Source organism: Wolffia australiana, chromosome 2 (assembly GCF_029677425.1).
Source record: "Wolffia australiana isolate 7733 chromosome 2, ASM2967742v1".
Classification (NCBI taxonomy): Eukaryota; Viridiplantae; Streptophyta; class Magnoliopsida; order Alismatales; family Araceae; genus Wolffia; species Wolffia australiana.
Genome location: NC_135836.1, coordinates 26,054,916 through 26,126,077, shown reverse-complemented (window position 1 = coordinate 26,126,077; position 71,162 = coordinate 26,054,916). Strand labels below are relative to the sequence as shown.

Genomic DNA, 71,162 nt, shown 5'->3' with positions numbered 1-71,162 from the left:
AATACTTGAATTCGAAAACAGGAAATGGGAAATCAATAAAATCTGAAGAAAAAAACAGGAAATCAGACTTGATCGGACGAAACACGGATTGGAGATCAACGACTTTTAGATCAGAAAAACCAACCTTCGACGGAAATTCAAACTTTTTGGGCTTCCAAAAACAATCCTTCATTCATCAAAGTTTCTCTCCCCTGCATAAACAAAATCGGCAAGGTCAGTTTAATTTGATATTTAAATCCATGAATCCAGGCGAATTTTTGATATTTGAATCAATACATACCCTGGCTTAGTGAACTAGGCGGCCTTGTTCTCAGCTTTTGATTCGATGGTCGATGTAGAAATTTGTGTTGATCAAAGAGTTTGGATCAAGAATTTGAAGTTTTTGTTCTTGGAAAATCAGTGAAAATATTTCTTGTGTTCTTACTCTTCTCTGTAGCCCAGCCGGTGGAAATGCTGACGACTGTCCCAATTGCTGTGATAAATAAAGGAACATACGGGAAATTTGAACTTCAGTCATGATAGTGATTCTTTCTGAACACAAATCCAATGTTAATTCGACAGAAATTTAGGTTACATTCATACCCCTCCCAAGAGCGGACAGCACGACCTCGTTGTGCTGGTTCATGATCTTCTGCAAACTCAAACACCGGGACGAACATCATACGTCGGTTTTCTTGAATCAAATTGGTAAATCACTCATGAAATAAAAAAAATCCAAAGAACTGTTAAGAAAAGATGATACCTGGGCTAGATTAATGTAAGACCGTACGGGCTTCTTGGTGCTAGAAACTTGAATTCTGTTGTTCAGAACGCCATTCTTGCTCCCATTTTCGAGCGTGATTACAGATCGAGGGAAATCCTCGTCGACGACCACTTCCATCTCTTCACTCGTTTGGTGATAGAATATGAAACCGTTCTCAACCGTTTCTCGATCTCTCTCTCTCTCTCTTCTCTCTCACTCCCTGTCTTCTCTCTCACTCTCTTTTCAGCCAATCAGAGGCCAGAAGGGTACACAAATTCCTTTTATAGTAGTATAGATAGATTCTCCCCATGTTGGCAGTTATATCATTTTCGTTTGACGCAAGCATAACATTTCAGTCACTTTCTCCCCCTTTTGCTTTCTCTCTTTTCCTTGACTTTTCTCTTCTTTCTCTCTCTCTCTCTCTCTCGCTTTCTTTCTCTCTCTCCTCAGCCACTTTCGTTTACTTTTTGCCGCCACCTATTCTCTCTCTCTTTTCTATCTGCTCTTTCATTGTCTCAGCTCCCTACCATTCGACTATTCTATCACCCTCTTTACTCACTAGTATCATATCTTCCTTATAGGGAACTCCATGTCCAGGACTTGATGCCCCCGGCGTGACAGAACAGATGACGAAACACGACGTAGGTGACGTGACAAAACTTTCGTCACGTCACCGTCTCGTCATGCGTCCCAACATATGCAAAAAAAACTGTCACGTTCCTGTCACCGCCCCTCCATAGGGCGTCCCATCACATCTCCGTCACTGTGACGGCATCACCGTCACCGGTGATGTGAATAAAACCCTACTTGAATGGAGGGGTATATCTCCAATTATTTATAGGTGGTGTCAGTTTATGCGTGCAAAAGAAAACAGGGACTTCTGTGCAAAATGCCAGGAAATCGAGATGGCCACGTCACGTGCCGAACTCTCAGCCGTCGGAAAGATTAAAAATAATGATTTTAAATGTATTTCTGTCATGTTTTACTTTCAAAATTTCCGTCATGGCAGTCTTCTGTGATGGCCGTTCCGTCACGTCATGCGTCCTAGGCAACCTGTCACCGTCACGTCCCTGTCACAACCACTTGGTCATCCATCATTGTCACTGTCATGGACCCCTAAAACTGTCACCGTCACGTCATCCATCACATTTTCGTCACAGTGACGAGTGACGTGATGGATGACGCATACTGATCCCTACTTCCTTGTCTTCTCTATTACCACCATATTTGAAATTTCTCAAAATCTCTCTCTTTACTTTCTCCCATGTATCTTTGTCCACCATCACTCCTATGCTTTTTCTCTGCCACTCTCTCAATCATCCACTTTTATTATCCTTTAAAAGGGCCACAAGCTTGTCTATAAGAACACCTTTTGCTTGTAAGTATATTGTGAAGTGTAGTTTCTTTGGAGGAGAGTGATTTTCTAGTGATCCCGGCTATGAAAGTGACCACAACACTGCATCAACAACCTTATAGTCTTCTAAAGCAATTAAGTCCTCTTGGTTTCCTGTCTCCCTTCCTTCAATGCATTGTCTTCTTCCATCATCCAGTAAACATTTCACCCTAGGGATCATCAACCTTGCTTCAACGTCTCACCCCATATTCTCCTTCTTGTCTCCCATCATCATATATTCACTCCTCTCACTTTATCTAATGTATCTTGTCAGTTCATATTCAGCCCTTCTCTTCCACCCTCCCTGCGATACATATGATCATTTTCTCACATCAACCCAACTCCGTCATATCTGTTTCCCACATCATCCTATTTTTCCTCTCAAACTCTTTAGTGGAGCTGCTAATGAATGTTAATCAAGGTCATTCAATATCGGTACAATCAAGCTATTGTCCCCTTTCTCCAAGGTACATTTCGACATCTTAATTTTGATATAGCTATTGATTAATGATAATTATTTATTTTCTCTGAGAGGTTGTGTAATCTTGCGTGTCCACTTGCGTTAAACATTAATCACACATTCTTAAACCATGTAATTCCATTAAACTAGGGATATTATAGTCACTCCCTAGTTTTGTCGTTGTCAAGTCTCTAGCTCATGGATTCAGGCCCATTCTAATATTAAACCATTCAGATCACCCTTAAGGAATCTTTTGTGAATAGTATTTTATGTTAATTAATATTGCACGATTTTTTTTTGCATGTCCTACATCACGCAACCAAGTCGTGGGAATAAGTAAAAAATTTTGGGCTTTTTTCAATGTATTGAGCCATTTCTAGTAATACCCATGTCTTGAGTGATCATATTATTATGATTTGTTGAAGCTGAAAAACTATATGGGTTAGGGAACTCAGGATGTCAACATTTTAGAATCTCCAAGAATTATTCTCTTTCTAGAAATAGTCATAATTTTAGTCGTTCTTGTTATTTATCTTTGTAGGAATTAGGTCATAACCATATTATTGTTGATATGTCAAGACCATATGATATATAAAGAAACAAAATAATCAATTACAAATATTAAAGAAAATAACGACAAAATTTTAATTAAAATGACCAAAATTGTATGTTCAAATACCAACTCAAATATTGTGGAATCGGTATGGTTCCAACATTAACTCTAACAAAGCTGACAATCCAATATATTGATCAATGAACTTTAATCTGGATAAGATAGAGATGGTGTATATAAAAATGCCAATATTACAATACTAAGCTGAGGAAGATCAGCTTCAATTTTCTCCTTTGAAGTAACATCAACAAGCATAGAGATCGTGCTTCTTCATGGCAAAATGTTCCATGACTAAAATTTTAATGAAAGCCCTTAAGAGACTCCCAAAATTAATTAAATGTTTGATAAAATTAAATCAAATAGTTCATGATAATTATGTATTAAATTACTTTAATTTATCATCTTATATTCAATGAATATAAAACTATTGCTAACGCATGAATTATCTTATTATGTGTACTTATTTTACATTTTAAAGACAGCCCCTACTCAACTCATAGACTCATGTGAATTTAATATCACATATTAGTGAGGTTTAATTGATATTAACTACTTGGGACATTTAAAATATTATTATGGAAGTGATTAAATAGGAAAAGAAAATCTAGAGATTTTCCACTTAGGAGTTCAAGACATGTCCTAAAATAAGTCTTTATTCAAATATATATCTACCCATTTTGAAACGGTAGTCAATTGACCTTTTCAAGGAGGCTAAAAAAAGTTCTCGGGAAATTCTGGCCTCTCAAATATCCTGTAATTCACCCATGAACTCGAATGTTGCACTTTTGTACTTAAATGCCCTCTAATCAACTTAACTTTTCCACCCTTCCAATTGTTCCTAATTTCATCAGAATATCAGTTTGGTTCATAATTTGCTCATTAGTGAACATCGAAGTCATCTGAAGCTTGAATAATGAGATCAAGGGGACAAGCACAAAAGTTCATCAAGTGACTACCTCTAAAGAGCTTTGTGTGGTTGTTCCCCTTTTCTACTGAGTTTAGCTTATCCGTTTCTAAAACATTATTGTCCAGGTTGATAACCTAGATCCATAACACTCCAAAACCACCAAAAAATTTATAAAAAAATATTATGCAGGGAAATTTTTCATGGTTTTTGTCCATCACATGTAACCACATAGTTCCACTGCTCTCCACTCATCACAAGATAGAACTTCCCCATTCTTTACATGCCAGTGCTTACAACTACTACACAGAGATCACAGGTGAAGGTGCATTAGCTATTTTGACTTCATTCCATAAAACATTCATTAAAAATTCCAAAATTTCCATATAATCCTAATTAAATAGTATAATTTCATAAGAATAAACTAAGTATTATTTGTTTATTAAAAGTAGTTTGATTTTTTTTCAGTGATATCAATACTAAGTAAACCATGAAAATCTTAAATTTATATAGAACTATTGTTATAAATCTAAGCAAAAAGTTCACTATTCCAATACATGGTCTATAGGGGTTAGACTCTTAGTATAAGTACACTTAAGTAAGGAATTTATAAATTTATTTCACAATTCTGAACTCTAACATGAAGTCTTTTAGCATCAAATCACACTTAATCTTAAATTTGATATTTGAGTCAGAAAATAAAAATGAAATATTAAACTTATTACAATAATCTTTACTTCCTTTATCCAGAGCCTTATTCTTGACAATAACAAAAGAAAATTTTGATGAACCTTGGTTTATAAAAATAATAATGTAATACTAGAACCATGACCTGGGACGGTTATTAGGATTTTATGTGATATGTATAATGTTTACTGTTATTCCATAGTAAAATATTTCTGCTCGTCGTACAGTTACCTTTGGTAAATCTAGATCAAGATACATCCTTAGGATCAGGTGCTGGACTTTTAGTTCCACTTTAGCACTTCTACATTTTGAAAATTGTCATTCAGGCTAGGCAATGGCCCAACATGTTTTTAAAGCTGCATGTGTGCTATCTTCTGAATCACATTGGCCATTTCTTACGAGTTTTGATGGACCACATGTTACTCTTCAAAAAGATGTTAAAAACTGTTAGAACTTTGACCACCTTTCAAATATGTTATAATTTTATTTCAGTAAGATATTAGTTCTTAGATATGACACTAAGTTTTATGGTAAAATAAGTAGTTATTTGAAACATAATTTATCCAATAAGGGACATTAATGGTAAAAAATGATGTTATGCAGAACTTAAAAGAACTCAATATTTTCTCTCACGTTGTGGCCGTCATGAACATTATCAAATATTTTTATAAAACTTATAAGGGATAAATTCTAATTCTAAGTCCAAATTTATAATTCATCAAATATGAGTACCAATAGGTACATAGGCCAGTGAGAGCAAAAGTGGCAAAGGAGCAGTTTGTAGGGTAAAAGAGTGGAACTTTTGAAAAACTTACATAGAGAGAAAGTAGACACCTCATCGAGGATTATATAGTTGAATAGATGGAAATGAAAGGCTAGAGAAGAGAGGTTTCCAGAAAAAAAGGAAATGGATAGAAATGTCGGATATATGCTCCTCTAGTGTTAATGATCATTTCCTTAGCTCTGAATTTCTCTCCCTCACCTTGGGTCCTTTATTTCAAGAGGAAAATTCATTTTTCACTTCAAGAAGAGGGTGAAAAAAAATACTCACTTAAAAACATTGGCATCAACAAGGATAAGCAACCTGGATTGAGGATAATTCCATTTCCTGCACCTTGCATTTGTAAGCATTCCTTCATTGGGTATGTATATTGGAATCACTGTGTATCGTTCCCTAAGTTGGCGCCTTGCCATTTGTTTGTGTTTTCTCATTAGTAAAGAGATTCATAGCTTAAATTGCATAATCTTCTATAGAGGCATATGTTAGAAGTTAGCGGATGGATCCAATGCTACAAATGTATGTGGTCAACCAGCCAGTCACACTTTATCAAACTCCTCTTTTCTTGAGCATGTAACATTTCTATGACATTCATAAGTATTATTAAGTACATTGTTAAGTTCATTTTAAAAATATTATTTTAATTCATGTGAGCTCATATCGTGTTCATAGGATTCATCCAGTTTCATATAAAATTTATTATGACCATGAACATAATAAATATCATTCTAAGGCCACACATCACGTTCAACTTGATTTCCATTAAACTCATCCTCGCGTGGTTCTTCAATATTCTTTGGTCTTGGTTTAGAAAAAAGTAAATACAGAAAATTATTATTATTTCCATCCTTTTTTCAGGTCCTCTCAATTAGCTTATCTTTCATATTTTCACTAGTTCATCCATCATGCTCAACTTTGTGTCATCCATCTTCCAAAAAGGTCAGTATCCAATGAAAAAGATACAATATATACAAATATTACTTTTAAAAAAAGTTTACGACCTAAATGCTTAACTATTGACTCTACTAGTTCGGACGGTTGTTCACCTCAAAGTGTTCCTAGACTGCATGCATGCATCTATAAGTAGCTTAGTGAAGCACGGTTAAATTCGTTGAGAAGAATAACCAAATAAAAGAAAACTGGATATTAATTATATTGATATATTGTCCTCAGACTAAGTAGTTTCCACATGATTTTGTTTATTGGCATCACCTTACTGCACAGTTCTATTTATTTTGTCAAGATTTCAAATTTCTCCATCTGACTCCATGAATTGGAGCTGTGGCTAATACCTGAGGCATAAAAGAAGAATTCTAGGGGATCCTGAAACTACCAGCCACCTTGACCTAATTAATGATGAGCCCCCAACTTCCTTACAAGATGCATATGTATTAAAAAACTGATATTTAAAGATGCAAATTATAATGGGTTCCTGGTACTATTTTGCCTTTCTAATGTTCTTTCTAGTATTTAAATTATCTTTAAAATAAATAGGGTACCATGAGAATATCCCACTGAATCAGACAAACGCACAACATCTTGATCTTAAATAGTAGAGTGTTTTTCCTAAAACCAGCTTATGTACTGCAGCATTACTCTTGTTTTACTCCATGTAACTGCTTTCTCCTTTTTTTCGTGATCCAAAATAAACCAAGAGAGATATGCCTTGTGAAATTAAGATCCTAGGACTTGTGAAATATTGTGCTTAAGATTATGTCTTCATGGAACACTCTACATTATTTTTTTTTGTTGTGTGAGAGGAAAAGTATTTTTTACAATAGGGTAAAAAGAATGTCTTAAAGAGATTGAAACTTCCTTTCTATATGGAAGAAATGGAAATTGAAAATTAAAATGGTGAAAATAAATTAATAAAATAATTAAATACTAAATAATATATGTACTTTTGAATTCGTCATAACACATTATGTGCATCAGACACTTAATTTGAAACTGAACTAATGAAGGACATATTTGGCATTGTAGTGCATAATCAGAGCTACTACAGAATCATCATGATTTACACTGAATAACATCATAAGTAGAAAGTAAATGGATTAAAATAATTTTAAAACGATAACTCTCATAACATAAATATATTATCTTATAAAAAAACATCTTTGTATCAAAGCTAAGTAGTCTATAAAAAGGTACCTGGTTCGTAATATATTATTCTCGGTTACAGATACGATTTCATATTACACTTTACATAGACTTTGTGGACATATTCAACAAGAAGAAAAAGATAATTTTATATAAATTCTAAGGAAACTTGTTTTATGAAGTACGAGTCTCCTTGAGTATGATAGGATTTTCTGACTTATGATGTATGTGAGAAAAGGACTTTAAAATTCACAAAGTAAGGTCAAAGGTAAAATGGTTCTTTCTGAATAAAGGAAAAAGTAAAACTGCTGGTGGATAATACTTGCCAAAGAAGAATATAAGAGCAGATAGAGAGAGCATTTCAGTGTCATGGAGAAAAGAATACAATGAGACTTCCATCAGGACAACAGAAGATCGCAACAGTAAGGAAGATGATATTAATTAATATATAGATTAATTAACCAATTGTGAAACTATTTATGGATATTTAACTGATAAATATATATATCTTTGAGAATGAAATATAAATTTATTTGCAATTCATTCTCTTTTCATTAATAATGTTTTGAAAGATGACCAATCGCGAAAAAATTAAAATAGGACTTATAGAATAATTCATATTAAATAGTTTTAAGTTATAAAAATTCATATGTATACTTATGTTGTGGTAAGATAAACAGTATATGTAGTAATTATGAGTTTCTAGTGGATTGAAGTGCATAAATTATAGGAAAAACACTAGGTTAGAATGAGAAAATGAGGGGCTTGAAAAGGAAAGGAAAACTAGTCTATGAGAACTCTAGGTTTAAGAAAAAAATGGAAGAACTTAGAATATCCCATAGAGAGAAGGCATGAATTAAGAGATGATTCTTCTAGTGATGGAGAGCAAAAAAAAACTTCCTTCCAGCTAGAACGTTGAAAAGAAAGTGAAGAAAGAAATGATTGGAAAATTGAATAACACGACAACTCTACTACAGAAGGACAATATTGTATTATCAAAAGAAGATATAGGTTCCAAGCATAGGAAAACTGAAGTCAAAATGGCTATGGCCAAGAAGCTAACAGTTCACGAACTGAGAATCAGAAAACAAAACAAGGATGGAGGTTTGTAGTGCCTTCATTTATTATCCAAGGATCGGAAATTCTACAGCTTCGGATAATTATACACATCTTAAGAGATATAATACTTATGAGAATGAACATAGATATGAAATTAGGACACACATGAACAATATTCAGATTTTATGCTTGTCGACTAAGTGTTTGGTAGTCTTTAGAATATCATATGACCGTTGCTAATTCACTGTTACATAAAAAAATTTGGGATCCCCTAATGAGCGGCTGAGGAGGGCAAATGATGTGCCACAAAAGAAAGTAAATGTTGGGATTTTATGTGATGAGCATTCTTATTGTTTTTCTCAGTGAGTAATGAGATATCTCATTAATTACATGTATTTACTTAAGACCTTTTTTTACTTTGAAGAATTTAGATTCAATTGGAGAATGCAACTGAACTAAGTTGAATTAGAGTTTATTATTGAGAAAGTGGACCCTATGCTTTATTTTCATTTGATCCTTTTCCCACTTTACTAGTTTTCTACTTAGATAAAATTCATATCAATAGTGTCATTTCTTTCGTATTCTGCAACGCTAAAATTTTCAGGGCAAAGTGGCAGCAATGCATTTTGGCAGCAATGCTTCATTGAGAGGAACTGATTTTTTTGGCATAATGATTTTTTTTGTATTGACGCGAGGAAAATGTTTCCTTTATTAGTATTTATGTGAAATTTGTATGTACATGATTATGTTTCACATGATTATGCAATCAACATCCTGATGTGAAGGCATGCTTATTCACAAGATAATATTCGGTTATTAAAAATGTTTTCCTGTATGACGAGGACATAAGTTTTCAGCCAGATAAAGTTTCTTCTGCGTGTTTTGGCAAGTATATGGGAATAAAGTAACATAATATATTTATTCAAGTATATAATTAAGACAAATATATTTAGCTAGCTCTATGGTCTGGCCAGTGCGGCGCGCTAGCTAGCCGAACTCGGGCTCTTGCTCGTCCTCCCCTCTCTTCTCCATGGACATCATTCTGGTGAGATTGCCCTTCTCTGTGAACTTCACTTGAAATTCCGTTTGCAGTTTGAGATCATAGTTGCTGTTTTTGTATGATTTTGCGACGCAGAGCAAGATTGGAGTGAAAAAGGACGCAGATGGGAATTTTCCAATACCTGATTTATGGTTTGAGACCGTCGACTCTGTCAAGCAGGAGTGCAGATTCGACGCCCATGGACGCCTCAATGTAATCTTCCTCTATCTCTCTCTCGTGTTTATGTGTTGGGTTTTTCGGGATGAACATCAACCGTACCTTTTTTAATTATTCATTCTCGTCTTACCTTTCGTTTTATAATTTCCTCCCTGAATTAGTATCTCGTCTTACCTTACTTTGTAAAAATACCGTGGATTCAATTGCTATGCTATTTCTTTTCTCTCGGTTTTCTAATCTTATATTTAACTGAGGATTCAACTCAGGTGAGCGTTGTACATGATTCGCGGCCACTCTACCGCAAAGTGGTCGATTCATTCTTCAACAAATTTTTCCCCTGCGGTTATCCTTACAGGTTCTAATCTCTCATCCTCCTTTCCACGCCGTCTGTAACTTATATCTGAAATTTTCAATTTGCAGCGTTAATGAAGGGTACATGAATTACTCACAATTCCGCGCATTGCAGCATTTTTCTAGTGCGGCGCTATCTGTGCTATCTACTCAGGTCCTATCCCCTCTATATTTCACATCCTACTGATTTAAAGGACTATTCTCCTTGGAAAAGTTAAATTGCAAGCCAATGTCTTAAGCTCAACCATACAATTGTGATGTAATCCTCATAATATCTTTGGGTATTTTAGTCAGTTCAGCGCACCAGGTGCATTTCCACTGTTTTACCTTTTAATGGTATGTTGGTCTGTTTACCTCTTCTTGTATTTCTCCCTTTGAATACCTGTAGTCCTTGCCTAAGTAGAGAATCCAAGAAGAAATACTGAAGATGCTAGGTTTCTGTCTTACAGAGAGAAATACAGAATTTCTTCTTGGCTGGCCTATTAAGGGTAGGTCTACAGGTATTTACAGAGAGAAATACAGGAAAAGTCAATAACAGGGATGCCCCTGGAGGGATAAAATTAATGAAATACCCCTAGATAGGACAGAAGTGTTCTTTGTAAAGTTGTTGTTGACACTGTTTGTCTAAATGTGCAGTCACTCCTGTTTGCTGCAGGCTTGAGGCCCTCCCCGGCTCAGACTACGGCTGTAAGCTGGGTAATCACCACTCCTACCCTCGCCAAAGCTAATGATCTTCTCTTATCAAAATTTGTGAGCAGTCTCTCATTCATCTCGATGCCGTAGATATTGAAGGATGGGATGCAGCATGCAGGGAAGCTTATCTGCAGCAAAATGGGTGCCAAAATGGATTCTGAACCGAAAAGTTGGAGGATATTTGGTGAGATCTACTTTCATTCATTTTGATCAACCGTTTTATTCATAGTGGTTTTTGGGTCATCATACAGCGGACGTGCTCTATGATTTTGGAACGGCCCTGGAGATTTTCTCCCCGCTGTGCCCTCAACTCTTCCTCGAGGTGGCTAGCCTGGGAAATTTTGCAAAGGTGATTCTTTTCTCTTTTGATGACAAGACACTTTTATCATGTTTCTTTTGATTTTCATCGTTCTCTTGTTTAGGGAATGGCGGTAGTTGCTGCAAGGGCAACGAGGTTACCCATATACTCCTCATTTGCAAAAGAGGGAAATCTGAGTGATCTTTTTGCCAAAGGTGAAGCCATATCCACTTTGTTCAACGTTCTTGGCATTGGACTTGGCATCCAGCTTGCATCCACAGTTTGTTCATCGATCCAAGGGAAGGTGCGCAAGCTCCGATATTCCCTAGGATTCAAAACTATTCTCCTCTCTTCCCTCGGAACTGATCATTGCATCTGAGTGTTGCAGATGATCGTCGGCCCTATGCTTTCTGCAGTGCACATTTATGGTGTCACGCAAGAGATGAGGGCCACCCCCGTAAACACACTGAATCCGCAGCGAACTGCCATGATAGTGGCCGACTATGCAAAGGTGACAATATTGACTTTCATTTTGACTTTGATGTTTAAGTTTGACTTCAACTTGGAGTGACGGAGAGCAGACGGGGGACGTGCCAAGCCCGGTTGACTTGAGGTACAGAGAAGATCTGCTGTTCCCAGGCCGGCTAATCCCGGAAGCCGGAAGTGTGAAGGTGGGCAGGCCACTGCACAAGATCTTCAAGGGCCCAGCTGAGCTGGAGCGAGCTAGGGAGATGTTTCCTGGGGAGAAGTTCCTCATCAGCTGTGAGGATGGGCTGACCAATGTCGTCCTTGAGCATGGGGCCTCGGGCGAGGATGCTCTGCGGGCCTGGCTGGTGGCTTCTTTTGCAGCTTCCATGGAGAAGGCTGGTGATGGCCCAAGAGGGGCAGGCATGGGAAAAGCATACCTCAAGATGGACTCTATGTTCCCACCCTTTATACAGCAGGTCAAGGCTAAAGGATGGCATGCTGATCGGTTTCTCGATGGCAGAGGCTGCCGCTTCTCTTTCTAACACAATTGAACCTGAAAGATGTTGTGCGCTTTGATGACATGATTGTTAACTACAGTGATTATTTGATTCTTTGTGATCCATGATAATTCTTTCTGTGCATTCCTATTTCTCCTCCTCATTAGTCTATCCAAAGCTCTCTCTGTTACCCCATCTCATCTCACCAGTTTTAGGCAGCGTCTGCCTTAAACAGATTCGCCAAGTTGTCTATCTATCTCTATCCCAATATTTATCTTTTTGTATTTCTTCTTTTGTCTTCTCATTTTTTCTATTCTATTTTTTAATATTTTCTTTTTCTTTTTTTCCTTTTCATCTGTTCCATCATTTCCATTTACTTTTTTTTAATTTTTTCCTCTTTCATTTAATCATCTTTTATAAATAATAGAGACAGATACAAATAGTATCAGAGAATATTTCAGAAAAAAAAACAAATAGTGTTAGAGATACAGATAGAGATATATAAAGATAAAGAAAGCGATTGAGGTGGTGATAAAATACATAATATATATATCAAAAGGGTAAAGACAAAGACATGAATATATACATTTATATATTAAGAGATTGAGATTGAGATGGAGACAGAGATATGGAGAGATAGAGATAGACATAAAGAAAGGGATAGGGATGGATTTCATGACGTATATTGAGATAATTTTAGGTATAGACAGACGTTGGGGTAGAGATAAAAATAAGGATACAAAATGATAGACATAGATATTGAGTTACAGATACATATGGAGTTAGAGATAGATTCAAAGATAGATAGATAGTAACAAGCCCAAAATGAGGCATGAATTCTATGTGCCATTTCGATATGAATTCTCATTATGTGGATTAAATGGGCCATTTGGTTCAAACATCACTTTTTACTATTACTTTTACATAATTTACACGCCTAGTAATGAGTAGGGAAGATGGTATTTTAATTTAATGACCATTATCGAATGTGATTTATTTAATGACCAATATTTTTAATTTGTTTCATTATGGGATTTCAAGAATAATCTCTTTTAGCTTCACGCTGGGCCAATCTGACAAAAGAAGAGCAAGATTTCTGCTCGACGGGCCTCGAGCCGACCCCACCCCAAGCCTCATTCATAAGATGCCTGTGAATGAGCGACTCTTTTGATCTCAACCATTTGATATTCTGAAGGAAGGTCAGATAGTCTGATTTCCATGATACTGTTTCTTTTTATTTTGTTTGTTTATATGCCTTTGATTTGTTAGTAGATGCGGATGAGGACTATGGGCCCAGTGGATGGTGGCTCTGAGTGTGAAATGCTGATACTAGTGGCGAATTTATTTTCTAATGGGGCTACTAATGTGGCTTAAGGATACAGCAGAGAGTAAATGGGTCCATGGTTGTGATTTAATCACAATAGTTGCCTTTTTCAATGAGATCCAATGGCTAGAGAAGATATGTCATCTACATCCTTGGTCATTGTCCTACTCCATCTTGACAGTACTTTCCAGTCAATCCGATGGCTTGGGTGATTGGTTCTACGACCCTAATCGGGATGAAACCAAATGATTCCTATGGAGGAAAACTCAGAACATAATCAAAATGACATCAACAAAATAATGAATCAAATTATATGGACACAGACCATATCTGTGATTTTTGGATCTTCAAGAGAGGCGTGTTGAGGTGCTCAAGCATGCAACTTCTAATGTATCCACATGATCCAAGGCAATTCAAATCTCCTCCTTGACCTTGACGAGCTCCTTTCATGCTATGTCATTATCGTTACGCATTCCAGCTTGCATCAAGAATGGAAAGGAGATATGAGGAGAAGATAGAAGAAGGATAAGAACCCTAAACAATTCTGGCCTAGGTGTCTAGGGCCTTCCCCTATTTATATTAAGTGGATATTTTTGTCTAAACCCCCACACTTTGAGTATATCTTTTGACATCTAAAATACCATTAGCGTATGACCTTCTAGGCCCATGTATAAATCAAGTTAATGACTCCAATGATCCAATAACCTTTGTTGGCCTTCCAAATTAATTAACTATATCATAATATAAATTAATTAGTAAAATATTCAGTTTAACAGAATTGATCAGTTGAGTCTCCAACCTGTGGGATCCCAAGCAATACCACATATTCTAGAAGATAAAAAGAATGTGTATCGACTCATTCGTGGAAGATGTTTTGCATCGGTTACAATGAACATATTGTCCTGCAGAAAATTGATGCTCTTAGGACAACTTGGGCTATCTGGTAAATTGCAAATTATCATGTTTAATTGATGAATATTACATTATATTTATGTGTTTTAATGACCATATTTGCATGTTATCATATATAAATAGAGATCAATTACTTACACTTTGATTTTATTATTGTTTCTAATTTTTAGTATTTTTTACATGGTATTTAACCTCTTTTAATTGAATAAATATTTTTTACAGGACCTTAAAGGGCTTTCCTAATTTTTATGGAATTTTTCCATATTTTTTTATAATTTTCTGACCAATATTTAGCCAAGAAATGATTTTACGAATTTAAATAATACATATTTTTTTATTTGGCATTTTATAATATATTTATATTTATATCATGTGGCATCCACATCATTCGCCCAAAATTTGGGCGAATAAGTGGATGCATATTTTTTAATAATAAGAGAGAGAGAGCATTATTTGATCATCATGGCATCGCAATGCACGATGCCATAATGAGCTAATGATTTTTTAAAAAGAAACGGCACGGTCGGCAAGGAAAGGTACATCTTTTAGCTTTTTCATGCAATAAATGCACGCGGAGAATAGATCTCCGCGTGCATTTATAAAAAAGAATATTCTATATTCTTTGCACAAGGAATCGGTTAGCCGCGTGCATTTAATGCATGCGCTAATCAACTCACATGCATTTAGATTAATAAAAGGACGTCTGATATATTTAATACCTGCGGCGTCGATTAGCCGCGTGCATTAAATGCACGCAGAAATCAGCGATGCATGTATTAAAAAATTATGGTAAGCTCACCTTATTTTGTCCTTTTAATTTTTCTTAATAATATACAGGGCGACGTGGTGCTTTGTGAACCATTTAAATAAGTCATCAAACTCCAATGATTGCGCCTGGTGGAAGCGCACAACGACGTGTCAGAATGCGATCTGAGAAGGGGGAAAATAAGGAAAAAAAAGTGCCAACCATTCAGAAAATGCCATTTTATGTGATATTTCGAAGAGAGATAAAAGATACAATGGTTGAGATTGAACGCTAGTAAAACGATGATATCTTGGGATCTAGACATCCGATTGAGCTGAAATTTTGAGGGTATGTTTGTCTTTTATCCCTCTACGATCCACATGGTTGAATCTTTAAATAGAGGTCTGGAAAAAGGCAAAATTCACTCTTGGAAGCTCTCCCCAAGGATTTGGCCAGGAAGAACACAAGAGTTGTTTCTGAAGTCGACAAATCTTGATTCTTCATTCAAAATTATAGGTTTCTGATTTGTATTTCAAACTTCTTCTTGATAGATTCTAAAATGCCTTGGCATGGGCAAAATGTACATGCCGTAGAAGTTGTTTTGAATAAAATTAGCATTGCAATTTGATTTTGATTCAAGATCTGATTTTTAGTCTTTAGTTTTAAATAGATTTGGAACAATTCAGCATTTTTAGATTTTTAAATTAGGGTTCGATTTCACTTTTCCCCCAACTTCTTCACTTTCTCTCTCTAGTTTAATTTATCTATTTTCTCTCTCTAGATTTTAGAATTGATTGTTTGGAAATTTAATTCAATGTATAAAATACCTAAATATAAAAATTCATCCAAAAATTCATCCATCTTGAAGTCCAATTTTAAAACCCCTTCTTGATTATTAATTCTGAATTTTAAATCATAAAAAATGTTTTAAAATTTTATAAGAATTGGGAAATTAGTAATCTGAATTAATCTGATCTTATAATTAAAATTATCGTTTCTTGAGTGTTTTGACCGAAGATATTTGAAATCAAAATGAAGTTTTTACTTAATTTTGATTAATTAAAACCATAATTAAATATAATTAAGGTTTATTAATTGCAAAATTAATTCATTCTTGAATTAATTTATTTAAAACTGGATAAAATCTTGCTTGTTAACCCCTGTGGTTTGACCCCTTGCTTACTCTGTACACTGTGTTTAGTGATTAAGGGTATTTATAAATTTTATTGAATAAGTCTAAAAGCCCAAACAATGATGTATTTACACATCATTTTTAGGCTTATCACTATCGTCAACTGCCAAACCCTAGTCGATCATTCAAGTTATTACTAATTCATTTGGAAATCATTAGAGAACTCTGCTCCGACATTTCACAGCCTTGCCAAGAACTTTGTTCCATCATCTTCCTCGAGTTATCTCCTCTTACCAAGGGTTTATCATGTTGACCACTTAATTTTCTTCGTGAACTTATTTTTTTGTTTTTTTTATTTGGCTAAAACACGGTGCCAGGTACAACCAACCCCTAGAGATGTGCCCGTAGACTGATCCACCTGTGCCTTTGACGTCACCAAGGGAGATGTTATTTATTAAATGTAGTGTTCAACAACGTTTATAGGCGTGGAGCGAGTGTATATGTCCCAGTTAAACACGGACCTTGGTGCAGAAAGGAAAAAATACATGAGTGGTACATATATGTAGCCAAGAGAAGGTTTCTTGTCATCATTAATTTATGTGGAGCCCGCAACGTGGTAATGCATGGAGTGTGCGCAGTTCCTCCCGCCCTCCGCAGATGCCAACTTTGTAGTGCACGGCAGGTAGTCCTATTAGGCGAGAGGGGGAGCTCTCCCACCCCCAACGCTCCACGCAATACTCTAGTCCCGTGGCCCTCCTTTGATAGTGTTTGATACGTACAAAGAGCCGGCAAGCCGAGGCACTCAACACGATAGCATCCACGAGCTGCCTTTTGGAGTTCTTGCCAAGAGAGGAAAATAGAGGAAGGAGTTTGTGTGCATGCCACATGGTTGGCAAGGGCATCCGCAGTTTGGTTGCCCTCGCGTAGCTGACGACGAACACTAGTTAAGCAAAGGTGGAACCGCATGATGTCCTGCCATACACGGTGCAACCGCCACTGAGAGCATAAACTTTCATGAATCATGTCAATTAACACCTGTGAGTCTGATTCTACGATGATATTGTGACGGTTTTGTTCATGTCAAAGGAGTAAACCATCATGTATTGCCATAGCCTCGGCTACCGTATTAGTTTGAATGCCATAAAGATGAAAAAGCAAAGAGAATGCTCCTTGTATGGTCACGGACAATACCGGCCCCTCCAGCTGGCCCCGAGTTCCCCTCCGTGAACTTCTTGCTACATCAAAACTAAGACTGTTTAGAATTCCATGATTATGAATTTATAGGTCATAGTCAAAGAAAAACTGTCCATGCGCAATATGTCTTTGGTATCTCAAGTCTAAGGATCACTTACACAACCTTGATGTGAATCAACATGATTGACAATTCGGTCTAATACCATTCCAATATTCATAAAAGATCAATTCAATGACTCTTTCCATGAACCAAAATGAGTACGAGTCGGGTCTAATGACCACTATCTATCCTTGTTTTCTCTACTAATGTCTATGATTCGGGCCATATCATAAGAGCGAGGCTAAATAGTGTTATACTAGCTATATACTTTGATATCCTTCTTGAATATCTTTTGAATATGAATATTTATAACTCAAAATTAATTATTATTGATCTGTGCATTATGGTCCTATCATAATTCACTTTGTCTAATCATTTATCCATGGACTTCATTAAACACATCAAACGGACATTATAATGTATACACAATATTATTGAACATGGAATGTGATATGGGATATGTGATATTGTCTAGCCAGCCCCATATATTTCCATCAGTAGGAGGACTCCCAAGGACAATCAACACAATCTATGAACATGGGAAGTTCGCATGTATTAAAAATGGGTTACAACCCATTGATTGAGTATAGTTTCGACCAAGATCAAGAGCGTGTGGAACTCGTCTGGTCATATTGGAATCTGAGATAGCTCCAAGGTGGCTCATTTGGCAAAGAAAGAAGCTTATGGAGCTCCAGACCTTCCCAGAATCACAACAACATGAAGGATAATGGGTGAGGTGCATGTCAAAGACAAGGGATAGACAATGGGATCCCCATCCTCAGCCAGCCAAATCAAGGCAGCTTATGTAAATGTTTGGCTCTCCTAGGTAAATATTTACATTTAAATATTAGTTTATATTTGTAGTTTATATAAATTTATTGTGAACTTGAAGTTTGAATCTAGTTTTAAAAGATCATCCTCTTTGAGGCATTTTCCTGGCAAACAGGTTTTTGACAAACAGTTTTTGAGCGCTAACAAATTCATCATATTTTATCTCATTTTATACTATAAAAATATACTTATTAGATATATAACTCATATTACATGATTATAAACAACCCTTACTATATAATAGTACAAATACACACTTCTTAAGTTATCCTATAATCCTATGTATCCTCTCTTATTTTCTCCTCCTCTATCTAATTAACTCAATTCGTTTCAGTTAGATAAGAGCTATTATCCCACCTATCTGTCCTAATATTTGATTCTTAGCATATATAAATATTGCTCAATCTCATTAATCAACATATAATTAAACACTATCTTCCCCTATCTATTGTAATTCTTGTCGCCTCACCTATTCTCTTCTTCCTCAACTATTATATCTATCTTACCCTACATGCAACATAAATATCAATTAAGATAAATAAAAAGTAGTTAAATTTTTTTCTACTAAGCATAATATCTTAGATTCTATATCTATACGTTATTAATCTTGTGTTATAATTAAAAGCTAAAAATAATTCTTCCACTATCTATTTTACTCTCTCCTCATTCTAGTCTTATAAATAAGTTTCATTCTTAATTTATTCACAACCCCACATTATCTATTAAGAATATTAATTATCAAAATAACTAAATCAATATCTATTTATGTGACCTCTACATTTTCTATTTCTTTATATTTCTTACTACTTATCTCTACCTCATCACTATGATTTCATTATTATCACCTGTTCCCTTATATTTTTATATTATTAATTCCTCTTATTACACACTTATTCATCTTCTTTTCCACAACCCTAATTCAAGTATTAAATAAATTTCTAAAGGCAAGTCCCTCTGGAGACGACCTTATTCCAACTATAATACTTGAGTGAGTTTATACTATTACAAATTTTATTTGATTTAGGAAAATTTAATTTAAAATGACATTAAAAAATTAACAAATTAATTTTCCTTTGTCAGGTTGCAATTTATATTAAAATAGTGATAAAAAATAGAGTTATAAATAGATAGAGACGGGGATAGACAGATATAAAGATACTGATGGAGATAGATTTAGAAATAGAGAGGTGGTAGATCAAGAGATATATATTGAAATAATATAGAGATAGAGTTTGAAATATAAATAGCTATAGATAAGGATAGAGAGAGATATAGATAGATTTGGATATTTATTAAGACAGGGATCTAGATAGTGATAGCAATAGTGATAGAAATAGTGATAGATATTGAAATATAGGTAATGAGAGCAATATACATAAATTTTGAGATGGGGGTAGACATAGATTTAGAGATATAGATGGATCAATGTAGAGACTGAGAGACTGATAGAGAAATAATCTAGTGATAGATATATATTTAGAGATAAGGATGGGATCTTATCTCTATCTCTATTTGTCTCTTTATCTTTCTCTATTTGTCTTTATCTCCGAATCTATCCCTATCTTTATCTCCCTCTATATCCGAGCTCTATGTCTTATCTATCTCCATCACCATCTCTAACTATATCTATATCTATATCTATATCTATATCTATATCTATATCTATATCTATATCTATATCTATATCTATATCTATATCTATATCTATATCTATATCTATATCTATATCTATATCTATATCTATATCTATATCTATATCTATATCTATATCTATATCTATATCTATATCTATATCTATATCTATATCTATATCTATGTCTATATCTATATCTATATCTATGTCTATATCTATGTCTATATCTATGTCTATATCTATGTCTATATCTATGTCTATATCTATCTCTATATCTATATCTATATCTATATCTATATCTATATCTATATCTATGTCTATATCTATATCTATATCTATATCTATATCTATATCTATATCTATATCTATATCTATATCTATATCTATATCTATATCTATATCTATATCTATATCTATATCTATATCTATATCTATATCTATATCTATATCTATATCTATATCTATGTCTATATCTATGTCTATATCTATATCTATATCTATATCTATATCTATATCTATATCTATATCTATATCTATATCTATATCTATATCTATATCTATGTCTATATCTATATCTATATCTATATCTATATCTATATATATATATCTATATCTATATCTATATCCATATCTATATCCATATCCATATCCATATCCATATCTATATCTATATCTATATCTATATCTATGTCTATATCTATATCTATATCTATGTCTATATCTATATCTATGTCTATATCTATGTCTATATCTATGTCTATATCTATGTCTATGTCTATGTCTATATCTATGTCTATATCTATCTCTATATCTATATCTATATCTATATCTATATCTATATCTATATCTATATCTATATCTATATCTATATCTATATCTATATCTATATCTATATCTATATCTATATCTATATCTATATCTATATCTATATCTATATCTATATCTATATCTATATCTACATCTATATCTATATCTATATCTATATCTATATCTATATCTATATCTATATCTATATCTATATCTATATCTATATCTATATCTATATCTATATCTATATCTATATCTATATCTATATCTATATCTATATCTATATCTATATCTATATCTATATCTATATCTATATCTATATCTATATCTATATCTATATCTATATCTATATCTATATCTATATCTATATCTATATGTATATCTATACCTATATCTATACCTACATCTATATCTATATCTATATCTATATCTATATCTATATCTATATCTATATCGATATCTATATCTATATGTATATCTATATCTATATCTATAACGATAATTATATCTATATCTCTATCTATATCCTCAACATTATCTATCTCTACTACTAATTAAAACTCTATCTCTATGCATATCTCTATCTGTAAATATATATGTATCTCTATATCCGTCATTAACTCTATCTTTATTTTCATCTCTATCACTACTTCAATCTCCATATCTATCAGTAAATGTATGCTTATCTCTATATCTATCTGTATCATTATCCCCGTATCTTTTTATCCCACATCTTTATTTATTTTACCATCTTGATCTCTATCTCTATCCATTGATACCTCTATCTCTAACTCTATCTTTGCCTCTATGTCTATCGTAACTCTATCCTACCTCTATGATACCTCTTTCTATCTCTATCTCAATCTTTATCCCTATTTATCTTTATCTGTATTTCTATCAAACTCTTGTCGTTATTTATTCCCATCTCTATGTCTGTAACAATCACAAACTCTAAATCTGTCTCTTTTACTATCTTAAGCTCTATCTCTGAATATCTATAATTCTATTTTTATTTGTATCTCTATCCCTATCTCTATATCTCTATCTCCGTATCTGTAGTTCTATATCTCTCTAATTTTGGTTTTTTATTTTTTCATTTTTCTTTTTTTTCCGCATGATTTATTTCTACTGTATGCGGCCCACATTGTTCAATTATTGGGTCAGCGTAGTCAATTGAATTGTCAAAATGGACAAAAAGTCAACAAAGAAAGCCTTATGCATCATGGATCTCAGCTCATAATTATCCACCGGCCGAGATCGAAAGGTCAAAGTAGAGGAACCTGATCAGCTCGTTCCTACTGGTTCTTGGCGCTTTTGCAGCCCTGCTATGACCGTTTATCTGGAGGGTAGCCGCTGTTCGTCAAAGAAAGCATAAAAGATATACTATCCTTTGATTTTGTCTTATTCACTATATGATCCGGCGTAAATATTTCACTGACTTATTCTCCTGATGATTGTGAGAGAGCGCTGTTGATTGCTGACCGTGTCCTGACAGAGTCGTCTTTTCCGCGGAGATCCGTTCTGACGTCGAAAAGTTTCCTTCTTTCACCCGCAACATATTTAAAAAAAAGAATATGAGAGTGAAAGTGGACGAGAGCGATGTGGAGGGTTGAGGGGAGATAGATGCGGGAACCGATAAGAGATTCGAATATGTATGTGTGTCTCTTATGTCCAAGTGGGCGAGAAAGAAGAGAGAGAGATAGAGTGACCATGTAGAAGATAGAGAAAGAGAGCGAGAGGGAGAAAGATACAGAGAGACAGAGAGAACGAGAGAATGCGAAAGAGAGAAAGAGAGAGACGGAGAAAGAGGCGAAAGAGCGAGAGGGAGAAAGAAAGAGAGAGACAGACAGAGAACGAGAGAATGCGACAGAGAGAAAGAGAGAGACGGGGAAAGAGCAAGAGAGATATAGATGAAGAGAGAGAGAGAGATAGATAGACTGAGAGCGCGAAAGAGAGAGAGAGAGTTAAACAGAGAGAACGAGAGAGCGCGAGAGAGGGAGATAGATAGACTGAGAGCGCGAAAGAGAGAGAGTTAAACAGAGAGAACGAGAGAGAGCGATAGACTGAGAGCGCGAAAGAGAGAGAGTTAAACTGAGAGAGCGAGAGAGCGAGAGAGAGAGAGAGAGAGAGAGAGAGAGAGAGAGAGAGAGAGAGAGAGAGAGAGAGAGAGAGAGAGAGAGAGAGAGATGTAGACTGAGAGCGCGAAAGAGAGAGAGATATGTAGACTGAGAGCGCGAAAGAGAGAGAGATAAACAGAGAGGGCGAGAGAGAGAGAGAGATAGACTGCGAGCGCGAAAGCGATAGAGTTAAACAGAGAGAGAGAGAGCCAGAGAGAGAGAGAGAGAGAGATAGACTGCGAGCGCGAAAGCGAGAGAGTTAAACAGAGAGAGAGAGAGCCAGAGAGAGAGAGAGATAGATGAAGAGAAAGAGAGATAGATGAAGAGAAAGAGAGAGATATAGATGTAGAGAAAGAGAGAGATATAGATGAAGAGAGAGAGAGAGATAGATGAAGAGAAAGAGAGAGATATAGATGTAGAGAAAGAGAGAGATATAGATGTAGAGAAAGAGAGAGATATAGATGGAGAGAGAGAGAGAGAGCCAGAGAGTGAGAGTTAGACGGACAGAGAGGGAGAGAGAGTTAGACAGAGACAGACAACGAAAGAAAAGGTTATGAGGGTGACAGTTGGACAAAGAAAGAGAGGGAGGGAGAGGGGCGAGAGAAAAGGTTATGAGGGAGCTTGAGTAGATCACTTCAGAGGGGCCCCGCGGGGGCTTGACGTTTTCTGGTCGGGACTTGTCATAAATGACGGCAACCAGTTGTTGAAGAGCGCCGACTTTGCAATGTTATGTTGAATTCTTAAACAGGAAGGTTCCCCGTGTGAACAGCGGAGCTCCCTACATCGCCGTGGACAACGCAATCGAAAATGCTTTGACCATCCATGCATCGGATCGCCGCGTGATATGAGTGAGATCATGTAACGTGGGGATGACAGAGATGCATTTTAGGAGAGAGAGATAATGGCTTCCAAGAAGCTTCGAGGACAACAAGACAAGATAGATAGATGCATTTCAAGAGAAGATAAATTCGATACGTGTGGTTCGACGGCGATGGACGTAGATAAATAAGAAGGCTTTCCAGGATCTACGCTGGAGGGAGGAAAATAAGAAAGGAGATAGAGAGAAGATCAATTCTACACAAGAGAATGGCGAGGACTCCTTGCTGCGACAAGACGGGATTGAAGAAAGGCGCCTGGACAGAGGAGGAGGATCGGATACTCGTTTCCTATATTCAGACTCACGGCCACAGAAATTGGCGAGCCTTGCCGAAGCTTGCGGGTAACGTCATTGCCCTTCAATAGAAAGAAAGATAGATAGTTACATAGATAGATAGATACATAGTTGAGAATGGTGCTCAAATTATCGGATATTGCAGGGCTTCAGAGGTGCGGGAAGAGCTGTAGGCTGAGATGGATGAACTATCTGCGGCCGGACATCAAGAGAGGTAACTTCAGCGAGGAGGAAGAACAAGCCATAATCTATTTACACAAGACACTTGGAAACAGGTGAGCTAGATAGATCTCGGAGAATAAGAATCTCTTCTATCCCTGGTGCAATCTTTTCTCATCTCTCTTTCCGCAGGTGGTCGTCCATCGCAGCTCGCCTGCCTGGCAGAACTGATAATGAAATCAAGAACGTGTGGCACACCTACCTTAAGAAGAAAGCATTTCACATCGTCGAGAAGAAAGCTTCATCTGAAGGGAAGTCCTCCTGGAGCGAGGGAGATCTCGCCACGTCGTCGCTCTCCAGCAGGGAGATTTCGTCGTCACCGTCGATCACCGTTGACTACTCGGCTACAACCCAGGATGAGTTCATATGGGATAATAGGATTCAGGGCCTTGAGATTGCCAATGGCGTCTGCATTGATGAGTTGCCAATGTCTGGGTGGGCTGACTCGGCTGTAACCCAGGGGGAGTTCATATGGGATAATAGGATTCAGGGCCTTGAGACTGCCAATGGCGTCTTCATTGACGAGTTGCCAATGGCAGGGAGCGTGGATTCGGCGGGTTTTCCGTCGGATTTCCAAACAAGTTCTTTTCTCTCAGAGGATGATGACATGGACTTCTGGATCAGAATTCTGAAGGACACTGTGGACATGTCGGCAACGCTGGCTAGTTGATCGCTGCGTCCTTTCCTTCTTTTTTGTTGATTTTAGAAAAGGGAAAATCAGAAATAATTGACCCTTTTTTCACGTGATCTTGTTCTTCATCACATGAATGGAATTTCGCTGTACAGCCGCTGAAAAATCAGCGGAGTAGGAAGTACCATTGAAATCAGGCCGTATTTGTATGGAGAAAAGGTGATACTGTAGACTTCATGCGTTTCAAATCGCCATTGAAATCAGACCCCCCTGCGATATCAAGGTAAATATCGACGTCACACGTAGGATACATGAACGGGGCAGTATATGGACCAAATTTGTTGTTCGCCACTTATGCCCCACCGAGAATGAGCCTCATATCCTGTAATTCCATTAATTGTCATTCAACTGTTTATGTCCAGGATCACAGTGACGAATCCAAATTTAAACAGCCTACTGTTTTCAATTTAGACAGCCTACTGTTTCTATATGAATTTTGCGGCACAGATTCAATTTGAGACTTTTTCTAGGCAGGGAATGGTAGAAATAGGTATAATATGATTAAATGTTATCTTGAATTTTCTTAGAGTTTTTAGGTTTTAATAGATTTTTATAGGATTTTTTATGTAGATCTAAATATGATGAATTATGTTTTTTTAATATTTCATATCTCACACAATTTTTAATAGCATAAAATACTTAAAATTAGCTACGGGTGTTAGAACCCAGCTCTCTCACTTCAGCAACCCACACGGAGAAGGGAAGCACATGCGCTCACTCTCTTGATCTCACACAGAGAAACACGAAGAAAGAACACTTAAAGAGAGCAAGGAACCAGTTGATGCACACAACCTACTACGACAAAGGAAGACGTGGCCACACACTTGTCCATGTACGTGGTCTTCCATGACACAAGTCATCTGCTCCTAGAAACCAGCTCTTGCCTCCACATCTCCCTAAAGCTCAGTGATCCATGCTGACCTTGTTATTTCTTGAACCATTCAAAAGTAACTCCTGCAAAAACTCAGCCAAGATTACTCTCCAACACCTGGTGCTCTGCTAGTGCCTGCAATAGCACGGGCACTAGTGGTCAGCAGGAATGTGGGGGAAGGGAGAAAAGGGTATAGGGGTGGGGGTTGGCTGGCCTGAGTCAGAAGAGAGCCAACCAGTTCCAGACTTTAAAAAATTTTGGCCAAGCCAAGAAATGGATGGATTAGTGGGCATGCTACTGACCTCTATGTAAACGCCGATGGAGTACTATGCCCGGCGATGCATGGCTTCATTGCTACCCACAGAAGAACAGGCAGGACGCAATTGAGAATAAAACTTAAATTTTGGAGGGGAAACTGATAGATTTTTGTGATTAGAGGAACTTTAAGTTAATCTAGAAGTATAGAATGAAAACTATTGTTTTAAGAGAGAGAAACTACGAGAAATTTATACGTAGAGAAACTACAAGAAATTTATACAAAGGTATTACAGAATAGAAACTATTGTTTTACGGGAGAGAAACTACGAAAAATTTATACATAGAGAAACTACGAGAAATTTATACGAAGGTATTCTCAAAGATAGAGGATGAGAAGTTTGGGGATCAATACCTGAGCACGGATAAGTAATAGCATGAAGATTATTTCTATGTGCATAGAAATTTGAGCAGCCTTAGGGTTCGGCAATTCTCTTGGGATATTCAGGTGAATATGACGAGAAGAAGTATCTAAATCAATGGATATCCAATATGCGTCTTCCAATGTTCAAGAGTTCTGTAGGATCACTTCTCATTGTATGTCATCCCTTAGTCTGGTTCTAAATCTTGACAAGGTGACGTGAGAATCATATCTTAAACCACATGTCAACATCAGTTCATTAAATTCAACCACATATCCTAAATGATGGAGGAACATCCAGAAGAGCAAGTCAAGACTCGTCATTAGCCATGTCGCGAAGCATGAGCCGACGTGAAGAACCCCGAGTTTTCGCTATCAAGTTTGACGACTTCTGAGTTTTCACATTATCGCATTTTTGTGTCATTTTGGTCATTTAGGTTTTATGGAGAACCACCCAACTTTTTGCGTCATTTTGGGTCTTACCTCTGTCGTCCCTTGTTCACTATGGACGTTATGTGTGCTTTATTTTATTTTGCTTTGTTTTGATCCTTAGGGGAGAGGCCTCGTTGGACCCCTCCTCAAAGGTGGCCCATTAGGGCACCCACACCCTTCCCTCCTATATAAGGAGAAGGGTGTTGTGAATGATACGGTTAGAGACCTGTTGATGAAGAAAGTTTGAAGTTGTTGTTCCCTATTGTAGGTTTTCTCTTTCCCTTTCTTTTTAGAGTTAGCTTTTGGTATACCTAGGTTAAGCCTGCAGGACATTGTTGAAGCTGCTACAATGGCTCTCGATTCCCTTCTCCGACGATTTCCCTACCTGAAAAACCTGGTCGACCACCCCTACCAATTGCACCCCCCTCTAGTGGTGCAGTAGTGTGCAGCCTGAAGCTTCTCATTGTTGCTCATGACATCCCGTGGAGCATGATCTATGACGACCCACTGCGGCCCTCTTGTGCACCAACGAACATATCAACCGTGCCCACTAACCTTTCGTGGGCTGCTGACGCCACGAAACCCTAGCTGTGGTGTTCTTGCGGTTATCAGGGTAACCGATCCTTGTAGTTTTCTTGGCATTGCATCAGGCTTTTGATATCACACTCGTGACTGCTCCGTGCGGTCAACAGACTTCCTAGACAAACTCACGAGCTCAATATGAAGGTTGTCCACTACATCCTATCGTCAACCTGATTCAGTCGTTGCTCCATCCCCAACGTCGTCGCACACCACTATGAGTGTGCCGCAGGCCTAACGTCAACTACTCCCTATCATCAATGGAACTCGGTCGATGCCCCATCCCCAACGTCGTCACGCACCACTAAGAGTGTGTCATGGTAGTGCTGACCATCAATGGATTCCTGACGTCTATCAGATCACCCGTTGGATGAAGACCGTCACCGGTGGTCAATTTCTTCGGCCGTCATGACTAGGCCATGATGACCGGCCACCACGCTGTAGCACAAACCATTGTCCCTAGAAACATCCACAACCACAATTCCCAATGTGGGTTTGATCATTGATACCCAACTTTATAGAAGCCAATGGACACTCGGCGAACCCTGCCTGAGTTAGATGGTCTCTCACGTCCACCTAGGTCCCTTCATCTGTTCACCAATGGAAGCAACCCACCACTTGAACATCCAGGCCTTAGCCCTCAGGTCACGTCTCTTTCCCCTTCCCTTTGCATTATTATTACTTTCTTCAATGTCGTCCTCGCCTGCTCCGTTGCTTCAAGAGAATTTATATGTGTTATTGGACTAGCCACTGTTCACGCGTTAGGACATATCTTTTGACGGTGTCAAACCCATTCTGCTCTCGACGACGATCGGGACACTCACGGACGGTGATTCGTCCCTCACTTCATCAGCTTTTGAGCCAACCATCCGGGTCATCTGTGACACGATCCTTCATGTCTAGTTTCTGCGCCTTCGCCCCGGTTATATCTGTTTCTATCGTATTTCTCGTTGGGTTTATAACTATTGCATCATTTGCTTCATTGCATGGCTCATTCGCTCCCTGTCCCTTGTGGTGTAACACGAGCCATTTGATCCCAGCACTTGTCGTGTTACATCACTAAGGCACTACAATTTCGTAGTTGAATTATTTGTCATTGATCAATGAGACTAGCTTGGTAATTAGAAGGGCTATATTTCTCTTTTAACTGAAGTTTGATTTCCTTCCCAGTGTCAATGTACTCTGGAAAACTACTATGTAAGAGGCGCCTCAAATTTCTTCAAATATTTTTTGATAGACCTACTAACTTCAGTTCCATAAGTCTAACTTCATGCCTTTGACATATCTACCCATGAGAAAACCTATTCATTGGGGATTTCCAATTCAGATATACTTTTGGGTTCTTAGAACCTTCAATGGTGGGAATACCTATCTTCTCATGCTTATAACCATTATTGGAATGTTGGATTTGAATCCTTCTAGAAGCATTTATATGGTGATCTTGACTCATATCCTGACTGAGAAGGTTTCCTGAAAAATCATGCTTAGGATTTCTTGGTTATTCTATGAGTAGAGGAGTACTAGCCCTATTGTTTTTTAATGAAGCTAAACGTTGAGTCACATCTTTTAGGCCATCCATAATCACTTTTGCCAAAGGAGGACTAGACTCTTCTACGGGAGTATTAGCATCTCTATCTGTTTTAGAATAATCTGGAACTGAATGATTCATCATAACAAAATTTAAAATGTATAAAAAACTACAACAAAGTTTTTAAAAAAAATCTAAAGAATGAACAAGGTAAATATAATAAAAAAGGTTTTTTAGCAATCAAAAGATAGAAGCAAGACCTTTTGGCTCTTATACCACTTGATGTGGGGTAAAGTTGTCGAATTTGTGAAAATTTTAAATTTTAGTAACAAATGATAGTAATACAATATTCTTTGATGATGATCCGAATGGGTTTAATTCTATAGAACTAAATTAAATCCATAAAGTACCGAATTAAAAAGGAAAAACTAGGGAATAACTATGATATCCCAAACTTAATGTAAGAAGATGATTCAAAATACACAATTAAACTTTAACACACACAAGTGATGTCGGATGTTGTCGAGGACGTCGTCCGGTCAGCACCGAGTATGATGGCTCAGTACCAATAATAGGTGGTGGTATCGAACGTTGACAGTGTCGTCGTCCGACGGTTAACCCTGATGGGTGAATGTAACTACAATGGGAAAATGAATGCCCTACGTGTCATACATGCACTCGCTGACTCGATGGGGGTGCCAAGCTCTGAGCTTAAATGGGGTCGCCATGTGACAACGATGGTGGCCCCTCGAACCTCATTGGAGCGACAAAGGTGTCTACGGCCAAAAAGAATCAATCCGTAGGGCTTGCACGTAACATACGTACTCGCTCGTACCGGTAAGACACTCAAATATCGTAGTTTCTTTCAATACCTCTCTCACTTACCTAGCCCGAGCACAGTTGAGTCAAGACAAAAGTCTACTGCAAGAGATAATTAAACGAGCGGTGGGAGAGGATGGCATACCTCGTTGGTGTGACTCGTGGTGCTGGGTTTGTCGACGGTCGGCGGCGGTCAAAGCAGGTGTGGCGGAGAGGTGCCGAAGAGCAAACGGCGGCTCGACGAGTGAATGAGGATGCCAGAGCTACTGATGAAAGTTGGAGGGAGAGAGTGCAGGGAGTTCGCGGTGAGGCCGATTCAAGTGTCAGCTGTCCCCGGGCTCTCCGTTCGTGGAGCAGCGCGAACAGGGTCAGGCGTGAACAGCTGTCCCCGGGCTCTCCGTTGGTCGAGCAACGACGATATTTTATACCGGCAATATGCAGATGGTTCCACGGACGATAGCTCAAGGCGGCGGTAGGTTCCAAGTGACACCAAAGAGTGTGGCGTAATGGCTGAAGGTTCTCGATGCCCTCAAACCGTGCAGCAATTAGCAAGTTGAAGATGCAAGAGAACTGTCGGTTCTGGATTCCATGTATTAGCCCTTTACCCGCCGCATCAAACACACGGTCAAACGGCAGGGAGGAGGGAAGCTGACATCAGCGTAACGTCATGTCTCGTGGGAACGTTATGGCCAAACCGTTGACCTCCCAGTCATAGGCGGTGGGGTCGATTTCACGGTCGTGGAGCTTCCGTTCCCCATCAGGGCGATTTGATGTCGGAGTATTCCCGTAGTGTGAGGACTTCCAGCCGGGCGGTGACTTCCTAGGCGTCAGCAGTGTGATTTGCGCCTGATCTGAGGGCGACGATCGCACGGAAGCTTCCAATTCCCTCCCACGGCAACTTGGTTGTCCGGGAGATGAGTCGCAGGGACTGTCGGGCGGGAAGGGACGGCTTCAATCGGGAAGGCCGACCGCCCTGATAGGAGGGGCAGGGTACTCCGATTTCTGCCAGGGACGGGGAGATAGGAGGGGTGCCCTTGTCTGCCCAATTCTCCTCCTCCTCCATGCTCTCTTCTTCCTTCCGCTCTCTTCTTCTCTTGAGCGAGGAAGGGAGACCAAAAAAAACGATACGAATTCCTTTTCCTTTGATCTTCTGGTCTACCAAACTAGGGCGCCCCCTCTTCCCATATAATGGGGAAGAGATCGATTGGGCCCCGTACGTGGGTCAACAAAGGGGGAAAATGGGTCCATTAGGGGGCCCTTATATAAATGGGCCCCCCTTATTACAGAATAAAAGGGGAAAAAGGGGAAATTAAAATGAGACAAAAAGAGGAAGGAAAACAAGAGGGCACAAGGGAAGGGGTTCCGACATGACTAAGGACCCCTTCCCAAAGACGACAAAATGCGGACATGGGCTAGTCACCGTGCCAGACACGACTAGAAAAATGACGAAAATCAAAATGGGATAATCGAGCATCTCTCACCCGGCTTTCGATGACGGTGGCTGGCCGCCTTGACGATGTCGTCGGTGATCCTTGATGGCGTGCGCCATCAACAAGATCATAAGGTCAACAACCACTCAGAGCAAATCAACAATTATTTCATAATTAAGGTGTCACAAGGTAAATTGAAGAAGGGAGTCAATAGCTTGATTGTTTTGATGTTGAATGGCCTTGATTGACATTGATCTGAAGCCCCATGGATGAGTTCGAATGGGAAGAGGAGGTGTGGTAGACGAATATAATGGGAGTGAAAGAATCAGTTGGCAAGAGAAGATGTTCATGAGTAGATTGAGAAGGGTGGAAATGCCAAAAGTGAACTCAAACGATGGATGGGATAAGACATGAGAAAGGATGAAGATATGAAGAGAGGAGAAAATGGGAGGCAACAAGGGTGCGTGGTCAATAATGTTAAGGGTTAAATGTTAAGAAGATGATGGAAATTGATACGGTATATAAGAGAGCGAGGAACTCAAGAGTTTACCCATGTTGAAGGCGATATGCCGCAAGTCGTTTCCGTTACCGTTATCACTTGAAAATCACTCTTCTCCAATTAAAAAACATCACAGTAAACTCAAGCAAAAGTGTTCTTACACAAAAGTTCATAGCCCTTATGAAGGGAAAGAGAAATGATAGAGTGAAGATGTGAGAAGAGGTGTAAGAAAATTGTGGGGGAAAGTTAGGGAGAGAGGTTTTGAGAAAAACCAACTTTGGAAGTTATCCAAAAGAGAGAATGATGGCGCAGCCCCGGCAGCGATCCCAGAAACGTCTTTGGAGACGTCACCGTGGTCCCCGACGGCACCAGCAGGAGCCCCGGATACTTCTTCGGAGTCGTCACCGTCGCCCCCGACACCGCCAGCCGTACATGTTCAGCCCGCTCGGCAAGCCAAGTTGACGGTACATATGCCCGGATTCAAGTATTCCAGGTAATGGACACCTTATCATCATCTTTACTTCTGTTTTTGCTTGTTGTTTTAGTCGTGGTTTTCGTAGTTCGTCATTTTCTGAATCGTAAGGTTGCGTGTAAGGAGGGAGTTCCATCCTATAAGGATCCCCCCCCCCCCCCCCGCTATCGCTCCTCAGGTTTCCCCAAGTTGTTTTAGTTTCCTAGAAGTCATAGGTTTGTTTGCTTTTTTTTATTTATTTCATTTTGTGTTTTGGGTTTAATGGGCCAAACCCCACTTCCCCTATATAAGGGAAGCAAGGATGCCCTAACCGGACAGACTTTCCTATCGATGAATTTTGAAAAGTGTTGTTTGAGAAAACAGGTTTCTTCACGATGAGTTAGGGTTTCGACCCCCCCCCCCCCACCGGGAGAAGAAGCATGGGAAGAAGAAGGAACAGCAGACATAGCGGGGGAAGAGGAGAAGCCCGACGCCCTCGCAGTCCCGCCACGGTTGCTGATAGGCTCGAAAAGTGCGTTTAAATTCGTCGTTATTTAGGGCTTTTCGCGCTTATACAATAATATTTTTAATTTCCCTTAGTGGTTAGGTAAGGGGTCGAACCCAAGGGAGGCTGACGGCAATTTTTAAGTCACTGAGTCTGAATTAAGGTCAGAATTGGAATTAATTTTACTTTTATTATGTTTTTTTTTGTCAAAATTAAGTCAAATTTGGGAATTCTAGTCAAGAATCCCAAATTTGCCTTAATTATGCTAATTATTGTGATTAATTGGAGAATAATTTGATCGAAATTATGTTATTAGGTTTAGGGAAACATCATGAGTCGAATTTGATCGAAATTGAAGAGAATTTTTGATTTAATTTGGAAGAAAAGTCAAAATCGAAGAAATGGTCAAATGTCATAAAATTCAACTCAAATTCTTTGAATTAAACCCTAATTATGCGTTAAAACTATGATAGAAGTGCCTGGGATTCAAGGAGGAAGATTTTAAGACCTTCTTGAAGGATCCTCGCGCAACAAACTGCATCAAGATCCAGAGATTTGCCACTTCCGGATTTGGGACGAGTGTGGAAACTTGACGAGCTCGGATCGACGAAAATGGCTTCAATTGCGGCTTCAAATCTGCTCCAGGGCGTTCCTGAGTCTTCTTGAAGGATCCTCGCGCAACAAACTGCATCAAGATCCGGAGATTTGCCACTTCCGGATTTGGGACAAGTGTGGAAACTTGACGAGCTCGGATCGACGAAAATGGCTTCAATTGCCGCTTCAAATCTGCTCCAAGGCGTTCCTGAGTCTGCAAGGAAGACAGGCGTTCAAACCTTGCGCGAAAAATCAAGAAATTTTTTTTTTGGGAGAATTTCGGTTTTCCCACAATTTGTAGCCGAAAATCGCAAGAACAAACTCCTGCGATTTCGGTTACAAAACAGGTAAGTTGCACCCGATCGGGTTATTTAAAACCCGATTGAGTCACGTCGCCGTGCGTGCGACGCACTGCGTGCGAAGCGCGTGCGTCGCACGCACTAACTCGCTGCGCCGCACGCAGCGAGTTAAGTGCGACGTGGTTCGTCCACGTCGCGCTGCGTGCGGAGCGATACACACAGCGCTGTTTATTTTGAATATTTTTATTTTTATTTTTACTTTTTTTCTTTTATTTAAAATCGGATTTAGTAACAGTTAAAGGGCGACGTGGCGCACTCTGGTCGCGCCACGTGGCCCATTTTTCTTTTTTTTTGTATTTTTTGTATTTTAAAAATGATTTTCTTATTAAAAAAAATAATAAAAATCATATTTTGGCTTTAAAAATTATTTTAAGCATGAAAATAAATCCAGAAAATTCTGAAAAATTCAGGAAAAATCCAGAAAAATCTCAGAAATTTATTGAAAGCAAAATAAATGCATAAAAAAATTGGAAAAAATTTATTTTTATTGAAAATCAAGCTAAAAATGTAATAAAATCAAGAAAAGTCCATAAAATGTATAAAACCATGATAATATGATATTTCATGCATTTCTATAATGATTAAATGATAAAAATGATGAATTTAGTGTCTAAATGCATGCAAAAATCATGGTTTTACACTACATAAATGCATGTTATCATACCCCCCTACTCAACATATTGCTAGTCCCTTAGCACTAACAAAGAATAAAGCATGTGATGAATGGTTCAATGATGTGCATCCCTATGGTGAGCATTTTAAGGCAAGATGAGTCATCCAACCTAAGTATAAGCTAAACACTTATACTCAAGGGTTTTATAGGAATTACTATCTTCCCCCTGAAAGTGACACTATCGAGATTTTGTTTCCAAAACTCGGTACCCAAGGCCTTGGTTCAAAATAACTTCCTCAAGGATCATTGTCTTGTAAGAAGAACCAAAAGTACTCATTGCTCAAATGAGATGCTCATGCAAGTTTACGAAAACAATCCTCCCTATCCTAGAGGTCCATAGACTCCTCCCTTTAAGTGATATTCATTGGGTTTTATTTCCTTGATATTGCCCTTCTACAATGCACTTTTTTGTTTTAATTTTTTATTTTTATTTATTTATTATTATTATTATTATTATTTTTATTTTATTTTTTTTGTTTTTGGTCAAACATGTTGCATATGCAACTTATTACCTCGCTGCTGCTTGCAACTTATTTGCAGCTCATGCCACTTATTTCATAATCATGTCGCATTGCAGCTTATTCCTCTCTTTTTTTGGGTGTGCATGTGGAATTGGACAAAATAAGGTTTTATTCCCTTTGATTTTTCAATTTTTGGGGGTTGTCTTCTTTCTCTCTGGGATGGGCAGAATGAGTAGGTTGGAAAGCAGATTTTGAAAAATGAATGCATTTGAACTTTGAGACTTTGGTTGAAGGGACCCCCCATAAAGGGAACTCACCTTAAGGAGGCCTTTCTCACCATGTCCTTATTGGGCATAATGTGACACAACAGGTTGCTATTATTACCATTCTGCTCACCAATGAACCCAACATTACCTACTCTTCATCCTTGTTAAATGCACAAAACTAGAAATATGCAATTTATACTAAGAAAATGATTTTAAAGGGGTTTTTTTTATTTTATTAAAAAAGAATCATAAAAGGGTATTCACTAAATGCATGATCTACATATTCATAAAAAAAATATTTCTAACCCTCATTTTTCTAACCCTTCCCCCCTACTCAGATTATGCAATGTCCTCATGCATGAATGTAATTGAAAACTATGAGGGATGGGTTTGAAATCACATGCCGTATGTTTACTTTTTAAGGCAAATAATGTGGATGCTTAATAAAGATGCATGATATCTGATTTTTTGTATTGAATATAAAAATATGACATTAAAAAAAATCTGTGAAATCATGAGAATAATCAGAAAATCATAATCGGTCATGATGATTGAGCATCCACAATGTTCGAGACAATAAAAGAATCGGAAGAGAAAATGTAGATATTTTTTTGTATTCTATGTAAGTTCAATAACTACCATCTTTTCAGTCACTGATTACCTTATGCTTTCTTGGAAGAATCTTAAAATATCAAGTAAAGATCGTACCTTTGGCCAAAGAAAAGATTTCTTAAGATTAGCATTTGAATTGAATAGCTCGCCTTTTTTCCGGTGGTGAATTGTTCCACACCATCTGTGATCATCCTGCAGAAAAAAATTGTTATTATATATATATATTTTTTAAGAAGAAGGAAAAAAAATGTATATATGACAAAAAGGAAAAAAAAATTCAATGCTCCATTTTTATATTTGGATGTTTATTATTATTATTATTTTATTATTTTATTATTATTATTTAATTAAAAAATAAAATAAAAAATAAAGAAATTTCATTCAATAATAGGATCCTGCAAAATAAAATTTTCAGAAAGATTAGTTCTTTCTAATTCAATATACGGTTTTACTCTTTGCCCGTTTACTTTAAATCTAGTGTTAGATTGAGGGTTTTCGACAAAGAGAACACCGTTATCATAAACTTCTAAAATAGTCATTGGACCCTCCCATTTTGATTTAAGTTTCCCTGGAAAAAGTTTTAAACGCGAGTTGTAGAGCCATACCTTTTGTCCCGCAAAAAATTGCTTACGATTGAGGCGTTTGTCGTGAAACCGCTTCATTTTGTCCTTGTATATCCTCGAATTTTCATACGCTTCATTTCTGATTTCTTGCAATTCATGTAGTTGCAAGATTCTGGTCTTCCCTGCACTTTCTAAAGAAAGATTGAGTTTTTTAATTGCCCAATATGCCTTGTGTTCAATTTCTACCGGTAGATGACATGCCTTCCCAAAACACACCCTAAATGGGGACATTCCTAAAGGTGTTTTATAAGCCGTTCGATATGCCCACAATGCATCATCTAGTTTGTTCGACCAATCCTTACCATCCAATTTTACAATTTTTTTTAAGATTTTTTTAATTTCTCTATTTGTGTTTTCTACTTGTCCATTTGCTTGAGGATGATATGGAGTTGTGACTCGATGCTCAACTCCATACTTTTTAAACATTGTTTGTAGAAAATGATTATTAAAATGCTTCCCTCCATCACTGATTATTGCTCTAGGACAGCCATGCCTACAGAAGATAAATTGGTGAACAAATTTCATCACAACTCGGTGATCATTCGTTCTTGTTGGAATGGCTTCTACCCACCGCGACACATAATCAACCGCCATAAGGATGTATTCAAATCCATTAGAATTTGGAAATGGCCCCATAAAATCAATTCCCCAGAGGTCACAGATTTCTACCTCTATGACTGGATGCATGGGCATAGCATCTCCTTTCCTAATGTCGATGGATGCTTGACATTTAATGCAAGCGGCACAAAATTTGTGAGCATCGGCAAATAGAGTAGGCCAAAAGAATCCAGCATTAAGCACTTTTAATGCCGTGATTCTAGAGGCATAATGACCACCACAAAGAGATGAATGACATGAGTTCATGATACTTACTTGTTCTTCTTCCGGTACGCACCTTCGGAAAATATCATCGACTCCCAATTTGAAGAGTTCGGGTTCATCATAAAAATAATACTTTACGTCCTCGAAGAATTTCTTTCTTTTGGGGTAATCCCAATCTTCTGGAATCACACCTGCAGCAAGGTAATTAATAATGTGGGCATACCATGGTAGTTGCTTGTATTCCACTACAAGGACGTTCTCATCGGGGAAGTTTTCATTGATCGGAAGTGAGTCGCTCGATTTGATCCGTGAGAGGTGATCTGCCACTATGTTCTCTTTCCCTGGCCTGTCCTTTATTTCCAAATCAAATTCTTGCAGTAACAGAATCCAACGGATTAATCTGGATTTAGTTTCCTTTTTTGTTAGCAAGAATTTTAGAGCCGCATGATCGGAGAAAATGGTTATTCGACTACCTAAAACATAAGGCCTGAATTTTTCCAATGCAAATACTACAGCTAGCAATTCTTTTTCTGTAGTCGAATAATTTACCTGAGCTCCTCCAAGTGTTTTACTTGCGTAATATATCACCACCGACTTTCCTTCCATTCTTTGCCCCAAAATTGCACCTATGGCGGTGTTAGAAGCATCACACATAATTTCAAATGGTAAATCCCAATTAGGAGCTTGCAAGATGGAGGCTAATGCATCTTCTCCAAATGAAAAGTCTACATTATTGCAAAGCAAGTGAGTAAGTGGTTTCGCTATAGTAGCGAAATCTTTTATGAACCGACGATAAAAACCGGCATGCCCTAGGAAACCCCTAAGTTCTTTTTGGGTTTGTGGTAAGGGAAGGTTCTTGATGACCTCCACCTTGGCCTGATCCACTTGTATCCCCTCTTGATTGATAAGGTGGCCCAACACTATCCCCTCTTCCACCATAAAATGGGATTTCTCCCAACTTAGCACTAACTTGTTCTTCACGCAAACCTGCAATACTCTTTCAAGATTAGCCAAACAATCATCAAAAGATGCACCAAATATAGAAAAATCATCCATGAATATTTCTAAAAAATCACCCAAATATTCTGAGAAAAGAGAGTTCATGCAACGTTGAAAAGTCGCCGGGGCATTACATAATCCAAAAGGCATTCTTTTAAAAGCATAAGTTCCTACTGGACATGTAAAGGTGGTTTTTTCTTGATCACTGTCATGAACATGAATCTGATTATATCCGGAATACCCATCTAAAAAACAGTAGAATTTTTGCCCCGCTAATTTTTCCAAAATTTGATCGGTGAAAGGAAGTGGATAATGATCTTTTTTAGTTGCCAAATTTAGTTTCCCCGGCAACGGCGCCAATTGATAGGCTCGAAAAGTGCGTTTAAATTCGTCGTTATTTAGGGCTTTTCGCGCTTATACAATAATATTTTTAATTTCCCTTAGTGGTTAGGTAAGGGGTCGAACCCAAGGGAGGCTGACGGCAATTTTTAAGTCACTGAGTCTGAATTAAGGTCAGAATTGGAATTAATTTTACTTTTATTATGTTTTTTTTTGTCAAAATTAAGTCAAATTTGGGAATTCTAGTCAAGAATCCCAAATTTGCCTTAATTATGCTAATTATTGTGATTAATTGGAGAATAATTTGATCGAAATTATGTTATTAGGTTTAGGGAAACATCATGAGTCGAATTGGATCTAAATTGAAGAGAATTTTCGATTTAATTTGGAAGAAAAGTCAAAATCGAAGAAATGGTCAAATATCATAAAATTCAACTCAAATTCTTTGAATTAAACCCTAATTATGCGTTAAAACTATGATAGAAGTGCCTGGGATTCAAGGAGGAAGATTTTAAGACCTTCTTGAAGGATCCTCGCGCAATGCATCAAGATCCGGAGATTTGACACTTCCGGATTTGGGACGAGTGTGGAAACTTGACGAGTGTGGAAACTTGACGAAAATGGCTTCAATTGCCACTGTCGCGATCCGCCGTCCCGGGGGAGTGCCCGTGCGCCGCGGCCGCTACGTCGCAAACCCGCGCGCCCGCACAGAACTTCGCAGCGGACGGCGCCCTGTGGCCCTGCTCCGCCCCTCCGTGGCGCTCCCGCGGACACAACCATGTTGACCGCTTCCCGCGCGACTTTCCCGGTCAGCGCCTTCCCTGGTCGGCTGCACCAGCGAACTCTTGAACGGACACCGACGATACTGCCTGCCGGAGCTCTTGCTGCCGCCCTGACTCGTTGCACCGCAGGTCGCCGGTCCTGCCCTGACTACTACTCGGCCGAAGACACCTCTGCAACCTTCAGCCTCGGTTGCGACAGAGGCCGACCTGCCGGGTGCGTGCTTAGCCAACCCGCCACCGGTGCACCCGGTGCGTCCGCTCGTGGCCCCGCGTCTGGTGCCGACCCGCTGCTCGCGACGCCGTCGACGAGCTTCCCCCGCTCACGGCGAGTAATCCCGACCGCAGTCGCTGGCTCGGTCAACACCTCCTGGTCCCGCGCCCCGAGCTCGGCCGTCCCTCTCGGTGACGTCTCGCCGCACGACGTAGTGGTGCAAGTGTAGCCCGCCGCAACGCGACGAACCACCACGGGTGGCTGTGTCCGTTGGTGCCGGTCCCTCGCCCTTGCTGTCCCGCGGTCCGACGCCCCCTTGCTGCTCGTGCCACACCACCGTGCCACGCCATCGCGCTGCGACCTTGCCGCGCCTTGCCCGCCGCGCCGCGCCATCACCGCGCCCACTGCGCCCATCGCGCCGCTCACCAGCGCTGCCGTGACGCGCCTACACCTTGCCCCGCGCCGCGCTCTTCCGCGCGGCCGTGCCGCGCTTGCCCGCGCTTCTGGCACAAGCTGCCCGTGTTCCCCCTCGTGCTGCGCTACACGCGCATCCGGCCGCGTCCTGTTGTAGCTGCTGCGCCTACCTGCAGCCACCACAACCCGCCAGCGTCTGCCCACGTCCGCACGAGCTGCCGCCATCGCCCTCCTGGCGCCATCGAGGCCTAGCTGAACTCCTGCCCGAGTCAAGGACGAACTTCTCCCGGTGCAACGACGAGGTACGCAGTACTGTTCCCGTCATTTATGTTTTGGATTATATTTTTGGTTGACTCCACAGCGCTCGGGTTAGACGTAGGTGAGTGTGACAGGCCGGGTGAAAACTTCGCACTATTGAGTGTCTTACCCGGTTTGGGTACGAGTCGACTCGCTCGTCACGTGCGAGCAACCTCCGGCGGGAGAAATCCCGTTCGGCGTCGTAGCAACCTCGTCCGTCCGGACGAGGGTCAGGAGGTCTATCCCCATCTCCGGGGGACCCCGTCGAGCCTCGGACGTCGGTTCCCCGTTGGCCTGTCGGCAACTGCACTTACGAAACCCCTACCCGGAGCATTTCATCATAGCTCGTCCCCACAGGAGACCCGTGCTGCACGCCTACCCATGAGTAGACGACGTGCACCGACACTACCGACACCGAGCACGAACCCTCGGTGACGGCCGGGCCTCGTCCTTGAGGTTGTCCCGCATCAGAGAAACACATCGAATTAGTGAGGGAAGAATACCCAATGGTGGCAGATAGAAAGAGAGAGAGTAGGCGGAGGAGAAAAGTCAAAGAAAGTGGCTGATTGAGGAGAGAGAAAAAGAGAAACCTGAGAGAGAGAAGAGAAAACTCATGGGAAAGAGATTGAGAGAGAGAAATGTTAAGCATCATAGAATAATTTACCTTCTTAGGTCATTCCTTAACTATATAAACCAGCAGTCTACACGGAGCAGCCTTCTCGGCTGAAGCAAGTATCAACCTGCTAATTTTCCCAACAAAACAGGGCAAAGTTATGGTAGCATTAAGCTTGATGGGTCGTCAAGGACCATCAAGCAAACGGACACCAATTCTCACTCTCTAACTCTAATTCAAATGTCACTCGACCGTTAAGCCGCGGTACTTGATCGTTGCCTCCGCAGAAATCGTTTTATTTACAAATCCTTTCTTCTCTATCTCGTTTCTCCACGCTACACTCTTATCTCTGTCTCGCCACTATCCCCTCTCTTGCTCCCCAGATGTCCGAAGCTCAGCATGCAGCAGTCACGCGGCGGCGACGGAGCCTGAAATCGCCATGGAAAACTCCGCCGCCGTCACAGATGTCGCCTCCCTGAGACCCAATCTCGCCTATAAATAAGTCTAATCTTCCACCTCCAGAATAAAGCCTCCACCGTCAACAAAGCGACCATGGCAAGTGTAGCGAAATCTCCTGCATTGTGCTATCTTCTCTTCTGTGCCAGTCTTGTCGTCCATGGCTGTCTGGGTCAGATGTACCCGGCGCAAAGGAGAGTCTCCGGCGAGAGCTCATGCCGGCTCGAGAATCTAAGGCCGCAGGAGGCCCGCCGGCGCGTCGAGTCCGAGGCCGGCGTGAGCGAGTTCTGGGACAGCCGCGACCAGCAGTTCGATTGCGCGGGCGTCGCCGCCGTCCGCAACACCATCGAGCCGCGCGGCCTCATGCTGCCCGAGTTCTCCAACTCCCCCAGGCTCGTCTACATCGTCCAAGGTAAACCCTAATTCATCATCATGTACACTACGTGATGGTTTGAAACTTGGGTTGGTGAAACCTCAGGCTCTGGAATCAGCGGCGTGGTCATTCCTGGTTGCCCGGAGACGTTCCAGTCGATGGAGCATGGACAGGAGCGGCGCGAGAGAAGGGAGGAGCGCCACGGCGAGCGCGTCTCCGGCGACCAGCACCAGAAAATCCGCCGCTTCAGGCAGGGTGACATCATCGCCTTGCCCGCGGGAGTAGCGCACTGGTGCTACAACAACGGCGACAAGCCCGTCATCGCTGTGACCGTCTTCGACGTCGCGAACCAGGCCAACCAGCTCGACCGATCCCCCAGAGTAAGCCCCAAAGAACCCCATCAAAATCTTCATCCGTTCTCCGTCTCAAACCTTACGAGCGCGTTGGATTCCGCCACCAGAGATCCTTCCTAGCGGGGCAGCAGCGCGGCGGAGAAGAGAAGGGGGAGGAGAGCTCCGGCGGCGGCAACGTCTTCCGCGGCTTCGACGATGAGATCCTCAGCGAGGCGCTCGGCGTGAGGAGAGACGTGGTGAGGAAGCTCAAGGGCGAGGACGACCGCAGGGGGACGATAATCAAGGTAGAGAAGGAGCTACACATCGCCGCTCCGAGCAGGGAGATGGAGATGGAGATGGAAGAAGACAACGGGCTCGAGGAGGCCCTCTGCAACATGAGGCTCGTAGAGAACATCGCCGACCCCGCCAAGTTCGACGTGTACTCTCCGCAGGGCGGGCACATCTCCACTCTCAACAGCCAGAAGCTGCCCATCCTCCGATTCCTCCGTCTCAGCGCCGAGAAGGGCCATCTCCGCCGGGTAAGCTCGATTACTGTTAGAAAATACTCGACTCTCGCTGAGCTCTGATCTCTTCTCTGCCGGCAGAACGCTATCGTGGCGCCGCTGTGGCACATCAACGCGCACAGCGTCCTGTACGTCATCCGCGGCACGGGGCGGGTGCAGATTTCAGGTGCCGGCGAGAAGCTGCTGTTTGACGGGACGGTGCGCCGGGGCCAGATGCTGGTCGTGCCGCAGGGCCACGCCGTGGTGAAGCGGGCGGAAGAGGACGAGTTCGAGTGGGTGGCCTTCAAGACCAACGACTACGCCATGGTCAGCCCGCTCGCCGGGAAGACGTCTGTTCTGCGGGGCATCCCCATCGACGTGCTGGCCAACTCTTACCGCATCTCCGAGGAGGAAGTGAGGAAGATCAAGTTCGCCCGCGACGACGAGACTCTGTTTCTCCGCGGCAGGAGGGCCTCGCAGTGAGAGCCGGACTTGTGATGGCAGTCTCAGCCGTCTCGTTTTTCTGTCCGAAGAATAAATAAATGCCGCTGCGCGCATGCGGCTTTGCTCCCTTATCGATACCTTCTAATGAGCAGTCATCAACTATACTCGTTTAGATGGTTAGGATTCAGTAAAGTATTATATCTAAATGGTTAGGATCAAATCTGGATGGGATCAATTCTAGAGCATCGGATCAAACATAGATAAAGTCTGGATTGAACATAAATGGTAAAATAAGAGCCGGTCATGATTGAAACGTAGCAAGTCTCTAGTTATATATAGCTCTGTTATATATTGTATTTTAAATAGCAACCAAGAGTAAGTCTCTAATTGGGTGAAATATAATAAAATGCAACCACCTTAGCCTACATGATCTCTCTCTCTCTCTCTCTCTCTCTCTCTCTCTCTCTCTCTCTCTCCTCTTCGTTCCCCATTGACGTTCTTCTTTCATGCTATCAGAGCTATCAGCTTAGCATGTCCACAGATATCTCCACCACAAGCTCTTAAAATAAAGTCAGAATGTCCACAAAACATGTTCAAGTATTCGTCCCAACTGGAGCCGTGGTACCCCTGAAGATCACCGACGAGAACTACCAGACATGGAAAATGCTCAATCCTGCCAATCTTAAATGGGTATGATGTAAACAAATATATAGAAGAGATACCTTTACCAATTAGAATCGCATATCCACAAGGAAAGGAGATTGCCTATCCGGAGTTCAAGCCGTGGTGGAAGATCGATGAACAAACTCTGAGATTCCTGCATTCCTGAATTCGATGAATAATCTTGTGCAGAAATAGGGAAAGATCCATAAAAGAAGCATGGGACACACAGGAAAACACGTTTTCCAGCAGAAATCAAGCTTGGGTTATGGTGCTTCATCGCCAGTTTCATAACATTAAAAAAAAGGTGCTTTGACAACTGAGGAATATAACACTTTAGATCTGTCGGACATCAAGTGAGTGAAACTGTGATTAATTTTACTTTCCTGAGTGGGCTTGGTCTAGAATATGCCCAATTTTTCAAACAGTATTACTGCATATGAAATTTGAAGAAATCATGTCCAATGTGAATGCTCACGATACATCTCTTTCAAATTTAACAATGTATGAATGTTAGCAACTTTCGACCTTTTGTTAATAATGTACAGACACAGAAATTACAAGCTAAAAGCTACACGCCGAGAAGAGAATACTATCAATCTAGGGAGTATTCTCAGGAAGAAACAAACGTTATCAACCTTAGTGTCTGATATTCTCCCAATTCAGTCATAGAGCCAGAGAATGTCGTGAATGCACTTCAAGAAACGAACAGTACAGATCTGAACAATTTATCCATCGGTTCTTCTACGATTACTACCTGTGATAAAGAAAATTTCCTTGCGCCTAAAATAATTAAACTTTTACTTTTTGCTCACAAACTAACAGTGGATAATGACGTTTGTGTAAAATCAGATCCTTCTGTAAGGATCAACTAAAGGAGGATTTTATTATCTAAATTCTTGTGGACCATGTCCTGAAGCCGATCTTGGAGAACATACCGCTCAAGAGACAGGGTACGTAAGACTTAAGTATCCTCAATTTTGTACTCTACAAAACATTATTACTAAATTTTATATTCTAATTTATCATTTTAATAAACAACATGTGTGAGACTCATGCATATTTTCAAAATCCCATAAGCTTCCCTTTACACCTACTTATCATGTCTTAAATAAAACTGTTGAATTGATTAATTCTAGCCTATAGAAGCATCATGTCTTTTATTGCATTATGGTTCTCATATTATCATGTTTTTATCCATGATTAAGGAAAAATATGTGGCTCTATTCTCTAAAAAGGAAAAAAATGGCTTATTACTCACTTTTATCAATTTTCAAAAATCGAGAAAAAGAAAATCAATAACAGTAGTATTCAATATTTTCAATCTGATTTGGGGGAGAGTGATAACATGTATTTTTAGTACCTTACATGATCATATTTACATGTTTATTTGTATTAAATTACTTATTTTGCATGTTATCTAGTTTAAAATGATTAAATCTATGTTCAGAAAGATAAACTGAATTTTTCACATTTTTATGCATTTTTGATGAATTTTCCAAGAATAGATTCCAAAATAATATAATTTTTGTGGAGTTTTTTGACATTAAATTTGAAAATATATAATTTTTCTAAGTCAAAATATATATTTATTTGTATTTTTTGGGTTTTTATTTTATTTAATATGAATTGTTGAATTTTCTGGCGACGTGGACCAATCGAAAAATGTATCTCCTTTTTTTATTTGCAATACATGTTGCGGGCGCAAGAAGACAGCTATTCTGTCTTCGACCTCTCTCTCTTTCTGGTGACAAAGAAAGGAAAAAGACAAAATCCTACTTTGCCTTTTCCCTCTTTTCTCTCTCTCTCTCTCTTTGTCTTTTCCCCTACAAGTACACGTGGCAGCTCCGAAAAAAGTGAGCACATAAGACGAGAGGATGAGGAATCTAAGTGATTTGACAGTTAAGCAGAAATGAAAAATGAGGAAGCGCTAGAGACGATGATGAGGAGAGACCAAAAATCAAGGGCTAGGATTACTCCAACTTCAAACAGCAATATCTGATGATATATATCTCAGACTGAGCTGAAATTTTCAGCACTGCTTCATCTCCCCCTCCTCTTTCTACCATACCCTCTTATCTATGAATAGAGTACTGGATCACTATGAAATTCATCCAGAACTTGCTTCCTACTTGTGTGGATTGATTGAAAGATAGTGAGTTTTGAGATCTATCGAGTGTGTTCTTGGTATCTTGGGTGTGTGGGAAGAAGCTATAGAGAAGAGGGGGAGCTTACCAGAACTCGCAAATTGCCGTGATCCTCGCGGAACAGAAGGATCTAAGGTAAGTGTCTTCGCCTTACGTTGTTTCTCTCCCAACATCATCATTATCATAATTATATTTTGTTATCATATTTTTATTTATCATTTCACTTCCTTACGTCCCCATTATCTCCTCTCTATCCTAACCATCATACCGTTCATGCATTAGATCACTATCGTATCCGTCATGTCCTCTACCTTATTCTCGTAACACTTTGCGTAATTCTATTTATATTTCCTCAATATCACTATCTCACCTATTCTATTCTCGTATTTATCTCTTCTCGTACCAATAATCACTGTAGTAAGAGAATTAAATCCATAATCATCATTCTCTGTGGAGACAATCTGTACTCATCAGTGAATAAATATTCTTAAGTATGGTTAAATATATTTTTATTGAATAATCCCTATTCCAAATAATGAATTAAATCCTCTAAATTTGTGCTTATCAGATAGTATCAAGATCTCCATTCATATCTTAAAAATCAAGGGATCATGCGCAGAATGTTCTTTCCACACAATCTTGAGAAGAATGGAACCATTGAAAGAAAACAGAGGCATATTGTAGAAATTTCCCTTGATTTAGTTGATCAACTAAAATGTAGAAATGGTTTTGGGATGAAGCAGTTGCAACTAAAATTATAAATAGACTAAGCATGCCTATTCGATACAATAAATCCCCTAATGAATTGATATTAATATTTTCCCTAATTAATTATCTTTAAGAAGGTTCAGTTGTATGTGTTAGTTTTAGGACCCTAACTAGGCGTCATTCCCTGCCCAGAGGCCTACATACTTATTGGGAGGGCGTGTTCGCGTTTTAGACTCACGATATTAAAGGACTGAGTCATTATGGGTTGTGGTGCCAAAACCTGATCTTTCAGGCCATCGCCCCTGTATGTGGTGATAAACTATAGACGGTGTGCGTGCCCGTCCATGCCCAAGGCGGAATGGATCAGGTGAAGTCCGTGCGCGCAGGCCGACAAGCATGAGCGCGTGCGCGCTAAGCGCCAACGCCACGCGCCAACACCAAGCGCCACGCACGGGCGCCAACGCACACGCGAGTGCCAAGCGTCGTGGGAGAGCAGGAAGTGTCGCGTGCGGGAGCGGGACGCGCAAGCCGGGTGGCGTGCAGTCGGTGCAGCGTACAGAGTTGTGCAGGGTGTCGCGCAGCGGCCGTGTGGGCAGCGCGCATTGCATGTGCGGGGCGTAGGGTAGGGAGACATCCCACCAGGAGACTAAGGCATGTGGCGCACTGAGAGCGCCAAGGCGGCATAGGGGGCATGAAGCGCTCCCGCGAGTCATGTTGGGCGCGCAGCGCCCAGCTTGGGGTGTCGAATGCGGCGGCGTCTTGCAGACTACGCGTGAAGGTGTCTGCGCGGGTGCTGGTGACGTGTGTGATCGTCAAGGCAGGGGTGGCGTGTGTGATCATCAAGGCAGGGGTGGCGTGTGTGATCGCCACGCCCGCGGGCGCGCGGCGCTTAGCCCGGGCCACATGTGTAGCGGCAGAGTGGGCGCACGCATGCCGAGCGACGGCCTCAAGGTGAAGAGGTGACACTACCTTGGCGCAAGGCACCATGTCTCGTTCGTTTGTATCACCCCTCGTCTTCCCCCATGTAATTGTCCCCACTATGAGGTAAATTTTCATGATATGAATGCAATGACCCTATTCTCTGATGGGGCTGCATCCCCACCATCTCCTCTATGCGATCTTAAGCAATTGCAAAGACTTCCGCTGCAAGAGATCAAGGCTGCTCAGTGTTTTTCTCTGAGCACTGAGGCCGGCACACATCAGATTCGAGCAAGAGACCTAGCTCGGGATTTGACCTTGTGACAATTAGTCATACTTGTGATATTATACAAAACATAAACTAGATGAGAGGTCAAAAAAATTGTCTTCTTTGGTTACATCTCAATACATCTCTACTACATACGCCTTTCTCTAGCTATAGGTAAACTTGTTATTGCCAAACATATTATATCTTTTGAAGATATATATCATTTCTACTTCCACAAATAGAATAACACTAGGTACTTGGTTCTCATCCAAGCATCATTCCTTAACATAACTCAGAATTTTTACCAATAGTTGTTAATCTTAGAATTTCTTCCAAGGTACATGAAATGAAAAATTACTTACAACATAAAGACAATTATGTCATGATCTATGATACTCGTAATCCCTCTATACCTTCTCAGGGAGGTAAATCAGACAAATATGAATAATATTATATTGCTTCTAAATCATGTAATTGACTCCAGAAAGATTGGCATGAATATAGTTCACGTGTGATGCTTATAATGAAGTCACAAATACATTATCGGACTTAGTGAATTATGATGAGATCATAATACGGAGATCATTAGTCTTTAAGCATGTCTTCTAAATATTCTTACTCAAAGGATACTTGAGAAGGACATCAAAGCATCCACATAGAATAACACCATCTAGTCTCGCTCATATGATGAGTGTGACCAATCTTGTAGCCATTAGTGTGGAGGGATAAAGGATAAATAGTGGAAACTATTTATCAGAAATAGTTCTTTAAATTGATCTATTTGGATATTTGAATGGGATGATACCAAATTTTCAATCAGGTTGATTCATTTCACAGTATTGTATGTGGTCCTTTGACCCGAGCCACAAAAGATGTCATATGAACAAATCAATATACTTTCATTATGATTTACGTGTTCCTATTTGTTGAAATAGGAACACGTAAATCATAATGAAAGTAGACTGTCTTTGCTTGAGTGAAACAAGTAGTTCACAAAGATGATTAAGTGTTCAAGACAGGATTGTGCACCCCCGATATAAGATAAAATAATAAAGTGAAATTTATTTTATGAAGTCCTTGGCCAAAGTAATACAATATCAGAGAAGGGTTCTCTAATGATTTCCGAATACATTAATAGTAACTGATATGAATCAACTTATTGTGAACCTAGAAACTGTCAAAAAGATGAGGAATTATAAGTGCATAGTAACTGAGGGCCAAAAGGTTCAATGACTGAGTAAATACACTCATTTTCATCTTCTATAGCACAAGGTATAGCTTGGCACTCCACAAGCTAGAGACTCAACTTATTGATTTGTGCTTAAATAATTTGTATGATGATATATTTAATTAATTTGGAAGGCCAGTAAAAGTTATTTGGCCACTGAAGTTGTTAATTAGAATGATACATGGGGTAATACATGGGGTTACACATAAATAATATTTTGGACATCAAAATCTAATTCAAACTTGCAATTAGTCCAAGATTGTGACTTTGTACCTGGTCATCATGACCCAACTCTTTGTACGTTTGTATAATAAGCTACATAAGTTTATCTTAAAATATATTCAGGTTGATTAATATTGAGGTATCAACTCAGAGAGACTACTACGGAGGTGAAGATTTAGTACACATATTTATACTATTGATTTTTCAATTTGGTACAAGTGACCATTTTGATATATATTTTTCTTAAAATTAATAATATGAAACAAATATAAATGTAATCGTTAGCCATATGAACATGGAATAACGAACTATTTGATTGATCCAATCTTGATATATACTATTTGTAATAATCTAGGGAATCGATATCATTTTACCATAAAAGTGAGAAATTCTCTTAAGTAAAATCATAAATTAGCTCTATTAAGTTGGGGTCAGAACTAAAATAAAAGAATTTGTTTTACAACCATTCATCCTATAGCAACAGCTTAACATAAAAACTAGACCATGTAACAACTTATAGAGATGGGAAAGGGTGACCTCCATTGGGAATGATGGTTAGAGAATTAATTCATTTCTAATGGTGATTAGGGAATGAAAATATATATTTTAAAATATAAGAGATATGGTGAGATGAGAGTCTGATAATGATAATTATATTAGTTAATAAATGTGCATAAATATTTATAAATATGACACTAGTAGGAAATGTGGGAGAAAGAAAATAAATGATATGAGATGGATGGATGTGGAGTGGCAGACGCATACGAACAGATGGATATGGATGGACATATGTGGAGTGATCGATTTATATGGACAGGCGGATATGTATAGATGGATGTGGAGTGATTGACGGATGCATATGGAGAGATAATTATGGATGGAAATATGTGGAGTGATCGATTTATATGGACAGATGGATATGTATGGATGGATGTGGAGTGACTGATGCATGTGGACAGATTGATAAGGATCAATGGATGTGGAGTGACAGAAGCATAAGGACAAACAGATATGGATGGATGGATATGGAGTGATGAACTCAGATGGATAGATGGATATGCATGGATGGATGGATATGGAGTGATGATCACGTATGATGAACACGTATGGATAGATGGATATGCATGGATGGATGGATATAGAGTGATGAACATGTATGGATGGATGGATATGCATGGATGGATGGATATGATGGATGGGTGGTGAGAAGAAGACACAAATGTAACTGTAAGGAACTCACTGCAGATTTGTATATTCTGCCAGGATCAAGGTACTTTGTTGAAAAAGGATATGAATATGTAAATATATCAATGCTCATACCGTAGATTAGATAGATTAATGAAAACTAATGATGATGAGCTGTTATAGGAAAATGAGTATGCCCAATTGATACCTAAAGCATACTAAATATTAAGTATGTTCATGCAAATATGTATGTCATTCCATGAGTTCTAATACACTATCTATGACATAAATAAATTCCTACACCAAGAAATCATTTCGAGTTGAATTCACAAAAAAATTGATGGAAATATATGTGGTCGGCAAGCCAATCACACATTCCACATCTCGTTCCATGTTTATTATTAGAACATATTCATTATAGTGCACGTGTGATGCCTACAATGAATCCCATGAAAACATGATCAGACCTACTGAATTATCATGAGATCATAATACGGAGATCACTAGTCTTTAAGCATGTGTTCTAAACATTCTTATTCAAAGGATACGTAAGAAGGATATCAAAGTATCCAGATAGAATAGTACTATCTAGCCTCACTCATATGATGAATATGGCCAGTCCCACAGCCATTAGTGTGGAGACATTAAGGATAGATAGTGGATGATGTTTAGTGGAAAAAGTTCACTGAATTGATCTGTACAGATCCCTGAATGGTATTATACCAAACTGTCAATCAGGTTGATTCACGTCACGGTTGTGTAAGTGGTCCTTACACTTGAGATACCAAAGACATCTTGTGGACGGGCGGTTGCACTTTCGCTATGGCCAACGAGTCTCTAATCATGGGATTCTAAACGGTCTTAGTTTGGGTGTATCAAGAAGTTCACGAAGATAATTGAGTGGTCAAGATGAGATTGTTCACCCTCGGTATAAGAGGTGACAACTCAAGGAAGACGATGCGATGAAGTCCTTGGCCAAAGTAGTGAAATATCGGAGAAGAGTTCTCCGATGATTTCTGAATGCATCAGTACTAACTCTGATGACCGATTAGGGTTTGACAATTGACCATACCCTAAGTCATCCAAGGAGTGTCAAGTGGATGAGGGACTATACATACACGGTAACCGATGATGAACAGGTTCCATGAGTGAGTCGATATACACTCCTTTGTATCTTCTAGAACACGAGGTTTAGCTTGGCCCCCCACATATTGGAGACTCGACCTATCGATTGGGCCAAATTGATCCGACATTAATTAATCTATATGCTGATATAATTAATTAATTTGAAAGGCCAATAAAGGTTATTGGGCCGCTAGAGTCATCAACTAAACTAATACATGGGCCTAGAGGGTCACACACAAATTGATGGAGGACCATCCAATCAAGCACGTCCAAACTTACCACCAACCGCTTCGCGGAGCTCGAGTCGATATGAAGAATCTACATTACCGCTATCAAGTTTGAGAAAACTGCATTCACATGATCTTGTTACGTGTCGTGTTCCTTTATGGTTATATGACAACCTACTTCTCGTGTATGGGCCTGTCATTGTGTCGTTTTACTCTTTCTTTTCGCCGTCTTTGACTTTTGGGAGGCCCCTCCTACATGAGTATGGGCCTCCCTCGTAAGGGTTTGTGTTTGTGTTTTTTGGTGAATGAGTCTACACCTCTAGGGGGGAGCCCATGTTGACTTATTTCATCCCCTAAAGGACCCTCTTAAGGGAAACCCAATAAACTCCCCCTTAATAGGGACCCACCATGGCACCCATAACCGCTCCACCCTTTCTACTATAAGAAGGGAAAGTGAACGTGGGGAGGCAGATCTGAGAGTTTTTGAATTGTCCTTTTGGAAAACTCGGAGTTTATTGCATTGTTGCTCTAGAAGAAAAGCCGTGTGGAAACCTAGGGTTCCCATCTCGTAGGCCTCTTGGTCCACCCTTTGTTCTCATTGAGATTGTTGGAAGGAAGAAGTCGTGGAAGGAGATTATCTCTGCCGTTTGATTCTCCAACCCCGAGCGCTTGCGGTTCCTCTCCAGATCAGGTCGTCGATCTCCTTGGAGGAAGTTGTTGTCACGCAGGTGGACACAATCCAATCGCGACATCAAAAAAATAATCCAAATATCTGTTGTCGTGACCGTTCCATCCAGTCGTCAGAGACCCCTCCATAGCGATTGATCGATTACAGGGCAGAACTGTTCACGGTCGACGTGTTTGAAATCCACAATTTATTGATTCATTTGTGATCTTGTAGTAGTTTTCACGTGCCTCCAACTATCGCTCGGGTTGATAGGCATCCAGTCTTCGATCGTGAATGCCAATCGGTCAAAAGGCGCACCCATCGACTCTCGAAACTTTGCAGATATCAACTAGTCTATACGTGTTTCCAACGACCCTCAAGACTCCACAGTTGTTTGAGCACCTCAGCTTGATCCTCTCCTTCCGACTTTCATTGTACCCAACCGACAAGCTGTTCTGGACATGGATAGCTCCGACGATCTGTTAAGCGGCCACCTATCCCGACATTGAATGCCTCCTCCATTGTTGCTCGAGTTCTTGCTTTCAGCTACATTCCACAGTTGCTATCCCCCGAATCAAGGAGTTACTGGTCCCATTTCCCTAGAAGAGCCAAAGACGATCCATTGCCACTTACCTCATCTTGTATCTTTGCCGTCTCGTTTGTGAATTCACCCTTGGACTTTGTCGTTATCACATGGCAGATACGACCAGCCCAGACATACGGTCCGCGCCTGCAGGTTTGTTTTTTCCCCTTTTCATTTACAATATTAATTGCATTCTTTAGTGCCAGTTTTACGACTCTTCCGCTGCCACGAGAGAAATTAAATGTGATCATAGGATTATCCATCAAACTCACGCGAGGAATTTTCTTTCATCGGTGTCGGACCAACATCGCTCATGGTGACTCACGGACGACGAACATTTCCCACACCATCAACCTCTAAGTGGAACACCCATGTCTTTGGGAGCCCCCGCATTGACCCCTCGTGTAGACATCTGTGTTTATGCCCTGCATCATCTGGTTTTTTCAACGTGCTTCTCGTTGATTCTACTATGTGTTTGCATCATTTGACCTCGTTGCATAACATATTCTCATCTGTCCCCTGTGGTGTAACATGAGCCGCTCGATCCCATCGGTCGTGTTACATCACAAATGGTCTTTTGGATAACATAAGATATACTTAAAATTTGGGAGTTTTTATGAAAACTACCCACTTAATATAAATAGGGGAAAACCCTGAACAAAATTCACCAGGCCAGAATTGTTCAGGGGCCTTTCCCCTTTTTCTCCCTTCTCCCCACACCATCTCTCCATCCCCGATGCGATCAGGACGACGTAACGACAATGATAGAGATTGAATGTGGCTTGTCAATTGAAGGAGGAGATTTGACGTGCTGAGTATCGCATATATGTCTATAGGCTGCACACTTGAGCAGCTCGACTCATCTGTCTCGGGGATCCAAGAAATCACGGATGCGATCCGTGCAAAGGTATTTCATTTCGTGGTTTTATCGATGCCATACGATTTTACAAAAGTCTTAGGTTGCGTGTCATTTCCATTTCTTCATCCATGTCACGGCCTCTAGAACCCAACAAAAATATGAGCCTCAAAGTTGTGAGATTATACTTATCTATGAGATGGAACATTTGGAGTGAAATTAGCTACCAAATATTGTATTTAAAAGCCTTCATATTAATGCTAAGCCATTGATTTATTACAACTTGATCGATGGGTTAGCAGAATATAAATATTGGGATTTCTTGACTATTTCATCTAGATTGGATAAATCTTCATAAGCTGTGTTACTTTAAATGGCCAAGGAATAACCTACGTTTTTATTAGGTTCTCTATTTAAATTATGTTTTTATTTTAATTAGCCTAGGATTTTGCTACTTAAGAACTGAGGTAGGGGAAATGGGAGACACGGTTATTTTTTTAGACAGCTTAGGCTAATCCATAATGCTGTTAGGGGGTATCTATCCCGAAGTAATGATGTGCCCTAACCAAGTTTGTTTGAATGCCCCCAAGAAAATCACTTGGAAATAGGGCTGAACAAGGATACTATGAAAAAAGGAAAGGTCGATGAAGTTTTGTCGTCCTCAACCCTCAAAGGCTTCCACGGAACAACGTTGCTTAATCTACTTCAACTTAGCCCCCAAAGCCTTCTTCTTATGGCCCCCAAAGCCTTAACCTGAGTTATCACAAAGATCAAACAATAACAGTATATTTCTGAATAATGTATTATCCTTAACAACACTTATGGCTACTCAAAATAGTATTCAAGATAAGGACTAATTTTAAGTATTTCAACAAGAATACTTTTATGTCAAAATTTTATTAATTCAGAGATAAAGATTCATAAATATAACAATGAGTTCCCATCAGTAATACCTCTTTGTTTGTGGTCATTCTTTCTTCAGTCCTCTTCTCCTCCACATTTTTCTTTGGGTAAATTTCTCAATTCGTGTTTGACCTTTGATGCTTAAAATTCTAATATCTTTTTTAATCCTACACCAAATGCAATTATTCACCCTGGAACGGTTTTGTAACACAATTTCACAGAACTGTAATCTCAAATAAAGTATTCAAAAACAAATCAGAGAAATCTCCAGAGATCAATATTTCAACGCCCTTTGTTTACCGCTCGATTCCTCTATGTCCAACTTCAAACCCTATAACGCTTTCCAAACTCGATTAAATGATGCAATTCAAATTTATTTTGTTTTGTATGGATGTTAGTAATAATTCATATTTTAAATAAAATCTCAAAATCAGTATAAGAAATATACTAAAAATTATAAACTTATCACAGGGTCGAGGATGTGCGAAGTTCGGATCCTAGCCTTCCTTTCTTTGAATCTTGAAATATCGTGCACCAAATTTTTTTTTATATGTTAATAAAACATTTTTTAAGCATTAATAAATGGTTTTTTTATATTTTATTTTTTTTGATTTTAAATAAAAATCATTTTTATGAAATTGGCCCTTATTGGGTCAGTTTAAGCGCTAACCAAATGTTAAGTTGCGCAGGGTGTACGCGGAGTGCGCAGGCCAATCAGGTTCACGATCAGTGTCTTCGGTGCCCGACACACACGTACACAACATCATGTGTGTCGCACACCACACATAGTGTGCATGAACCAATAAGGTGTGACTTAACTCATTGCGTTCGACGCAGCGAGTTAAGTCGTGCAAAGCTTGCGTGGACCAATGGGAGTGCAGATCCTCACAGTCCACGCAAGCCTCCTCTGTGAAAATTACACGTATGCAGTGCCGTGCCTACGAAGGCTGACGCATACGCGGCATCACGTGGCCCAGTTTAAGCGCCTCGTTTAGCCTCCATACAAAGCAAACAAAACAAAATAAGTAACTGAATTGGGGAAAAGAGGAAATTGAAAGCCGTTCTTGATTTTTAAGCTTGAGGAGAGATCGCCTAGCTTCCTTGACAACTCAAGAAAAACCTGGAATGCATTGGGAGTTCGAATTGGACAGAAATTCTGACGATCCGGCGCCATATTCTTCCCCAAAACTTAAGCATCAATTCATGGAAAATCTGGTTGTTTGTGCACAGAATTCTTTCAAATCGATTCACAGATCATTCCTGGTATTTCTTGGTTCAATCTGAATTCATTTTACGCTTCATTTTGTGTTCAATTTTAGCAACTTCATAATTTCGTTTACATTCAGAGTTTCGTCTTAAATGCAGATTTCAATTCTTTTAATTCTCCAATTTCCTTTGTTTTCAAGTCGTTTAATATTCATTAGTTCAGATTAAATCATGCTGAATCGAATTGAATCTTTAATCAACTCATCTTAGTTCCCAATTTCCTTAATAAGCAAATCTTAATCATGATTTGCTAATTTAACGTATTTCCACAATTTCGAGACTAAATTTGGATAAAATTCAAAAACAACATATACAAAATAATTTCTGATGCGTGAAGAACCAGTGAACATGTTTTGAGAAAAAAATTAAGAAAATCAACTAGAATTTAATAAATTTTCTAGATACATTTCCGATTCATTAAATAACCTAAAAACATAATTCAATCAAATTAAGTTTTTAGGGCAGATAAATGATGAATGTCCGCTGTCGACTTCTAATCTAGACTTTATTGTTAAAACAAGTTAGTGAAGAGCAGTACTAAAATTACAAAAATCTAATATCAAATTGGCACATAGTCGATCTAAGTTAGGGGATTGTTTAGAAACTCTCATCAGGAATTGGTAAGTAATCATAAATTTGGTTCTCATTGATTGCCAAAAAGATAGAAAATAAGTCTCTGTTAATTGTGGTAACGTGAATTTAAAAAGTTAGAAAGTTAGATACAAGTTACAAGCATTTTCTATTACTTGAGTAAAAAATTTCATATCTGTTAAATTTAGAGTTCTAAACCCTAATGCAATAAAAATTGAATTTCTCCCTCACCTCCCTAGGGTTTGACCCCTTACTTGAGCACTATGGGATAAATAAATTTTATTGCTTAAGTTCAAAAACGCTAAAATGACGACATTAAACACACATTTTTCGAGCTTATCACCTAGCCGTTATGCCAAGGACTTGAGATTTAAAATAATATTAAACTTTTAGATGTGTTTACCGCATCATATAAATAAAGATATCACCATTGGATAATAATATCTTCATCTAATTAGTTTTCATTAAATCATCAATAAATTCATCCTTAAATACTTGAAGGTAGCAATTAAGATTTTGAACAAGTTATTCAACAAATCAAATGAAGATAAATTTACACAAATACCTGAACAGTGGTAAAAAGTTATGTTTATCTTCATATCATAAAATTACAAGTCCTAAATACATGATTTGACTTGTTCAGTGTATGGTCAAACTAAGTAACCTTTTTAATATATCTAAGGCTCTTATTATATATTCACATACAATCAGCCAACTACTTGACCGGGGGCCTATTGTGCTTTGATCACAACCCATATTGAGGCATGCATCATTTTGAAGATTCATCAAAACACACATTAAAGCATTGTGCTAAAAATACCCTTAAAGCTTAAACTTCAAATTCATTAGGATTCAGGTGAGCCTATGCTTAGGAAATATCAGCAACATTCATGGAAAATCTAGTGTGTGTTTCAATTAAAATTAAAAAAAATACATTGATTAGATGATTAGTATATTGATGTTCATAAAATAAATAGACGTTTTACAAAAAAAAATCAACTGTTTATAAATGAAAATTTTCCACATACTTTTTCAAATATAAATTGAGTCTTTCAACAAATCTAGACAAATTTTAATCAGTTCTTAACATAATTTCTTTGAAATAGAGGAATAAAATGAATTTTAGTGTCTTTGGAAATTTTATCTTGAGCTCAATCAGTTGTTGATTATATAACACGATTTGATAATGTTTTAATGAGTTCTCACTACGCTTTTTCTTAAACATATTTTGACATGGTAATATCAATTTTTTGTTTATTCATGTGCATAAGGTTAAAAAATGATTAAATAAAAATATTCATTTATTCACTGTTTGTATGTGAATTTCATATTTTTTTATATTTAAAAAGACTAAAGCACATATATGATTTAATTTTATGGATTATAACAATATAGATATATGAAATAATATTTGATTGAACTCTCACGATTTTGGGTTTTACTCGTCAAGCCAGAATAATAATCATGTATTTTTTATTCTTTTTCTTACTAAGCCAAAATATTTTCAAACGGACAAAAGATGGTATACTCTTGTAAGATAATTATATACTCTAGCAAGATGATATAAAAATCATATCACTTTGAAGGAGAACGCAATAAAAGATGAATGAGACAAGGCAAAGAAACGGTCTAGATCACATTTGTTCAAATTATAAAAATTACTTTGGATTGGGACTGGGCTTAACTAATTGTGGAAGATGATAATGAAATTTAAATTAACTGATACAATAAATAAATGTCTTTTTCCTGGGAACATATTTGCGTAGCATACTTTTATATTAATGTTCAAAGTTTGGAAATACCTTTGAATACTATGGTTTAAGTTTCATTATAATTTAAGGAAGTTTGATATAGTTTTGGAATTAGATTTGATATTTATTAAGTCAAAAGAGAAATACATACAGAATATTGCAAATAGAAATCTCTTTCTTCCTCTCTGAGGAATGTGTTTAATATTTATTGGTGGACTATTGAAAATTTTATGTCAGAGTTCTTCTACGAGTGTGAAGTCATAACCTTGGAGCGATACATGTCAGGAATTCATTAGATATCAAGGGTAAAAATCATTCGTATCATGGACACAGAGAAGAGCAATAAAAGATCTACTGGATTGGGTTATTTTAAATCAAACATCAAGAAATTTGTCCAGTGGGGAAGAAGGTTTTCAAATAAAACACAAAGATGAAGAGATTAATTTGATAAATTCTGTATAAATAGTCTTCTCCTTAGGATATGTGTCACATAAATTTCCACCAAGCCTCTTTCATAATCAAATCTTGTGATATTACAATTGATTAAGATACTAAACTTTTTTAAAAAATAAATCGAAGGAAATATCCAAATTAAAAAAAAAAGGACGGAAATTTAGATAATATAATACAATTTAGAATCATATTTTGTTTGACCTGAAGAAGACTGTGAGTTTTTATATATTATTGCACATTAACTAATTATAGGCATTCATACAAGTTTATAAATTCTCATTTATGGCACCCCAAGGCATGTAGAAATCACTTGAGATTCAAAATGGGTCATGACATGCTTTCAATGCAATGAGGAAACAATAACTTGCAGTGGCTTTGGCATTTGCATAAGATGTTCTGACATGATGTTTGGAGATGATGTTTACAGTATTCCTTAGAGGAAATGGTGTGATTATTTTTCTCCTTTCTTCATTTGTCTAGGCATGTTTACACAATCTTTTCAAATGAAAATGGAATGGTCATGTTAGTATTACAAGTTTCTGCCCTCTATTTTTCTGGGGTTACCTACAATAAAGTTTGTATCTAATCATGGTCACGAAGTTTGCAATAAAGTAGGAGAAATTCTATCATCCACAATTGGGAACTTTAATGATAAACGAGGAAAGCCGAATATTTTAATGTAGAAAGTGACATTTTCAAATCCCAACATAGTGCTTCAAAATAAAATATGTTTTGTTAAACCATGATATTGTGCAATGATCTCTTAATGATCCTAAATATTTTCCTAAAGCCATGGAGTAGGTGTTTCCTAGATATCTATGAGAAGCTTTAAGTTTTAAATCATAGGATAGATAATATGGGACTTCGTAGGCTTGCCAGGAGAGAAATATTTTCTCAAATGAACAATATCCATGACCTTCTGGTAAGTTATTGTAGGAGTTTGGAATCATCCCTCGACTATGCCAGAATATTTTAGCATATTTTAAAGATAAGGAATGTTAAAAAAGGGAACCAGTTAGGTCTTCTAGACCAGATAAGGCTTAGGTGTGGACGATGAAGTTGCAGACGCCTCATCAATTACTATCATTGGTCATCCATTCTGAACTCAAAAGATAAAACATAATGAAAGGTTTGATTGTTGGGTGTTTTATAACTATTTGCTTTTTATTCAGTCATGTCCCTTCCAGACCCTCAAAAAGAAGAGAAAAATTGGAGATGGTGACAAACATAATGACTTTTTGTCCTGTCCCACCAATTTCAAAAACAAATATTCATCCTGCTTTCACTCGATAGGATGGAGTGAGAAATGGCAAGTGGAGCACTCTCAGCAAACATTAAGGGAAGAATGGATTGTCAAATCCTGCAAACATTCTTCTATTCATCTCATCTCCTCTGATTATCAAATACAACTTCGCCACCCAAGGCAACATTAAATTGATGCCTAGTGAAATGCAGTGAGCCGACCAAGTCAACCTGATGTTGACTTTCATGTTGATGAGTCAACATGACTAGTCATCTCATGTTGACAAGTCAACATCATGACTAGTCATTTCATGCTGCCTAGTCATCTCTCTTTCTCTCTCCCTATCTGATTCTCTGATTATCAAATACAACTTCGTCACCCAAGGCGACATTCAATTGATGCCTAATTAAATGCAGTGAGCCGACCAAGTCAACCTGATGTTGACTTTAATGTTGACTAGTCAACATCATGACTAGTCATTTCACGTTGACTAGTCATCTCACTCTTTCTCTCTCCCTGTCTCACTCTCTGATTATCAAAAACAACTTCGCCACCCAAGGCGACATTCAAATGATATCTAATTAAATGCAGTGACTAGTCAACATGACTAGTCATCTCACGTTGACTAGTCATTTCATTCTTTCTCTCTCCCTGTCTCACTCTCTGATTATTGAAAACAACTTCACCACCCAAGGCAACATTTAAATGATACCTAATTAAATGCAGTGGACCAACCAAGTCAACCTGATGTTGACTTTCATGTTGACTAGTCAACATGACCAACCGAGTCTGGACCAAACATCAGGTCTAGGTTCGATCAAATTTTTGTCCAATAAAATACTGCCAGCTGTCCAATAGACCTACAGCTGGCTATCACGATCGATCCCATGTGCCCCGACCGTTGACCGAGCCCTTGGGTAGATTAGTAGTTCGGATTAGGAAACGACAATCGTCATCTGTCACGTCACATGTCACCGTGACAGAAACGTGATGGATGATGTGACGGTGACGGTGACGTAAGTCAGAGGTAGTGACGGTGACGCGTGACGAGGTTTACGTGACAGTGACGAGGTGCCCTGGACGCGTGACGTGACGGAACGACCGTCACCGATGATGGCCGTTATGTTAAATTTCTAAATACATTTAAAGAAGAAAGATAGAAAGAGATATCGAGAGAGAGCCACAAACAGAGAGAGAGAGTTTGTGAAGAGAGAGATAGAATGAAATATCGATCGATCGATCGATCGATCGATCGATCGAGAGAGAGAGAGAGAGAGAGAGAGAGAGAGAGAGAGAGAGAGAGAGAGAGAGAGAGAGAGAGAGAGAGAGAGAGAGAGAGAGAGAGAGAGAGAGAGAGAGAGAGAGAGAGAGAGAGAGAGAGAGAGAGAGAGAAGGGCACACATAGCCACCAGGGAGAGAGGAGCATGAGAAAGAGATGAACAGAGAGAAAGAGCAAGGGAGAAAGACCGACCGACTAGCTTCCTACAAGCTTCAGCGGCTCTCTTCACCTTTCCTCTTGCTCCTCCATCTCCTATCTCTACTGCTTTCTCTTCTATATTCTCTATATTCCGTCTTGTCCTCCATCTCCTATCTCTACTGCTTTCTCTTCTATATTCTCTATATTCCGTCTTGTCCTCTGCTGAGTTCTGCTGAGTCATGGAGGATCCTCAACAAGAAGAGCGAGAGAGCGAGTGAAGAGCGCCAGAGAGAAAGAGGGAGAGAGAGGAACGTGAGAGCTACAGAAGAGTGCCAGAGAGAAAGAGGGAGAGAGAGGAACCTGAGAGCTACAGAAGAGCGCCAGAGAGAGGAATGAGAGAGAGAGAGAAGCGAGAAAGAGGGAGAGAGGAACGAGAGAGATAAGAGCGAGGAAAGAAAGAGAGAGAGAGAGAGAGAGAGAGAGAGAGAGAGAGAGAGAGAGAGAGAGAGAGGAATGAGGAACAAGAGAGAAAGAGGGAGAGAGAGGAACGAGAGAGAGAGAGAGTAGAGTGAGGAACGAGAGAGAAAGATGCACAGAGAGAGAAGAGCAAGGAATGAGAGAGAAAGAGGGAGACAGAAGAACTAGAGAGAGAGAGAGAAGAGCAAGGGACAAGAGAGAAAGAGGGAGAGAGAGAGAAGTGCGCGAGAGAGGAAGGAGAGAGAGTCACCGAAATTTCACATAATTGCACATCACTGGGAGAAAGGAACGAGAGAGAAAGAGGGAGGGTTTTCTCATGTCACCGGTGACCGTGACATGGACGTGACGGGACGCCCAACAGGGGGACGCGTGTTGTAACGTGATGGAATTTTTGTATATGCTGGGACGCGTGAGGGGACGGTGACGTGGACGTGATGGGATGCCCAAAGGAGGGACATCTGACGTAACGTGATGGAATTTTTGTATATGCTGGAACGTCTGACGGGACGGTGACGATAATTTCGTCCCGTCACCGTCCGTCACGTTCCGTTATCCGTTCCGTCACGTTCCGTTATCCGTTCCGTCACGTTCCGTTATCCGTTCCGTCACGTTCCGTTATCCGTTCCGTCCCGGACGTGCCATTCCCTACTTGAGTTCGGATGGCCGATCCGATCGACCGGTCGTTCGATCCGATCGATAAGTGGTTCGTTATCGTCTATATATCTCGTTGTTCGCCGTTGGGCCTTGCTTTCGGAGGGGATGGCTTCAGTGGGCGCGCCGCCGTCATCCGCCGTCGTCTCCGGTGGCTCCCTCGTAGCTCGCCGGCGCTTCTCATGGCCGAAATTGGGGAGCAATCGCCGCAAGATCGGCCGTCGCAATACCTGCGTCCGAGCAGTCCAGAACGGGACTCCGATTCAGTACAAGAAACTCGGGGACTCCGACCTATTCGTCAGCGAAATCATGCTCGGAACGGTACCCTTTTCTTTTAATTCCTAATTCGGTTTGTATTTCGTTTATTGACCCGGCGCCGATGCTTTCGCCTTTTGCCGTTGAAGCTCTGCTCAATTGTTTTTGTTTTTGATTCTTCAACCTATTTTTTCCGTGAAATTTGATTCATTCGCGTTCTACAGATGACATTCGGCGAGCAGAACACGGAGAAGGAAGCCCATGAGATGCTTAGCTACGCGTTTGAAAACGGAATTAATTCATTGGACACCGCAGAAGCCGTATGTCTGAGGCGTCCATTGAAGTCTCCAATTTTATTGCATTCCAATGATCCTGAGACTTTCCCATGATTTTCAGTACCCAATTCCAATGAAGAAGGAAACTCAAGGAAGAACTGATCTTTATATCAGTAGCTGGATGAAGTCTGTGCCCCGCGACAAGGTATGGAAAGCCCGAAAATGTAACATTCTTATCATAATTTCTAAGATTTTTTTCGCATTTAGATCATACTGGCGACGAAGGTATGCGGATACTCAGAGCGATCATCCTACTGCCGTGACAATATCGATATCCTGCGGGTTGACGCCGCTAACATCAAAGAAAGCGTGGAGAAGAGCCTTAAGAGACTGAACACTGACTACATCGATTTGCTGCAAATTCACTGGTTAGTGAAAACCAGTGATTCTCTTACTTCGATTTCTCAGATTTCAATTGCTCCCTTTAGGCGGGTTGACTGTCGGCATTTGTTATTGCCATCCTTGGTATCTGTCCTCCAAAAAAAATGAAAATGATTCTGATTATGATAAAGATGCGAATATCAGATATTGGTACTTTGCAAGACGACGGTATACGATAACCGTGTGCGACGCATTGTGATGATACCAAGATGATGATAATTTTTAAGGGTATGATGATTACTGAATATTGTGGATAATGATGATAATTAAGGATAATTAATTATTTGACTTCAGGCCCGATCGTTACGTCCCCCTCTTCGGAGAATTCCCATACAATCCCGCGAGATGGAGGGAGAGTGTCCCCTTCAACGAGCAGCTCCGCGCCTTCCAAGACCTCATCGCCGACGGAAAGGTCTGATCTTTCTTATTCTGCCATTGCTGCTAGTTTTTCAATTAAGATTCAAGCACCTACCACTGTGCTAGAAGCTATAGCTTATATGCCCTGGCGAGGGTGTTATCATCAACACTTTTCCTCTCTTTAACGCCAAGCATGACCCTCCAATTTCAGGTCCGCTACATCGGTGTCTCGAATGAGACTTCATTCGGGGTGATGGAGTTTGTTCACGCTGCGAAAAATGAAGGCCTTCCTAAGATCGTTAGCATCCAGAATAGCTACAACTTGCTTGTCAGGTGCCCATTCGAAGGTATTTTTTAGAATTATTAGGTTTTTATCTGTAATTAGTTAAGGGTTTCAGCTGCAAGACTTTGAGGATTTCATAGATAAACATAGAGATGAAGATGAAGATGACAATTTTTATCACCATCTGGTGACAGTTATTAAGGTTTGAGAGGGGAATAATATCAGAATTATCAGGGTGTTCTTTGTGATTGTCCAAGGCTCCCGTCCGCGTATAAAGGTAAATTACACAGTGAAGTTTGCATAGTGATAAGTCTCTGGAGAAGACTTATCAAAGCAAACGAAGACGCAAGGCTTCAGTCGCATGTGCCAGTTGATGTGCACGTACGAGTATTTGAATAAATCAGGGGAATCTCTATATAAAGGGGGGGTGGGTTTTTGATCGGGCATCAAGAAGTTGTTGCAGACTACGTCGAAAGAGTGGAAGGAGATCCTCCTCCACGTGGAGCTGTTGTAGCCGATTCGGTCATCAGCTACTCGATCTACCAGAGAGAACTCCTAGCATCTTTCTCCGTTCTTTAGTTCGCGGTTCTCGCCCTTCGTTTGCTTCTACTATTCATTCTCGACTGAATAATTGGATTTGGATGCACTATAACTCTTGTATTGTTGTGAGAGTCAAGATCTCTGCATTGTTATTGACACAATCACAAAGATCTTCACCTCATTGTTATTCGGGGGTATAATTTCGTCAGTGCCCTAACACATAGTGCGATAATTATTGGGCTTCTTGTGTTCTTCGGCAGTTGATCTTATCGAAGTATGCGAGCCCAAGAACTGCAATATAGGACTCCTCGCTTATTCGCCACTAGCGGGGGGAACTCTAAGCGGCAAGTATCTGGACTCGAACTATGGAGCCACCCAGAATTGCCGGCTCAATCTCTTTCCCGGATACATGGAGAGATACAACAAGTCCTTGGCCAAGGTATGCCCCTCTCAGAGTCAAACCACCAGTCAATGTCAAATTTGAAAGTCAAACAAATTAGCACGTGTGGGTTTCAGGAAGCGACCGGCAAATACTTTGAGCTGGCCAAGGAGCATGGGCTGACTCTTGTCGAGCTCGCTCTCGGCTTCACCCGTGACAGCCCACATGTGGCCAGCTCTATCATTGGTGCTACTTCAGTTCCCCAGCTCAAAGAAGATATCGATGCCTTTGTTACCACTCCTCGCCCCCTCCCGGCCGAAGTTTTCCAGGGAATTGCATCCATTTTCTCCAGATACAAGGATCCCGCCTTTCGCTGATCCAACTCTCCCAATGTATATCTCTTCTCTCTATCTCTCTCCCACTCCCTCAACTCTTCTCTCTCTCTCTTCTACTCACAGAGCTCTCTCTCCTTCACTTCCACTCTCTTTTTCTTCCACTCCCTCACCTCTCTACTCTAACTGTATTTCTGCCACTCTTTTACCTCTTTCTAACTGTCTTTCTGCTACTCTTTTATCTCTCTAACTGTCTTTCTGCCACACTTTTACCTCTCTCTCTCTCTCTGACTGTCTTTCTGCCATTCTTTTACCTCTCTCTCTCTAACTGTCTTTCTGCCACACTTTTACCTCTCTCTCTCTCTCTCTCTGACTGTCTTTCTGCCACTCTTTTACCTCTCTCTCTAACTGTCTTTCTTCTACTCTTTTACCTCTCTCTAACTGTCTTTCTGCCACTCATTTACCTCTCTTTCTAACTGTCTTTCTGCCACTCTTTTACCACTCTCTCTCTAACTGTCTTTCTGCCACTCTTTTACCTCTCTCTCTCTCTAACTGTCTTTCTGCCACTCTTTTACCTCTCTCTCTCTCTCTAACTGTCTTTCTGCCACTCTTTTACCTCTCTCTCTCTCTCTCTAACTGTCTTTCTGCCACTCTTTTACCTCTCTCTAACTGTCTTTTTGCGACTCTTTTACCTCTCTCCCTCGAACTGTCTTTCTGCCACTCTTTTACCTCTCTCTCTCCCTGATTCTTTCTGTTTGCCTCTCTCTTTAACTTTGCCATTATGCCACTCTCACACATCTCCCTTCTACTCTCTCTCACTTTCTCTTGCACACTCACTTCTTGTCCGCTCTCACTTCTTTCTCTTACTCTCTCCGCCTCTCTCTAAGTATATCTGTCCACTACTCTCTCTCATCCAATCCCTGATCTCTCTCTTCCTTCCACTCTCTCACACTCTCTTTCTGCCTCCTCCTCACCTCTCTCTCTCTCTTGATTCCACACTCTCTATTTATTCCTCTCTCTCGAAATATCTGCATCCATATAGATACGTTTAGATAGTTGACGTAGGATTTCTGAAAGTAATTGCAAATGAACAGTTTCAGGGGTAGAAGGGGGCAACTCGGCGATGAAGATGCGGGCTGAAGTTCCTCACTGGTCAACCTCTCCTGCAATCTGGGCGACCGCTCTCTGGAAAAGAAACAAAACGGTCAGAAAAGTCAACTCTCGCTACCCATTGAAACTCTGCCTGGATCTTTATTCAGTCACCTTGATACTGCCCAACGCGTAGCTCACGTCGCTGTCCGATATTTGATGATGAAGAACGACCCGTACGCTAAAACGAATTGATTAGTCAACTGGCCTGTCAAATTCATTCTTTCAATCCACTCGTTGACTTTGTTGACCCGTTGACTCACCAGGTATCGCTTGTGGGCAGAGCAAGCACGCCTTGCTCTTGCAGGATCTCGCAGAACACCTCCGGAGAAGATTTCAAGCTCTCCTTGAGCTCGAAGAAAATCTGACCCATTAACGAATTAATTAATAAAAATAAGCTAGAAATGTTGATCAAGAGAAGTATTAACCATGTTTGTCTCCACCGATTCAGCGTCGACCTTGAGCTGCTTGATCTGGCGCAGGCCCTCTGGGTGGAAAAGAAAGGTGACTTTTTTTGTTTTTTTTGCTGAAAAAATGCCAACCGTCGGATCAATTTGGAAGAGTGACCTGTGAAAATCTTGGCCCTACGATGATCATCCTGGAGCCTGCCAGCGTGGTCTCTGAGTCCTACAAGCGCGGCGGCGCAGAGAACGCCCACCTGCCTCATCCCTCCGCCGAGAGTCTTCCTCAGCCTCCTGGCCTGAGGTATAAAATCTTAAATTTAATATGAATTTTGCTGATTAATTAAGTGATTAAATCGTAAATCTACCTTGGAAATGAATGACTTGGAGCCGACGATGACGGAGCCAACAGGGGCGCCGACTCCCTTGGACAAGCATATCTGGTAGACAGATAGTCAACCAAAGTCAACGGTCAATGGGGCAGAAGTCAGAAGGATTAGATCAGGGAGCAGTGGCGCGTACAGAGACAGAATCAGCTGCTTGGACCAGCCTCTGAACGGGGACTCCCAGAGCCTGGCGTCGGTCAAAGCAACCATTTTAGAGAGAGAAATGGATGGAAAGAGAAAGAGAGACAAAGAGCCAGAAAGAGACAGATAGAATTAAATACATACAGATAGAACCGGAATCATTGAAGAATAGATTGATACCGATAGAGAGAGAGTCATAGAGGAATAGATAGATATGGAGAGAGAGTCATAGAGGAATAGATGGATACAGAGAGAGAGAGTCATAGAGGAATAGATGGATACAGAGAGAGAGAGAGTCATAGAGGAATAGATGGATACAGAGAGAGAGAGTCAGAGAGGAATAGATGGATACACATAGAGAGAGAGTGGTAGAGGAATAGATAGATACAGATAGAGAGAAAGTCATAGAGGAATAGATAGATACAGATAGAGAGAGTCAGAGAGGAATAGATAGATACAGATAGAAAGAGAGTCCGATAGGAAAAGATAGATATAAATAGAGAGATATACAGAGATAGAGAGAGTAAGATATAGATAAATATATAGACCGAGATACAGATACAGATATTGAGAGTGTCGGAGAGAGAGATAGAAACACAGAGTTCGAGAGAGTCAGATAGAGATATTCGGGCAGAGGCAGACAGAGAGAGTCAGAGAGATAAATAAAGTTAGAGATGGAGAGAGGCAGACATAGATAAATAGAGTGCGTAGGACAGAGAGAGCGGGAGAGACAGAAAGAGATAGAGTGAGTCAGTGAGAGATCTACACATAGAGAGAGAGTCAGAGAGAGAAAGATAGCAATAGAGATATAAACATGTAGAGAGAGCCAGAGGGAAATAGAGAGAGAGAGAGAGAGACAGAATATAAGAGATATATATAGATTGAGACAGAGATGTAGAAAGAGAGATCAGGAAACCTACTGCAGACGCATTGAAGATGCGGGCGCCATCGATGTGGAGTTTTAAACCGTGTTCCTTGGCAATCAATCCCACTTGATCCGTGTACTCTCCGCTGATGCATCTTCCTCCGCTACTGTTAAGCCCAAAAAGAGAAATGGATGGATGTGAAATGCAGAGTGAGAAAGATAGATAGATAGATAGAGATAGAGAGAAAGACAGATAGATAGATAGAGATGGAGAGACACAGATAGATGGATAGAGATAGAGAGAGAGACAGATAGATGGATAGATTGATAGAGATGGAGACAGATCCATATAGATAGATAGAGATAGAGAGAGAGGCAGATAGATAGATAGAGTTGGAGAGAGAGACAGGTAGATAGATAGATAGAAATGGAGAGAGAGACAGAAAGATAGATAGAGATGGAGAGAGAGACAGACAGATAGATAGATAGGGATGGAGAGAGGGACAGATAGATAGATGGAGATGGAGAGAGGGACAGATAGATAGATAGATGGAGATGGAGAGAGGGACAGATAGATGGAGATGGAGAGAGGGACAGATAGATAGATGGAGATAGAGAGAGCGAGAGAGAGAGAGAGAGGTCACTTGGCGTGAGTGTTCTCTAGACAGATGAGCCTGGTAGTGGGGAAATAGAGCTCTTCATCTGGGTGCCTAATGGCAGCTCGTATAAGGGCCAAGTCCATCGTCCCATCATGGTTGTTCTTCACCGTCTTCGCATGCACGCCCCCGATCGTAGATATACCGCCATTCTCGTATATATGTATGTGGGAGTTATCGCCCAGAATGGCCTCGCTTCCTCTCACTTCACAGTGGACGAGAACGGAGATGAGGTTGCCCATGGTGCCGGACGGAACAAACAGAGCCGCCTCCTTGCCCGTCATCCGCGTCATCTCTTCTTCGAGCTTTCTGGCCGTCGGATCAAACCCTAAGACGTCGTCTTCTACCTCCGCCCCGGCCATGGCAGCCCGCATCACATCACTGGGCTTCGTCACCGTGTCGGACCTGAGGTCTACCGTCCTCCTCACCATGATCGTGATTCAAAGAAGCAAAAATCTCCTCTTTCTGCGAAAATGTAAGGTTCATCCGAGCTTGAATGATCCCATTACATTGAAGGAAAAGATAGAGGAAGATGGTCACCTGTAAGCCACCGAGATGAGAAAGGCCTCTTCTCCTTCCCGCTACTCCGCACTCCTCGATGAATGAGAGAGAGAGAGAGTGAGAGAGAGAGAAAGAGAAAGAGAAAGAGAAAGAGAAAGAGAAAGAGAGAGAGAGAGAGAGAGAGAGAGAGAGAGAGAGAGAGAGAGAGAGAGAGAGAGAGAGAGAGAGAGAGAGAGAGAGAGAGAGAGAGAGAGAGAGAGAGAGAGAGAGAGAGAGAGAGACGTTCACGGGTGGGAAAAGAGAGAGAGAGAGAGAGACGTTCACGGGTGGGAAAGGTGGAAGAAGGCCACGACGCGAAGGTTATACTGCACAAGCGTCGTCGTCTATCGAGCCTGAGCCTTACGTTTCTGCAGATGGTCTGCGTGGAAGTGACTTGGCCTCCTCATCACCTCGGCACCTGGCACCTGGCACCTCTTTCTCTCTCTCCTCTATCACTCTCCCCCTCTCTTCCCGTCTCTCCACCCATCTCTCGCTCCCTCTCCCCCCGTCTCTTCTTCCATCTCTCTCTCTCCTTCTCCTTTTATCTCTATCTCGCTCTTCTTTTCTCTCTATGTCTCTATCCCTCTTTCCTCTGTGTCTCTCTCTCTCTCCCTAATCTCCATGTCTCTCTCTCCCTCTTTCCTCTATGTCTGTCTCTCTCTTTTCTCTCTCTGTCTCCCTCTCCCTCTTTCCTCTGTGTCTCTCTCTCTCCCTCTTTCCTCTATGTCTCTCTCTCTCTCTTTTCTCTCTACGTCTCTCTCTCTCCCTCTTTTCTCTCTATGTCTCTCTCTCTTTTCTCTCTACATCTCTCTCTCTCCCTCTTTTCTCTCTATGTCTCTCTCCCTCTTTCCTCTATGTCTGTATCTCTCTTTTTTCTCTGTCTCCCTCTCCCTCTTTCCTCTGTGTCTCTCTCTCCCTAATCTCCATGTCTCTCTCTCCCTCTTTCCTCAATGTCTCTCTCTCTCTCTTCTCTCCATGTCTCTCTCTCTCTCCCTCTTTTCTCTTTATGTCTCTCTCCCTCTTTCCTCTATGTCTGTCTCTCTCTTTTCTCTCCATGTCTCTCTCTCTCCCTCTTTTCTCTCTATGTCTCTCTCCCTCTTTCCTCTATGTCTGTCTCTCTCCCTCTTTTCTCTCTATGTCTCTCTCCCTCTTTCCTCTATGTCTGTCTCTCTCCCTCTTTTCTCTCTATGTCTCTCTCCCTCTTTCCTCTATGTCTGTCTCTCTCCCTCTTTTCTCTCTATGTCTCTCTCCCTCTTTCCTCTATGTCTGTCTCTCTCTTTTCTCTCCATGTCTCTCGCTCTCCCTCTTTTCTCTCTATGTCTCTCTCCCTCTTTCCTCTATGTCTGTCTCTCTCTTTTCTCTCTTTGTCTCCCTCTCCCTCTTTCCTCTACATCCCTCTCTCTCTCTCCCTAATCTCCGTGTCTTTCTCTCCCTCTTTCCTCTGTCTCTCTCTCTTTTCTCTCTATGTCTCTCTCTCTCTCTCTTTTCTCTCTATGTCTCTCTCCCTCTTTCCTCTAT

General features: G+C 39.9%; 6 protein-coding genes across 12 annotated transcripts in view; 4 read left to right on the top strand and 2 right to left on the bottom strand.

Annotated features, from left to right (window-relative positions):
• Positions 1-1,275, bottom strand: part of LOC144715721 (uncharacterized protein At2g34160-like) — a 2,842-nt gene extending 1,567 nt beyond the window's left edge. For 2 of the 6 annotated variants that reach the window (XR_013584720.1, XR_013584721.1), the window contains exons 1-5: positions 743-1,275; positions 583-631; positions 425-472; positions 281-314; positions 125-191 (exon numbers count right to left, since the gene is read on the bottom strand). Coding sequence is in view for 1 of the 6 variants with exons in the window: in XM_078590693.1 (XP_078446819.1) it covers positions 425-472; positions 583-631; positions 743-880 (235 nt within the window). In the remaining 5 variants the exon portion in view is untranslated. Of the gene's footprint in view, positions 1-124; positions 192-280; positions 473-582; positions 632-742 lie in introns of all 6 variants that reach the window. The other 4 variants (XR_013584725.1, XR_013584726.1, XR_013584723.1 and 1 more) reach the window with 3 other exon arrangements.
• An 8,393-nt stretch (positions 1,276-9,668) lies between these two features.
• RUS2 (root UVB sensitive protein (Protein of unknown function, DUF647)) lies at positions 9,669-12,397 on the top strand. 2 transcript variants are annotated; one of them, XM_078571741.1, is made up of 10 exons: positions 9,669-9,781; positions 9,872-9,988; positions 10,219-10,307; positions 10,373-10,457; positions 10,940-10,999; positions 11,096-11,180; positions 11,248-11,345; positions 11,419-11,598; positions 11,683-11,805; positions 11,876-12,397. In XM_078571741.1, the coding sequence occupies exons 1-10, from the start codon at positions 9,767-9,769 to the stop codon at positions 12,302-12,304; spliced, it is 1,281 nt and encodes a 426-aa protein (XP_078427867.1). In that variant the 5' UTR covers positions 9,669-9,766; the 3' UTR covers positions 12,305-12,397. The 2 variants fall into 2 exon arrangements, with proteins under 2 accessions (XP_078427867.1, XP_078427866.1); XM_078571740.1 differs by having other exon boundaries at positions 11,087-11,180.
• An 11,650-nt stretch (positions 12,398-24,047) lies between these two features.
• LOC144700267 (transcription factor MYB15-like) lies at positions 24,048-25,307 on the top strand. Its single transcript, XM_078571738.1, has 3 exons — positions 24,048-24,273; positions 24,371-24,500; positions 24,577-25,307. The coding sequence occupies exons 1-3, from the start codon at positions 24,141-24,143 to the stop codon at positions 25,112-25,114; spliced, it is 801 nt and encodes a 266-aa protein (XP_078427864.1). The 5' UTR covers positions 24,048-24,140; the 3' UTR covers positions 25,115-25,307.
• Positions 25,308-39,603: 14,296 nt separating this feature from the next.
• On the top strand, positions 39,604-43,201 carry LOC144715711 (cocosin 1-like). Its single transcript, XM_078590682.1, has 5 exons — positions 39,604-40,382; positions 41,374-41,858; positions 41,925-42,199; positions 42,280-42,690; positions 42,757-43,201. Exons 2-5 carry the CDS (start codon positions 41,543-41,545, stop codon positions 43,135-43,137), a joined length of 1,383 nt encoding a protein of 460 aa, XP_078446808.1. The 5' UTR covers positions 39,604-40,382; positions 41,374-41,542; the 3' UTR covers positions 43,138-43,201.
• A 19,544-nt stretch (positions 43,202-62,745) lies between these two features.
• LOC144700265 (NAD(P)-linked oxidoreductase superfamily protein) lies at positions 62,746-66,905 on the top strand. Its single transcript, XM_078571736.1, has 9 exons — positions 62,746-62,965; positions 63,124-63,219; positions 63,296-63,379; positions 63,442-63,602; positions 63,910-64,027; positions 64,184-64,319; positions 65,056-65,234; positions 65,312-65,566; positions 66,601-66,905. Exons 1-8 carry the CDS (start codon positions 62,753-62,755, stop codon positions 65,549-65,551), a joined length of 1,227 nt encoding a protein of 408 aa, XP_078427862.1. The 5' UTR covers positions 62,746-62,752; the 3' UTR covers positions 65,552-65,566; positions 66,601-66,905.
• LOC144700266 (low-specificity L-threonine aldolase 1-like) lies at positions 66,512-70,115 on the bottom strand. Its single transcript, XM_078571737.1, has 10 exons — positions 69,645-70,115; positions 69,093-69,569; positions 68,504-68,615; positions 67,579-67,629; positions 67,425-67,496; positions 67,223-67,355; positions 67,084-67,142; positions 66,919-67,019; positions 66,770-66,836; positions 66,512-66,691 (listed from the first exon to the last, which is right to left on the bottom strand). Exons 2-10 carry the CDS (start codon positions 69,533-69,535, stop codon positions 66,653-66,655), a joined length of 1,077 nt encoding a protein of 358 aa, XP_078427863.1. The 5' UTR covers positions 69,536-69,569; positions 69,645-70,115; the 3' UTR covers positions 66,512-66,652.
• Positions 70,116-71,162: the final 1,047 nt, after the last annotated feature.

Coding starts and splice junctions, on each gene's coding strand:
- LOC144700266 (XM_078571737.1), bottom strand. CDS start 69,535: ATGGTGAGGAGGACGGTAGACCTCAGGTCCGACACGGTGACGAAGCCC. Junction 68,616..69,092: donor CTAGAGAACACTCACGCCAA/GTGACCTCTCTC, acceptor TGGGCTTAACAG/TAGCGGAGGAAGATGCATCA. Junction 66,692..66,769: donor ACGCGTTGGGCAGTATCAAG/GTGACTGAATAA, acceptor TTTCTTTTCCAG/AGAGCGGTCGCCCAGATTGC.
- LOC144700267 (XM_078571738.1), top strand. CDS start 24,141: ATGGCGAGGACTCCTTGCTGCGACAAGACGGGATTGAAGAAAGGCGCC. Junction 24,274..24,370: donor AGCCTTGCCGAAGCTTGCGG/GTAACGTCATTG, acceptor CGGATATTGCAG/GGCTTCAGAGGTGCGGGAAG. Junction 24,501..24,576: donor CACAAGACACTTGGAAACAG/GTGAGCTAGATA, acceptor CTCTTTCCGCAG/GTGGTCGTCCATCGCAGCTC.
- LOC144715711 (XM_078590682.1), top strand. CDS start 41,543: ATGGCAAGTGTAGCGAAATCTCCTGCATTGTGCTATCTTCTCTTCTGT. Junction 41,859..41,924: donor GCTCGTCTACATCGTCCAAG/GTAAACCCTAAT, acceptor GTGAAACCTCAG/GCTCTGGAATCAGCGGCGTG. Junction 42,200..42,279: donor AGCTCGACCGATCCCCCAGA/GTAAGCCCCAAA, acceptor TTCCGCCACCAG/AGATCCTTCCTAGCGGGGCA.
- LOC144700265 (XM_078571736.1), top strand. CDS start 62,753: ATGGCTTCAGTGGGCGCGCCGCCGTCATCCGCCGTCGTCTCCGGTGGC. Junction 64,320..65,055: donor TGTCAGGTGCCCATTCGAAG/GTATTTTTTAGA, acceptor GTTCTTCGGCAG/TTGATCTTATCGAAGTATGC. Junction 65,235..65,311: donor ACAACAAGTCCTTGGCCAAG/GTATGCCCCTCT, acceptor TGTGGGTTTCAG/GAAGCGACCGGCAAATACTT.
- RUS2 (XM_078571740.1), top strand. Junction 9,989..10,218: donor ACGCCCATGGACGCCTCAAT/GTAATCTTCCTC, acceptor GATTCAACTCAG/GTGAGCGTTGTACATGATTC. Junction 10,458..10,939: donor TATCTGTGCTATCTACTCAG/GTCCTATCCCCT, acceptor CTAAATGTGCAG/TCACTCCTGTTTGCTGCAGG.